Source organism: Tupaia chinensis, unplaced genomic scaffold (assembly GCF_000334495.1).
Source record: "Tupaia chinensis unplaced genomic scaffold, TupChi_1.0 Scaffold000353_1, whole genome shotgun sequence".
NCBI lineage: Eukaryota > Metazoa > Chordata > Mammalia > Scandentia > Tupaiidae > Tupaia > Tupaia belangeri.
This window is the reverse complement of record NW_006159847.1, coordinates 839,170-911,258: the sequence shown is the minus strand read 5'-3', so window position 1 is coordinate 911,258 and position 72,089 is coordinate 839,170.

Genomic DNA, 72,089 nt, shown 5'->3' with positions numbered 1-72,089 from the left:
AGGACAAATTGAGAATCACCCCCTGAGAATGCTTGTCCTACAGACAGCCATAAATTTTAGAAAAATTCCATAAGTTAAAATGTAGACCCAGTAATCATATTTTGTGGCTCTCACATATTTGGTGATAGCAGTTTTAACCTGACTATCAAGCCTTTTATGACCATTACAAATCTTTGACTTCTATTTGCCTGGTTAAGGCTTTAATCTTGTTGACTTCCCATCCTTTGTCTATAGAGAAAGATTTTATTTTTGAGTATGTTTGAGTTATAGATGTATTGACCCAGATGTTGACACAAAGAAGAATGTTCTGGTAGCCTCTTTTTGAGTTCAGTGCAACTCATTCATTCATTCATCATACAGCAGTTTTTATTGAGCATCTAAAGCTTCAATTATTCTTTGGAGGGGCTCCATAAATAAAAATAAAAACACTTGGGAATATAACTTGCTCCTCTTTTGTATCCTTTTTGTACATTTCTTTCTATCTTGATTCTGTCCCTAGGGATTCATTCATAACTTTGAAATTAAGCAAATCTTAGTTTTATTAGTGACACAACTTCACCCTCCCCCTATTGTTATAAAAAATCTCAAACAAGCAATTTTATCTAATGATCTTTTTTTCCAAAGGAGAAAGATACTATTGATAAAAGAGTTTACCAAATTTTTAAGAGCAAGAGAAAAAGTAAATAAATACCTTAGCTCAAACTTAAACTAGATAATCATCTTTGGCTAATGTGTTTATTAATGTATTAGTCACAATTTTCTAGGGAGACAGAGTCAATAGGTTTACAGATACTGAAGAAATAACTTATGGAAAGATTTGGCTCATGCAGTCATGGTAGCTGAGAAGACTTACCACAAGCCCTCTATGAACTGGAGATCCTGGGATTCTGGTAGCTTGGACCATCCAAGCCCTAAATTCAAGGCCAGAAAGTCATTGATGTAACTTAGTCTGAGGCTCATACCTGAGACTCCAGGGAACCACTGATAGAAATCCCAGAGATAGAAGGCAAGTGAGCCTTGGTTCTGATGTTGAGGCAACAGAAATATAGCTTTCTGACTCCAAAGGGACTCTCCATCTTCTGTATTTTTTCTCTCTAGTCCCCTTGTTGATTGGTTCATGCCTGCCCATATTGAGGACAGATTGTCCAAATCTAGTCTAGTTAGAATACCATCTTAATCCCTTCTGGAAACACCCCCTCATGGACAAATTCAAAGGAATATTTTTCTAGATTATTCCTTAGTCTAGTCAAGTTGACACCCAAAACTAACCATCACAATTAATATCCTCTATATTCATATAATGTCCTGGAATTATACTGGCTGGCCTTGTTTGAATTTTTTTATACTAGACTTGATCAACAATTCTAAAAATGCAATAGAGGATTTATTATTCAATTCTACTTTCTGTATGAGTTGACTAATATGTTTCCCCAAAGCTTCAACAAACTTGTTTTTATGTTTATAACTCCAATGTAAGATTATGCAAATCCATAAAATCTATAGTCAGAATAAGATGACTAATAATAATAATCCTAACAAATAGGAATGTAAATATCCCTCAAAATGTCATCTACAGTTAGAGGTAATCATTCATTTAAAATTTTCAGATTAATTTAGAAATTCTGACATTATTTTATAAAAATAATTTTTATAAAAATGTGCCCTAGGGCCAGCTGGTGGCCAAGTGGTTAAAGTGTTGGATCCCATGTCAGTTGTGTGTTTCAAATCCTAGACCTGGCAGCTTGAAACACAAACCAGGCATGTGTGCATATGCACTCAAAATCTCAAGAGAATGAAGACAAGAAATTGCATCATAGCCATCCCTTTGGAGGTAGTGTGTGTGTGTGTGTGGGGGGGGGTGCATTATGTCTCTCTCTCTCTCTCTCTTTCTCTCTCTTTGTTTCCAGTGAGTGCATGCATCCTGTTGCAAATTTTTTAAAAAATAGTATGCCCTAATTCTATATTTGTGGTAAGAATATTGAACTTATTGTAGACAGGCCTCCTACTGTTTGACAGTTGACATGTCCATTTAAAGATATAGAATGTAATATAAACTTACCAGAATTATCTTAAATATTTATATATACGGTATATTATTTAAGTGAATGAAGATTAGAAGAAGAAAAAAGAAAGAATCCTTTTCAGAAAGTCAAAATAAGTAAATAACATATCTTCATGCCATCTGTAAATTGTTAATAAAATTGGGCTGAAATAAATGTATTACATGCGATTTGATCATTTTACCTGTGGTCCTCTAATTTCAGGAACAAATTCTAGCATTCCATTGTCACAATAACAAGTATTTCTCTTTCTCTAAATTGTTCTATTAAGAAGGAACTTATGGTCACAGAGTAAAGAAACCAACACAAATTGATACCCAGTATCACTATTTCTCATTCAGATTACATAAGAAGAGGATCTGAGTGTATTTTTAGTTTCTTTGTTTCGTTTGTTTGCCTCTATTCATGAGATCACACGTGTCAAAATACACAGAATGTGAGCATTTCTTTTCTCTTATGAAAATAAAAATAAAAACCCTTCTCTCCTAAACATTTTTCTCTCTAGCAGTGGGTTCTATATTAATGGAATAGTATTTTCTCTACCAACTTTTTACATTGCTTTTAAGGTAGCAACTAGAGACTTTTAGTTAATAATAGTCATAAAGGATTCGTTTTACTCTACCTGGAATAATGTGGTATGCTTTCCCTCCTTTCCCCCCAGAGTTGTTTTCTGAATTTCTGGGCCTTGTTTGTTCAGTTGCCAGTTTGGGAAGACACCACTCACGTGGGCAGGTGGCAAGGGCCCTAGACATCTGCGATGTTCAGGACAGTGCCACGTGATGAGGGCTAATATTCAGGCAGTTCACCTTGGCGCATCTCTATTGAAATACTGCCTTACAAGCAGAGAAGTATTCTCTAAGCTTAGTAAGTTGCAGGCCTCTGCCAGGTGCCGCTGGCCAGTTAGTGTGTAACAATCTTGCTACCTAATGTTATTATCTACTCTGACAGAGGTCTCTTCTGTCCAGCCCTGCTGTAAGTCTGACATCAGTTCCTCAATTCTGACTGGATAGAATGGTACACATTTGAAACCCATTGAACAATGAAGAATATCGCCATGCCTTGTAATGATGTCCAAAAGTCCTGCCAGATATTCAGAAACCAGATGTATGCTTCTACTTAGGTACTTTGTGATATATTTTTATTACTGCAACCACGTCATCATATAACATAATTTCTAAACGACAGTACACATACAAATGCAGCCTAGTACATTTGCATGAATACAATTATCTCATCTTTTTTCTTTTTTTTTTTTTAAGAGTAATGTGTCTCGGCATGTATGTTCTACTTTAATTGGTGTTATAGTCTACTTTCCCTTACAATGCGGTATGTCATTCTTTATTGAAACACCAGTTTTACTGCAGTATCCTATGCTCCTGTGCTTTTTCTTTCTCTGTATTCTTTCGTGTAAAGGATTTTGATGTTCTTTTTTTTTAAAGCCAAACTATCCCGTTTTATTAAAGATACTTTTTTTAAACATTTATGGTATTTTAGGCAGAACATGGGCAGATAATTTTGAAAATATACAATAACTTTCTTCTTCAGTAGACTACCAAAATTGGATAGCCAGTATAAAACCCAGTAAAGTCTTCATCTGATAAATTGAACAGGGAAGGTTTAGAGTAAGAGTTAACATTTCATATTCAGCATGTACATGAGCCTACCCTAACTTTCAGAAAACAAACAAACAAAAAAGTTGATTTATCCATCAGAAGGTCCGTAATAGAGAAAAGGAACATGTGCTCTTTGGGGGAACACTGTCTCAGTGGTGTCATTGCAAAGTCCAGATTCCTGACATACTGGTGACCGATCTTTTGTGGTCAGATCTCTGGTTTAAGAAAGTTAACTCTATGATGAAGGTGGAGAGAAGGAGAACATAAAAGCAAATTTTAGTTTTTCCATATCACAAGGTGTCGGCGTCTGCCCCTGGGCTTAGCGCTAATATGGAAGAAGCAGAAAAAATGAGGCAAAGGATAGAGTAGAAACGGACACAGGCAGCCTGAGCCTAGGTAGCCCAAGCAACTTGTGCCGCCCAGATGAACTGGACATCTTTATTTATAGTACAAGGAGACATTACACATGTATGTCTCATGACACTTCATGGATTAGTTGCCAGGTTACAGACAATAAGAAGCAGTTAACAAATCTATAAGGGATTAGTCATACCCAGGGCAAGGTGTATCTCTTGGTGGTAATCCCATCTAGAGTAAATCTCATCTTACTTTCTAATGCAGAGAACTAGCTGTTAGGTGTGGGGAAGGAGCTAAAGAACTTCTCCATAAGGAGTGCACCACCACACCCAGAGAAGTCTAAAGAACCTTTCAGATGCAGGGCAGGGATTGGACTTTACTATTTGGGGTCAAGATGTTTCTTGAAGTCCATCAGATGTGTCTGTTGGAATGCCCCTAGTAATTTCCACCCTTGCTCTGTCTGCAGCCAAGGTCAGGGAAAGATAAGTTACAAGGTTCTGCCAAATCCCAAAAGAGCATGTGGTGTTTGCTCAGCGCATGTCCCTGTCCCCACACCTCAGACTCTCTCTCTTAAACGTGTCCCCACAACAAGGCATTTGTGTCATAGATGGCTGTGTGTGTCAATGTCAGGAAATCCCTCCTCCTGGGAGACAACAGGAAGTCTCTCAAAACTGATTTTGAGAAGTCTCTCAAAATCAGAAAAGGAAGATGTTTTCCCCTAAATTAGTCCACGTCTGAGATACTCTATTTGTAAAAAATGTCCCTTCCCCCTCAAAAAAAGTGAAATATTCTGTGTGGTAACAATGTAGCTTTAAAAAAAGGTAAACAAAATTCCATATTTTTATGAAACTGGATAAAATACAGTCTTTCAGACTGTGCAATCACCAGGACACAGTTACCACAACTGCACACACTTCTTTCGGCATCTCCAGCACCTTCAGCTTTCTGTGCCTACTCTGTTTTGGCATCTCCATTTTCTGAAAGATTATGCTCATCCTTGCTAAAATCATCGTTTTCCTTTCTATCTTTGGGTACCTGCTCTCCCTTATTTGCAGGGACCTTTGTAGGGTTGGGCTCTGGCTTTGGAAGAGCTGGTTTGGCAGACAGTGTTACAGATCTTCTCTGTGGTTTGTCCTTGACTTTATCGCCTTTGGCACCACTTTCAGCCTTTCTCTTCGGCGCAGGGGGTGACAGGGATGATGACTGAAGATAAAGCCTGGACAGGGGGATGCAGTGACACCTCAGTGTTAGTTGGTGTGTGGGTCATTCTGACCTCTTCCTCACACTGTTCCTCATTTTCTTATTTCAAATACAAATTTACTCATATAAATACATAGAACATCTGACTACATTTTTTTCCTTCTTGTGAACTCATGCCTGATTATGTTTATATTAAATTTAGGTTAACTTATAAATTATTTCCCTTTTATATTTATGTTTTATAGAACATTATACTATTTTACTATAATCATCTTAGATGTAAATTATATTATTTATGTATTTCATTTCAAGTTAGTAAGTGGATCATTAAAATTGATTTTTTTTTAAAAAAAGGAGGACACGGAGTCTAACAGAGCTAAGAACGATGAGGGATAAGTTAATTTATTAAAAGCAAAACCTCCTTCAAATTAGTTTACCGAATAAAAGGCTATTTTATATGCAGAAAAAGAATCTGATTCCTGTTTTGGAAGTCTTATTCAATAACAATAGCTAATTTTCGGTACCCCTTCCTTCAGTATTGCCAAACACTATTATGAGCATTGTATATGAGTAACCCATCCAGTCCTCACTATAGTTTTACAAGAAAAGTTGTTTTTCTTTTTTTTTAAGGGAAATTTTTGCTATAGGGTGTGTGCACTCACTGGAGAGACATAAAGAGACAGAGAGACAGAAAATGAGAAATCACCTCTCAGGGGGTATGGCCACACTGCAATCCTTTCTCCTCCATTCTCCTTTTTGGAGATGGATTTTGGGCATGCAAGCCCAGCATGAGTTGTAAGCTGCCGGGTCCGGGACTTGAATCATGGTCAACTACATGGAAATCTAGTGATGTAAGCATTACTCCATCTGCTGACCCCTAAGAGAAGTATTGTAATATGCCTTTTTAATGGATATGAAACTGAGACGACTAAGGCATACAGAAGGTCATAGGGTGCCTGGGCTTGCCGGAAACACAGAGAGATATAGAGAAATCACCCCCTGGGGGGATGGCCATTCCACAATTCCTTCTCCTTGATTCTGCTCTATTTTCTCTACCAACTTTTTACATTGCTTTTAAGGTAGCAACTAGAGACTTTTAGTTAATAATAGTCATAAAGGATTCGTTTTACTCTACCTGGAATAATGTGGTATGCTTTCCCTCCTTTCCCCCCAGAGTTGTTTTCTGAATTTCTGGGCCTTGTTTGTTCAGTTGCCAGTTTGGGAAGACACCACTCACGTGGGCAGGTGGCAAGGGCCCTAGACATCTGCGATGTTCAGGACAGTGCCACGTGATGAGGGCTAATATTCAGGCAGTTCACCTTGGCGCATCTCTATTGAAATACTGCCTTACAAGCAGAGAAGTATTCTCTAAGCTTAGTAAGTTGCAGGCCTCTGCCAGGTGCCGCTGGCCAGTTAGTGTGTAACAATCTTGCTACCTAATGTTATTATCTACTCTGACAGAGGTCTCTTCTGTCCAGCCCTGCTGTAAGTCTGACATCAGTTCCTCAATTCTGACTGGATAGAATGGTACACATTTGAAACCCATTGAACAATGAAGAATATCGCCATGCCTTGTAATGATGTCCAAAAGTCCTGCCAGATATTCAGAAACCAGATGTATGCTTCTACTTAGGTACTTTGTGATATATTTTTATTACTGCAACCACGTCATCATATAACATAATTTCTAAACGACAGTACACATACAAATGCAGCCTAGTACATTTGCATGAATACAATTATCTCATCTTTTTTCTTTTTTTTTTTTAAGAGTAATGTGTCTCGGCATGTATGTTCTACTTTAATTGGTGTTATAGTCTACTTTCCCTTACAATGCGGTATGTCATTCTTTATTGAAACACCAGTTTTACTGCAGTATCCTATGCTCCTGTGCTTTTTCTTTCTCTGTATTCTTTCGTGTAAAGGATTTTGATGTTCTTTTTTTTTAAAGCCAAACTATCCCGTTTTATTAAAGATACTTTTTTTAAACATTTATGGTATTTTAGGCAGAACATGGGCAGATAATTTTGAAAATATACAATAACTTTCTTCTTCAGTAGACTACCAAAATTGGATAGCCAGTATAAAACCCAGTAAAGTCTTCATCTGATAAATTGAACAGGGAAGGTTTAGAGTAAGAGTTAACATTTCATATTCAGCATGTACATGAGCCTACCCTAACTTTCAGAAAACAAACAAACAAAAAAGTTGATTTATCCATCAGAAGGTCCGTAATAGAGAAAAGGAACATGTGCTCTTTGGGGGAACACTGTCTCAGTGGTGTCATTGCAAAGTCCAGATTCCTGACATACTGGTGACCGATCTTTTGTGGTCAGATCTCTGGTTTAAGAAAGTTAACTCTATGATGAAGGTGGAGAGAAGGAGAACATAAAAGCAAATTTTAGTTTTTCCATATCACAAGGTGTCGGCGTCTGCCCCTGGGCTTAGCGCTAATATGGAAGAAGCAGAAAAAATGAGGCAAAGGATAGAGTAGAAACGGACACAGGCAGCCTGAGCCTAGGTAGCCCAAGCAACTTGTGCCGCCCAGATGAACTGGACATCTTTATTTATAGTACAAGGAGACATTACACATGTATGTCTCATGACACTTCATGGATTAGTTGCCAGGTTACAGACAATAAGAAGCAGTTAACAAATCTATAAGGGATTAGTCATACCCAGGGCAAGGTGTATCTCTTGGTGGTAATCCCATCTAGAGTAAATCTCATCTTACTTTCTAATGCAGAGAACTAGCTGTTAGGTGTGGGGAAGGAGCTAAAGAACTTCTCCATAAGGAGTGCACCACCACACCCAGAGAAGTCTAAAGAACCTTTCAGATGCAGGGCAGGGATTGGACTTTACTATTTGGGGTCAAGATGTTTCTTGAAGTCCATCAGATGTGTCTGTTGGAATGCCCCTAGTAATTTCCACCCTTGCTCTGTCTGCAGCCAAGGTCAGGGAAAGATAAGTTACAAGGTTCTGCCAAATCCCAAAAGAGCATGTGGTGTTTGCTCAGCGCATGTCCCTGTCCCCACACCTCAGACTCTCTCTCTTAAACGTGTCCCCACAACAAGGCATTTGTGTCATAGATGGCTGTGTGTGTCAATGTCAGGAAATCCCTCCTCCTGGGAGACAACAGGAAGTCTCTCAAAACTGATTTTGAGAAGTCTCTCAAAATCAGAAAAGGAAGATGTTTTCCCCTAAATTAGTCCACGTCTGAGATACTCTATTTGTAAAAAATGTCCCTTCCCCCTCAAAAAAAGTGAAATATTCTGTGTGGTAACAATGTAGCTTTAAAAAAAGGTAAACAAAATTCCATATTTTTATGAAACTGGATAAAATACAGTCTTTCAGACTGTGCAATCACCAGGACACAGTTACCACAACTGCACACACTTCTTTCGGCATCTCCAGCACCTTCAGCTTTCTGTGCCTACTCTGTTTTGGCATCTCCATTTTCTGAAAGATTATGCTCATCCTTGCTAAAATCATCGTTTTCCTTTCTATCTTTGGGTACCTGCTCTCCCTTATTTGCAGGGACCTTTGTAGGGTTGGGCTCTGGCTTTGGAAGAGCTGGTTTGGCAGACAGTGTTACAGATCTTCTCTGTGGTTTGTCCTTGACTTTATCGCCTTTGGCACCACTTTCAGCCTTTCTCTTCGGCGCAGGGGGTGACAGGGATGATGACTGAAGATAAAGCCTGGACAGGGGGATGCAGTGACACCTCAGTGTTAGTTGGTGTGTGGGTCATTCTGACCTCTTCCTCACACTGTTCCTCATTTTCTTATTTCAAATACAAATTTACTCATATAAATACATAGAACATCTGACTACATTTTTTTCCTTCTTGTGAACTCATGCCTGATTATGTTTATATTAAATTTAGGTTAACTTATAAATTATTTCCCTTTTATATTTATGTTTTATAGAACATTATACTATTTTACTATAATCATCTTAGATGTAAATTATATTATTTATGTATTTCATTTCAAGTTAGTAAGTGGATCATTAAAATTGATTTTTTTTTAAAAAAAGGAGGACACGGAGTCTAACAGAGCTAAGAACGATGAGGGATAAGTTAATTTATTAAAAGCAAAACCTCCTTCAAATTAGTTTACCGAATAAAAGGCTATTTTATATGCAGAAAAAGAATCTGATTCCTGTTTTGGAAGTCTTATTCAATAACAATAGCTAATTTTCGGTACCCCTTCCTTCAGTATTGCCAAACACTATTATGAGCATTGTATATGAGTAACCCATCCAGTCCTCACTATAGTTTTACAAGAAAAGTTGTTTTTCTTTTTTTTTAAGGGAAATTTTTGCTATAGGGTGTGTGCACTCACTGGAGAGACATAAAGAGACAGAGAGACAGAAAATGAGAAATCACCTCTCAGGGGGTATGGCCACACTGCAATCCTTTCTCCTCCATTCTCCTTTTTGGAGATGGATTTTGGGCATGCAAGCCCAGCATGAGTTGTAAGCTGCCGGGTCCGGGACTTGAATCATGGTCAACTACATGGAAATCTAGTGATGTAAGCATTACTCCATCTGCTGACCCCTAAGAGAAGTATTGTAATATGCCTTTTTAATGGATATGAAACTGAGACGACTAAGGCATACAGAAGGTCATAGGGTGCCTGGGCTTGCCGGAAACACAGAGAGATATAGAGAAATCACCCCCTGGGGGGATGGCCATTCCACAATTCCTTCTCCTTGATTCTGCTCTCAGGATTTGGGGCACACATGCACACGTGCCTAGTGTGAGTTTCAAGCCACTAGGTCCAGGACTTGAACCATATCGACCATGTGGGAATCCAGTGCCTTAGCCACTACACCACCTGCTGGCCCCTGGAAATTCTTTAAAAAGTCTTAATGGGTTGGTTGGGATAGGTAGGCAAATGGTCTAAGAACAAATAAGATAATATATTTACACACACAGGATCCTTAGCTTTCCTGGAGGGCACTTTCTTGTCTCTCTTTTTTTTATTTTACTTTTACTTTTTTAATGAGAGAAAGAGTATAAGAGAGAGATTTTCAACAAAATCTGACTATATTGTGCTCCTCTTGCTCCAGTTTTCCAGTTAGCTAGGACTATAGGGGTGCCATGTTCCCTGCATGTTTAAGTTGGGCTGGGAGCCTAACCTCGGTACCCCATGTGGCCTCAGCCACAGTGCAGCAGCCTTTCTCATCTGCATCACTGCAAGCAGGCCCCCAGGGGACACTTTCTAATTCCAGAAAGGGTTAAAGATTGAGAAGCGGGGCCCCAGGCAGACCTATAGAGTCCTAGAAAACATTAGAGTTTTTGGCACTCCCAATCAGCAGGAGTGACAAAATGGGAGCATGAAGAATACTCAGTAACACAGCTGAGTTCCCCTCAAGACATTGGATAAATTCTGAAAGTGCATAAAACCAGAGGTACAGATCTCAGCCAGAAATCCCCGAAATGCAGGAGTGACTTTCCTCAAGTTCTTGGGAAACAAATGTTTCCAAGAGAACTAGAGAGTAACAGGTAAAACAGACAGTCCACAAGGAAGAGGTAGACTTATCCTGGGAAGCCACCATGGCTTCTCACCTGGGCACATTGGTCAGTTATGCCCCAGCCAGCAACGGAAAGTCAGACTTGACCCCAGTAGATAGCCACTGCTGTGGACAGTGACACTTTAAAACAAAGACAGTTAAGAAACAACGAATCTATGTCTTTTTGATCCCATTAGATTATTGTGCTTTCTGCTGAAGCTTCCTGTCTACTTTGTGTCACTTCTTTCCCTTTCATTCTCCATCCTTTCTGTCTCCCACACATGCTGTGTACAGTCCAAAGCAGGATTTAGTTATTTTCAGATACTGAAAAAAAAAAAAAAGAAAGAAAACCTGTACATTTGTTGATTTTTTTTCTATGCCCTGGAAATATTCAAAACACTTTAAATATAGAAACTAAATTAATTTCAAAACAACACTGTAATGTCATGATGCTATTATCATTAATTTTTTTTTTCTACATAGATGTGGTGTCTGAGGTACAGAGACAGAAAGTAACCTGCCCAAATTCACAAGCTGAGACTTACCAAAATTGGGATTAAAGCCAGGGAATCTTGATCCATTGCCTATACTCATAAGTAATAGCCACTGCATTAAAACCCTATGAAAGGCTGAATAGAGATGTGAGGAAAGGACAATTTGAAATATATAGAATAAATAAGGAGGTAAATATATAACATTATGCTCTTATCAGTGACTGTGTCAGGACATTCATCTTGTATAACTAAACGATCTTCACTCCACGTGCTATGGATTCGGTCAACTACCTAATTTAAATTCATCAAATTCTTTTTAAGCCAGAGCTTGTGGTGGACACATGGCCAGTAGTTTTTTGATCAATACTATTTTTGTTTTTAAGGCATTTGCATCAGACATACTCCATTTTAGACCCTTATTTTACTATTTTATTTGTCCTTGTGACATTGGACAATATAGTCTCTCTAAGCTTTGGTTTTCTTACCTGAAAAACAATAATCTTACATAACCAATTTGTTGTGGGTATTTGGTGAAGTCATATAAAAGACCCTTTTAGCCCAGTGCATATCATATAGTCAGTAAAGGGTGGCCATTTTGTTTTATGTGCATGAAGATAAATACACAGACATCACATAGATACATAGGAAACAATGATTTTTGTAAAGAAAAAATTATCAACAAGACCTCTTTTAAATAAAATTATTTTTGCATGTTTTTTTCACTGTAAAACTAAAGAAAAAGCTCTAGATTTATGGGTTATAGCAACTCTTAGATAAATAGAGATGTTTAGAACTATGATGTTCTTGTGTTGTTATATTTCTACTTTTCAAGAATGTGTGGGATATCTTTCCTATTGGCTAATCAAGCTACAGCTACCAAATTAGTGTGTTTGAAAGAAGCAAAATGGCTAGGTAGAAATGACTAGGAAAGCATAATTTCTGAAATAATGGATTTAAACTCTCCTAAATGCTCCTGCTTTGTATTAACATAATTGCCTCTCTTTTTACCTCTTTATTTTTTCTGAAGAAGAAGCTTAAAAAGGTGCAATACAAGAGGTTACATGAATATTTTGAAAGAATGTCAATAACTAGAAAGGAAATGTACTTCATGTTTAATGTATTTTAGCATGGCTTTCATATTTTTATTGTATTTGCTGTTTCACTTATACTAAGGTGTAGAGGGCTTGATCTATGTTGGACTCCAAACTAGGGAACACAGAAGAAGCATATTTAAATCAGTCCTAATCTCAGTCTTCAGGTAGCTCTTCTAGCCATGAAAACAGACACATACATGGAATGATTATAAAGTTGGGTGAGAGTATGGACAAGAATGGAAAAGACGAGTAGGATGAGCCATGGGCATTCCAAAGAAAGGATTAAAATTGGACCAGCAGTTGGCGTAATGGCTATGTTGCTGGACTCCCACGTAGTTGACCATGGTTTGAGTCTCGTACCCGGTGGCTTAAACACACACCGGGCATGTGTGCATGCATGCCCAAGATCCCAAAAGGAGAATGGAGGAGAAGGGATTGCAGCATGGCCATCCCCCTGGGACCTGATTTCTCGCTTTCTTTCTCTCTGTCTTTTTCTGTCTTTCTGGTGAGCACATGTGCCCTATAACAAAAAAACTCTCAAAAAAAAAAAAAAAAAAAGGAAAAGGATTAAAATCATCTTGGAAGAATCAGAAAAGACAAGCTAGCAGAGAGAAGACCAGTGTTTATAGTGCATGTGCATTCACTGGAGAGAGAGAGGGAAAGTGAGATTATCACCCCCCCACCCCTCTTCGGGGGGAATGGCCATGCTGCATTCCAATTCTCTATTCCTCTCTCAGGATTTTGGCATGCACATATACATGCCTTGGCATGATGTTCAAGCCATGAACTTAAACCATGATAAACCTTTGGAAGTCTAGCACCTTAACCACCACACCACCACTGGCCTATTGAGAGACTGTAGAATACATTTATACTTGAGTATAAATTCAGTATTGAATGCATTTGGTATTACTACTATGAGGAATAGCTCTTTAGGACTTCTTTGTTTTAGTTCTCAAAGAGAGAAAAGGAGATCTCCATGAAGTCAGTAATGAACTTTGTTCACTTGTCTGAAGTTTTTGGGTTTTTTTGCTGTATTTTACGTAATAAATATATCTATTACAATTCTAGGATCTTTGATATGTATAAGGACATATTAATCATTATTGTTTGCATATTTTGTAGGTTATATGCCAGTTATATCCTAGCTTTTGCTCTGTAGCTGTTTATTTTCTGATGTGGGACTTTATGTGAATACAGTAAACAGAATAAAAAATAATTTCTATTCAAATATCTTATTAAATTTAAGTAGAAGGTATTTGGAATAAGTTCTTACATAAGGTTCAGCATATAACAAATTACTCATATTACAAAAAAAAGTATAAATAAAATAAAACAAAGGGCCAACATGGTGATTAGGGTGACTGGAAGCCATATGGCTGACTCTACGGTTGAGTTCTGGACCATAGCTTGAAAAACTCACCCAGTATGAGCCTGTGCATGCTCAAAATCCCATACGGAAGGAGAAATGGAGGAAAAGGGATTAAAGGATGACCATCCCCAAATTGGGAGTGCTTTCTTACCCTCCCTTTCTCTCTCTCTCATTGGAAGATTTTGTTTTTCAATTTAAAAATAAAACGGAAAGTGGCAAGTATCTAGTTCAACACTGCTCTATCAGTAAAGCTATCAAAGTGAGGGAAGGAGGGGTAGAAAAGGGAAGCACAGGTGGAACACAAGAAATTTTTCAGGCAGTGAAACTGTTCCTTAGGTTACTCTCGTGTGGATACATGACATCATGCATTTGGTTATGTCACTGAACTCCCACATGGCCGACCATGATTCAAGTCCCAAGCCCAGTGACTTGAAACTCACACCAGGCACTTGTGCATGCATGCCCAAGATCCCGCGAAGAGAATGGAGAAGGGACTGTGGCATGACCATCCCCCCTGGGGGTGATTTCTCACTTTCCCACTCACTGTCTCCATCTCTCTCTCTGGCAAGTGCATATGCCCTAAGACAAAAACCTCTAAAAAAAAAAAAAAAAACCTCATAGGATCCTAAATGTAAACTGTAGATTTTAATTAATAATAATATATCAAGGGACCAGCAGTTGGCAGTTCTCATAATGGCTATGTCACTGGACTCCTATGTAGTCAACCGCAGTTCAAGTCCTGTACCCAACAGCTTAAACTCACACGGGCATGTGTGCGTGCGTGCCCAAGATCCCGAGAAGAAAATTGAAGAAAAGGGACTGTGGCACGGCCATCCCCCCTGGGGGGGGGGTAATTTCTTGTTTTGTGTCTCTCTGTCTCTCTCTTTCTTTCTGGTGAGCACACGTGCCCTAAAGCAAAATACTTCTCAAAAAAAAAAAGTATCAATATTGCTCTATCAGTTATAACAAATGTATATTTTAATGCAAGGTGGTAAATTTGGACCTGATGGTGGGGGAGGGAGGAGAAGAAGTACGAGGATTCTCTATAGATTCTGCTCAATTTATTTATAAATCCAAACTTGCTCTAAAAATCAAAATCTGTTTTAAAAAATGAAAATGTCAAGCTACAGGAAATTTTTGCAAGAATGTACTAATGAGTGAGTAATATCCATAACAAATAATATCCAGATCAAATAAATAAATGATTGAAATCTCAAACACACTAAGGACATATACAGATAAGTCAATAATAAGCATATGAAAAATATCGATGCTATTAACGGTGGAAAGAAAACAGAAAAATTATATGTTTTGTACTTCCCTAATTAAACACTTAAAAATATAATTATATAATTAATAATTCTATAATGTGAGCATTAACACACAATATAGTTAATGCAAGCTAATTGACATTTGTGAATGTGTAAGAATCATATCTACTGAATTTTAACAAGTTTAGAAGTAAATTTGTAATGTCTATCACAAACCTATATGAACTCTTCTCTACAACTATTTCTTCATTCATTCAGCCAGCAACTGTTCTTCAATACCCAGTGAAACAATAGGAATAGAAATGTATCAGTGAACATGGCAAACACTGTCCCTTGACACTATGAAGCCTAAAATGTGAGAAAGGACTAACTCTATGGTCTAGTGGTTAAGGAAGCTAGATCACCCATGATTGACTGCGGTTAAAAACAAGGCCCCTGCAGCTCGAAAGAAATTTCAAGTGCATGTGAGTACCCAAAACACACAACAGGATAGAGAAATGGAGAAGGGATTGCAGTATGATCATGCCTTACTAGAAGCGTGTGTTCTCTCTCTTTTTCTCTCTCTCTCGTTCTCCCTGTCAAGCACATCCAGCCTCTGGCAGACAAATAAAAATTTTAGTAGTGAAGACAAATGTTTAAATTTTTTTTAATTAATTGTTTGTGTTATGATCTTTACAGAAAAAGAAATATAGAAGGGCTAAGTTTGTATTGTCAAAGAAAGGGAAGTCAAGTTCCATCTGAGATTAGAGTAAAAGATAATCAGGAGTTAATGAGATAAAGGGAGAGTGACTCATTCTGTGAAAAGCAAGAGCATAATTGAAATCCTAATGAATACAAGGGGTCTTCATAAAGTCTATGAAAAAATGAAATTAAAATACAAGTTTATTGTGATACAAAAAAATTGAAATCCAAGGATATTTTTCTCATAATACATATTTTCTATGAACTTTTTGAGACCCTGCTCCCCCACCCCCCATAAATGTGATATTAAAGAGTTTGGTGAGCTCAGGAATAAAAAAAGTGGCAGAGTAATGGAAGGAAAATAAGTGAATATGAAGGGCTGGCCAATGTGAAAGAACAGGTCGTGTCCTATGGCCAACCAGAGCACATGGAGACCGGAAAGCTGATGGCAAGATTTCCCAGATAAAAGAAATTATTGGGTTGTCAGAAAAGTCATTTTTTCATAGAAAAAATATGTCATGACTTTTCTGAAAACCCATTAGTAAGACTGTTTAATCTTGGGGCATGTGAGGAATGTTAAAGGGCTAAAGAGCATAGAAACACAAAATACGTTTTCCAGTCTGCTGTCCATTATTTAGAGGTTCAGTGTGTCTTAGAATCCACTAGGCAACTATGTGCTTATGAAAGAAGAGAAAGTAGGTGATCCCACAACGAAAGGGAATAGGCCCATAGAGAGTACGTCTAAGGCACTAGAGGGAAAGCACATGAGGAGAAACTGTGGAGTATGATGTCTAGTAAGAGTGAAACTATGGTTTTGGGGGATATAAAGGGGACATCAATTTCAGAGTAATTTCAGAATGATAGTTTTTGGCTTGTAAACACCATTGACTTGGAACTTGATGTGTGAGTGTGGATGGGGATTAAAGAGAAGGGTTTTGAGGTAAGAGGGTCCAAGCAGTCTTTAGAAAGTGGTATAAAAGATGGTGTTGTGTCCCAGGCATATCCTGTGAGAAGGCTGCTTTTCTTTGTCTTATGCTGGAACATGTATCTTGGTTCTCTAAATGATTCAGTAGAAAAACTTTATTGTACAAAATCCTGATACCTGTAATTAACAAACAGATTTAACTGTGTCAAGGGCTTCTAAAAATAGAAAATGGGAAAGGGCAGTGGAATGTTTATGTGCTACCAACTGTTCTATTTTAGAGTTTAGGTACTGCATTTTCCCCTAATATATTATCCTAAAAATAAAATATTCTGAACTTCTTTGCTTATTCTTATCCAGATGGCCCTTTATCTGGCATCTATCAGTTACTTACAAGCAATGCTTAATTTATAAATGGTATATTTTTACTCTATCACAAAACATTTGTAGAAAATCCCAGATCAAAATGACCATTTATAACATTTCCCAACTTTTTTACCCTCATTCAACTAGTAAAACATCTGGAGGGCCAGCGGGTGGCATGAAAGTTGAGGCAACTGGATCCCACATGGCCAACTCTGGGGTTCGAGTTCTGGATCCAGCAACTTGAAAATCATGCCTGCCTAAAATCCTGAGGAGAGAATGGAGGAGAAGGGATTGCCCTGTGCCAATTCCTCACTGGGGAGTGATTTCTCCCTTTCCCTCTCTCTGTCTTTCTCTGACAAGTACACATGCCCTATAGCAAAAACTTAAAAAAAAAAATAAAAAAGAAAGAAAAAGATTTGGAGGTTCTAATCACCAGTTTCCAAATAACTCACTTCCAAGTGGGAGACTGCCTACAGCTAAATGCTTTTAGTAGGCTATCCAAAAAAGAAAAGAAAGAAAAAACATGTATAAGAATAGTAATTGTAGTACAGAAAAACTACTAAATTTTTAATATCAGATATTAAGAGAAGCCCTGCAACAAAGTTCTAAAATAGAAAAATTTACACTTTACAGACCATTATACATGCCATTTGTCATTTTGTAATATAGTTGCATTTGTGTCACAAAACTCAAGCATCTTTTCTTTAGGCGTTTGCTCTCAAATTATCTGCAGGAAGAGCAGCCCATACATTTTTAGTGCAGCTCAATTTGCAATATAAGCAAGGCCTAGAAGGATTTCTCTGTTTAATGTCAGAAGTGAAAGTTTGGATATCTCCTTGTGATGGTTGCCCAGTACACTTGGTTTGAGTTGAGCATTTTAGTTTTTTTTTCCTCTCAGCATCTGTGCATGCATATGTGTGTGTGTGTACTTTTTGTACTTAGTTTTGTCAATGTGGGTTTTTTTTTTCTAATTATACATAGAAATCAATAACTATGGGAGTTTAATGACTAAGGGAAATTCAGTGTTTATTTGTCAGGCAAGTTCAATGTCAAATATCATACAGCAATTCTCTAGTGTAGTTGTGAGCCATTGGTATTCTCCACGTAGGAATGCTAAGATAGCTATAAGGCAATTACTCCTTTCAAGCAAAATCAACCCTTAAACCTGAACTGAAATCACAAACTACATCTTAGATTCCCAGAAATACTTCCCATTGTTTTGCTTGAGGGACACAGCTGAGTTATCCCAATTCATTGCATTCACAATTCCAAGTTGCATTCAAACTGAGAAAACCAGAGATATGAAGGTGCGACAATTCATTCATTTAAATCATAGCCCTAAAAATAACATTTTCAGTATTCATTTAAAGTATTCAAAGTACCTTAAAATTTATTGAAAAGGCAAAACACTAGAGGTTGTAAGGCTAACGGTATCATCTACATAGGAGTTGTACTAAATGCAGGAGCTTTTACTTGGAAGGAATTGATGGCTCAGAAGGATGAACTGCATGTGGCCTAAGTGACAACTTAAACAAAGAAAGCTGCTATACTTAATTTGAACAGATTTCATGAATGTGTTGTGGTATTGTGAACTTGTTTATAGTAATAACACTAATGCATCTGCTCCATCCTCGTGCAGTTACCTAGACTACATTGTTTGACACCTCCATTCTGAATTAACCTCCATCTGCTGGGCTGTGTCTGTCATTTTTTCCACTATAACATAATGTGACAGAGCTTCATTTACCTAAACTTATCTTGGCAACTTGTACTTCATTAAAGAGAATCCTGCAAGCATCAGTTAAAGCTTTCTTATCTGATCATACATAGCCAAGCTTCATAAATCATTCTTTCACTTTCCATTTTGCAGCATTTAGAAAGGTAACATTATTGAATTCAGATCACTGGAAAAGAGCAGTATTAAAATGTTTATTGACCAGCTTTTAGACACTGAGCTCTATTTTGAATGTAGGCAGTAATATTAACCAAAGTTGGATTTAAAACTCAAATCACTAATATGGTTTATACAGGGCTATAAATACCTTATAGCAGCCACTTCAGTAAGTTGGTACCAATCTAGTGAATATGACTCCCCATCTCTTACTGCCTAATCATTTCTACTTTATGCTAATTTAAAGATGTACTTATCTCATTTATCATGTATCTATAACCACCCACTCTGAACACTGTATTGGCAGGTAATAATCACATACCATTTCCTTTCTTTCATTCTTTGGTATAGTTTGCATTCTACTAACATTTAGGAATTCATTTTGTCCAACTGGGAATTAATATTTGAAACTTCCTTTCTAGCTCATTCTCAGAAAGTTGGCCTTTTGTTAAAAGGTATCAAGGATACACCTCTTAGTCCATAGGCTTATGTGCACATTTGGGAAACCATTGCAAATTTGTGGTCTTTGGAATCATTGAAGATTTGCCATCAGAGAAAAAGAAAAGGACCTTGAAACCTTGTATGAGATTTGTTCTTGTGGAGAAAATAATTAGTTTAATGTATTTAATACATTACTCTGGTCAAACAAGAAGTATTTTCTCATACTTCTCCCCCTACTCTGCCCTGGATTCTCTGGATATCAAATATTTTAGATGAGAACATGGCAAGTAATTATGGTTTATTTACTTTGGGTCATTTAGGTGAAACTCTATTTTCTGCTGCATATGTGTCAAGTCAGCTGCAATACGTTTTACTTTTATTGACTAAATAAATGGAAATGTGATTTTTACTGTTCAATTGTTTTTAAAAAGGAAACAATTATAATATGATTTAAAAGAAAATACCTAATATGATACATTGGAATCACTGAAGGTTGTTATATGAATAATTGTTATTTTTAAAATCATAGGACTTTATAGCTAATAATAAACTTATGAAAGCCCTGGCTTAGCTGAGTGATTTTAACTACTAGGATACAGACTTAGTTTTAGACTGTTTACCCAATTTCATAGAACAAGAGAATATCAAAGAACTCAAAGACTTAACAACACAGAATTCTGAACAAGCTTAGTTGCACTTTCTAAGGCATTTCTATATAGGCAGTAATTTCCATCTCTTAAAATGAGCCTTTGAGGACCAGCAGTGGTGGCACAGTGGTAACAAAACACTCTGTGAAACTGGAGCCACACAAGGAAGTCCTGGATTTGCATCCTAGGGCTTCCCCATACACACTGTGTGTGTACTCATACAGGCCCATGATCCAGCCTGGCTAAGACTTGGGGAGATCATGGTGTGCGGACACTAATTGGAATGGCTGTTCTCTGTCTCTATCATGGAAGAAATAAAAAAAAATTAAATATTAAAAATTAATTTAAAAAAGTAAGACTTTTTAAAGAGTATCAACCATTTTCATATATATTTATAAAAGAAAGTTTATTTTTCATTGCTGGATTCTCATTATCACAGTGAAAGGAAGTCTGAATTGCATGCAGGGAATTAGTTTTCCCTATATCTCCAGACATTTAATTTTTATCATTATTGAGAAGGTATGAGTCTTTGAGTTACATAGCTGATACATTAGAAATAGAAAAAACAATGTATATAACGAAAAGTTAGGGCTCTGTTCATTTCTATCCATGCTTCCTAATGACAGTAAAAACTTACCATTTGGGTATCAGACATCAGTAGATTTAGAAACAACACTATAAGTTACCTAACACAACATTCTCAATTTGCAGTAGAAAAAATAGAGGTCCAATTAAATGATTCATTCAATTATAGTATTCTCTCTATTTTAACACACTACTACTTTAATTCCTTTACATGAGAGATATTTATCACCCACTTATTAACTCAGCAACAGTGAGCAACAATTGTGAAGGGCAGGAGGACTTCCTTAAGGAACTCTCAATCCAACTGGGGAAAGGAGCATTTAAATAAAGAACAATAATGGGACAATTTTCTAATAGATACAAACTGCAGAGAGAATACAATAGGAGCAATGAATTATTCAAAGGTTTAAAATAAGAGTGAAAAACAGAAAAATGGGGGTTTATCAGGCAGAGAATGGGGTAAAGGCCTTCCAGATAAGAAAATACACAGGCAAAAGCATTGCATGGCAAGCCTTGATAGTGTTGCCAAATAACTAGGGACACTACACTGCTAGAATAATCTTTCCACAGCTGGATTTGTACCACTAAATAAATAAAATCACTGTTAGTTTGGTTTCAACTTCTTATGCTGCCTGTCTCCAGTATAGTAAGTTGGCAGGATATGTTTGTCTTACTGTTTGAATCAGTAAAGGAATGTGAGGTGAGACCTGGAGTTCAATCCCTGTTCTAGGTTGTATTTGTTTCCAATTAATTTTTTATATCCACAAGATTCTTACAATTTAAGATTTAAAGTTGAACTAAATACTGCTTTATCTCTAGGGTTATTTGTGCCTAGTTTGGGTACAGTGCCTACCTAATAGTAAATTCTTAAAATATGGTAGCTACAAACATTCATCCTAAAGGCATGTTAATCTGTAATTAGGGATATGCTGTTCTTAATATACAGTATAGTCAGATACTAGAACATTCATCTACTTTTAAAATCAACATGGGCATAGAATATGAAGAATGTCTAAATGCATAACAGTGAACCTTTAAGTCTGTGTCCTAAGAATATTTATTATGTGATTGATTAATATTAACAAATACTTTGACTATAAAAATAATATCTCTGTGTAAGTTCTAAGTGGAGTATTTTTTTTAGTTATTGTACAATCAAAGCATTATTACTCTTGTGTCTAATTATATCAATCTGAAGTTATAAAATTCAAATTATAAAATGAACTGTCCCATGGCCATTACAGCCTAAAGCTACAATGTATAGGGTGATTTCTCCAAATGGAGGTATGCACAAAATCTGAAATTAATATGGACCCTAGGTGCAGAGCAATTCACAGAGAAATATCCTCACATTTCCTTATAAGCATTCCTGAGTTCTTAACAATAACCTCAAGATACATTTTAGTACACTCTCTGAAAACCGAAGTCTTGTCCATTCTGTAGCAAAGTCTATTATAATCAAAAGATAGCAAATACTAAAGAATATCCATTTTCTTATCACATTTCTTACAGGAAGCTGATTCGTACACTCACTGCCTTTGATACCAGACAAAGTTTGCCATATGGCATTATACAAATAAAATGTATTATATACAATGTACCCATATTCTGTTGTTCACTCAGTAGAAATGAAAAAAAAAATCTTTGTTCCTGCTCTGCTGAGATTACAAAAGTCTAGAGAACTGTTTAACAAAATGGCTTTCACATTCATCTGGATTCTGACTCTCTGCACAAAGGAAACAAATATTAATTTATCGCCCCAAATAGTATTCTCTTCCTGCGTCAAAAAGCCCTTTGTAGTAGATGATGCATTTTATTTAAAATAAAAATGAAATTACTTCCATAAATAAAAGAAAATTTTTTATTCACACACTCAGGTTATCAGGAAAGTTTGGAGTTGAAAAAGAATACTTCTCTGTAGAATCAAAAGCAATAAGCTGAAAATTCACCTCTTGTTAACTCATTTTGACTTCTTAAACAGAGTGTTGAGAAGTTTTGTTGAATTTTTTTTAGAGTATGTGACTAGTGACTTCTTTGACTCTATTAAAGAGACCTACTTTCTGTAAAGTCAGAAGGAAGTGGAAGTTAGATGTTTGGCTTCAAGACTTGGAGTTCATCCAGTCTGCAAATGCTTACCAAAAATCTGTTTGCCTTTTCTTCTTGGGGACACAAGAAAGTTTCCCAGCCCATTTTAGCTAGGAGTGGCTGAATGACTGCATTTTGGCCAGTGGATTGTAAGTGGGAAAATGTCAACTGACCGGAGTCATTGGGTTTTTCCTTACTTTTCCAATCCAGCACCTGAGTGAAAATTCTAATGGAGAGTCAAGTCATAAAAAGCAAGAGGGCTGGATCCCAAATGATGATGTGAAAGGGGTCACTTGAGAACACATAGGTGCACACACAAGGTGCACCCGTGTGCGTGAGTGCACACACACACACACACACACACACACACTCTAGTGCTAACCACCAAAGCAGCCTGATGTGGTGACAGGAGAAACATTTTATTCTGTGATTCACTGAAATATTTGGGTTATTTCTGGAGAATTCCTTACAGCTGCTCACAGATATTTTTATTCTCTCTCTACATAGAGAGGAAAATAAAGTTCTTTTCCTCCTCCTTGAAGTTACTTGTGGCTATGTGAATTGCTTTGGCCAATGACATGGGAATAGAAACTATATGGGTTATTCATTCAGGATGCATTTAACTGCTAGTATAATGGTCTCCAAGGAAATAAATCAGCAATTCTTTGAGCCCCTGAGATTTATAAATTGCATGTTACTGCAGAATAAGCTAGTGTATCTGATTTTTGAAATTTGTTTCAGGAGGTAGCCTGTATTGACTAGTACAAAGCCCAAGATTCACTTCTGAGATTTGTATCTTCCATCCAGTAAATTCCTGAACAAACCTAGAAAAATAGAAGATCCTTTTATTATGCCACCTCATGTTCATAAGTCAAAACATCACTTTGTACCCCATAAATACACACAACTATGATTTGTCAATTTACAGTTAGAAAATAAAGATCAAAAAAAAAGAATAATCTGTTCTGAGAAAGTTAGTATTCAGATTCTAAAATATAGATTCTACCCCTTAAATTAAGAAGACTCTGAGGTTAGTTATTACAAATCTGAGAAAATAGTTTTTAAAAAATTCCAGTTAATTAAAAATGTATAAAATTAAGCTCTACACTGCTAAATTTCTCTCTCACTGTCAATTTGCTTCAAATTCATGGGAACAGACAGTGTATCACACATAGTACATGGTTAGATAGTATCTAAGGACCACCTTTGAAATAGCTCAATGGGTTCCTTCCGGCTGGATTCCAATTTATGGCCCTTCATCATGCTGGTTCATTCCTTGTCTTCATGAATGACCAGTCTTTATTTTCGAATCTCATTCTTTATCCTGAGACTGGATGATCAGACTATGTTCGCCATTCCAACCACCACCCCAAATGACAGCTTTTGTGGCAATATTCCCACACTGTTCTCTTTCCAGCACTGCATTAGGCTCCTTCTCTGGTATCGTATCCCACTGCTGTCTGCACCTGACACTTCCAGAAGGCTACACCATAGAAGAGTGTAGATAGCAGGCACTAGCGTCAGATGTGACTTCAAATTTCAGGTTTGCCATTAATCAATTATGCAAACTTGAATTAACTGCTTAATTATTTCCATCTTGTAGAATCACAGGCTTCTTTTCCACAAACACAGCAACCTTGTCATTTAATTATAGAAACAGCTACCAAATTCATCATCCTTTTTCCCGATACGACCCTATACCACTATCCAATGCAATCTCTACAACTATAACATTTTTTCTTCATTTTAAAATATGTCTTGTACTATCCTACTTTTAATCCTTCATTTCACATCTCAAACCTGTAGGATAATAAACAAAATAATATCTGTTTTTAATTTATTTTGCCTTGATCTCTCATTATTTTTCCAAAGACTGTTCTGGAATATTGCTACACTGACTCAAATAATCTGCCTAGAATTTCCAAAAGGAAGTTTTCTACACTGTTTTGTTGCTTTGGTTTTGCACAAGTTCTTTATACTGCCTTGGTCTTGCACAGGTAACCTACCCTGTCTAGACTGTAGACTATCTTGGTGTGGAGGTCCTCACTTCTCTGGTCACATAGCTGAGTTAGTCTCCTCTTCTGTGCACCTATGGTGTCTTGGACATCCTCCTGTTTAGTGTATGTTATAAAATTGTATTTATGTACAGGCTTCTCTTACTTCTTTTTACCAGAGTCTTCAGTAGTAGTACTGGAGCATTAATTATATTCCTTTTATAGTTGTCTCTGGCATGTAGAGTATTATCTGTCACACAGTAAGTGTCTATATTAGTTTGCTAGGATGGGCTTAATAAACTACCACAAACTGGTGGATTTAGCCACATTTTCCTTTGTACAGCTAAGTAGTCTAACTAGAAATCTGAAATCACAGTGTTGGCAGGATTTTTTTTTTTTTTTTTTTTCTTAGTGGTTGGGGGGGCTGTTTAGTGTATGTTATAAAATTGTATTTATGTACAGGCTTCTCTTACTTCTTTTTACCAGAGTCTTCAGTAGTAGTACTGGAGCATTAATTATATTCCTTTTATAGTTGTCTCTGGCATGTAGAGTATTATCTGTCACACAGTAAGTGTCTATATTAGTTTGCTAGGATGGGCTTAATAAACTACCACAAACTGGTGGATTTAGCCACATTTTCCTTTGTACAGCTAAGTAGTCTAACTAGAAATCTGAAATCACAGTGTTGGCAGGATTTTTTTTTTTTTTTTTTTTCTGAGTGCTGTGAGGGAAGCCCTGTTCTGCCTCTCTCCTCTTGGCTTGTAGATGGCCTCTTCAGAGCCATGTGGCATTCTCCCTGCCTGCGTGCCTGTCTTCAACTTTCCCAGTTTTAAAGTCATGCTGGATTAAGGCCCATCCTAATCACCTTGTTTTATTTGATTCACTCAGCAGAGACCTTATCTACAAGTAATGGCACATCCAGAGGGACTGGAGACTTCAACATATGAAATTTTAGAGACAAAATCTATCTCACCCCAGTGACCAATACATAATGAATTAATGAATGGATAGACCTGTGTGTATTGGCAGGGAGTTGGGGGTGGGGGTTAACAAACTTATTACAAATTCTTATTTAGGTTAGATTTGTATTAGTTACTTTCTTATGAGGATGCTTAAAAGAATTCATGAAAAAAAATGGAATTAAAGAATGAGTTTATTTTGATGCAAAAAAAATTGAAATCCACCCATAGTTTTTTTTATGCATAGTTTTATATATATATATATATATAATACACATTTTCTATACATTCTCTGAAGAATCCTCACTATCACAAATAGCAACTTAAGAGCTCTGTGATACCAGAAAGAAGAAACCACTCTTTAGCAGGTGTCCTTAGCCCTTGGATGTAACCTCTTCTGCTGTACCAATTCAAAGTTTATGAAGCCGTTTATTTTTCCCTTAGCCAGGGCTTCTCTGCTCTGTTAATTTTTATCCTGTGCTTCATTTATTCAACTTTTTAGTCTTTAGAACTATACTGGATTCTGAATATACCACAAAGAAGAAAATGCAATGTTCTGTCCACTCAGCAAGCCCATCTCCATGAAATAATGGCATTCATATAAGAAAATAACACTTAAACAAATTATGGATTGCCATAGGTTTGCAAAACCCGTAAAGCCTTTGGGAATCAAGATATATTGAAAAATCCATTCTGCCAGCTACATAAAAACACTTAAAAGCATCAAGATTCTTCGTGCCAAGTGGAGAAATTGCAAAGAAAGGCGAAAGGATATTACTATATACTAAGATATTTGCCTTTAACAAATTACCCTTTATTTTTATGAAACATCTATGATTCTGGCATAGTGACTTCATTCCATATAAGAGCTTAATGTGTGACAGCATAATATCTTTTTTAGAGATCATTACTTGATTTTTAGACAGAATCTAATTTTGCTGCACATTTCCCTTCTCATCTAATGATCATAAATAATTTAAAATAGATCATTGCATTAAAAATATTTGTAAATAATTTTAGTACCTTGAGTTGCATGCAGGATGTGATGGCACTATAGGAGTTCAGAATAAATAAATAAATGGTATACAATAATAATCATTTGTTTTCTTTGATGTAGTCTGTGGAGAAAATATCAACATTTGTGATATTATGTACATTTTATAGTTCTTATTTTATTGTCAAAAGTGTAAGTGATATGAGGAATCTAATTATTTAATATGTGAGTACCAATAAACCATGTAAGCATGTTCTCTGTATGAATTTATGAGCACACACATAGATTTAATGTACTCGAAGCCTGAGAAAGTCACCATGGACTCATTTTAAGAGTGTTCTTTAAGAGAGTCAATCACCCTCTAGGTTAGAGTCCTATGGAAGCAAGGAAAAGAACATTGAGTCAAGGATGAAGAGCTGTGAATGCAAATCTGACCTCGGAGCTCTCACTGCCTCTTCAGTGTCACCATGACACCTGGCAGGTACATGTGTTAGTGAACAGAAAAAAAACTTTCTTTTCAGAGTCTAAGCAAAGATGACCACACTCAGCCATCTTGAGCAAGGGGACAATTACATTGTGCTCCACACCGTGTAGCCACAAGAAACTGTGACACCAGCAAGCTAACAGACCTGGGTTTCTTTGGCATTTGCCTGTGGAAACCCAGGTTAAACCCCTTGTTAAATTGTGTAAATTCTTGCAGTAGGAGAAGAGTTCCTGAAGAGAGAATAATAAATCTCCTATAAATGAGAAGGGTCCTCATAATATTAGGTAGAAATACAGAAGAAATGTGAGGGCATTTGTAATTTGAACTCAGAGAGTCCACAACAGGGATACTCATATTCACACAATCTCATTTTTCCATGATCTGGCTTTTTTCTTACCCCAGCTACTCAATCATCCAAACCTGAAGCAATAAAAATTTAAGTCCGAACAAGAATTAGAAACATCAACAATATAATTAGCATCAGATGGCAGTACCCAATGTAAAAGATTAAAGAAGATCCCCAGTATCAGCAGAATAGTCTCTGCATGCACTTTAGTCAGAGAGACAGGTGGATATTTTGAGCTCTGTTAAGCAGTAAAGTTTTATGTGTCTCTCTGGAAATGAATTTGGATTGATGACTGGTCTGTCATCAGCTGCTTGGAAATACTGAACCATTTGGTAAATAATGTAGACAGATTCCCCTCAACCTTCTCTTCCAAAATTGTTGTCTTTGTTGCTTATCTAACACAAAGATTATTTCTAATTAAACTGGAGTTTCAAAAGAAGACAATTTGAGGAATGGATATAAATTAATTTCCTCATGGAGTGAACATATCAGACAAAAAGAAAAGCTCCCAATGTCGGGAGACAAAGAACAGAGTGAGCAGTAATAGGAAAAAATGCCCTGTGTTGAGCCCTGGGTGATTTAGAGGCCGAAGAGAACACTGCTCATTTCTCTTCTGTATCTAGAAGAGTGAAGTAGAATATAGCCTATTGTATAAAAGGAGCTTCACTTTTTTCTGCACAGTACAATTTGGCAAATCCAGATGGGATCATTTGAGTCTGAACTGGCTGAAGAGTACAATTAATTTAAGAATTGCTTTTAGCAAAATTTCAACATTTTGCAAGCTAAGGGGTTGAATCACCAGAGTATGTACTGTCATTAATGCACTGACCTTGAAATAGAGGACAGGCCTTGGTAAAGGGGGCTCTCTAGGGAAACAGGTGCATGCTGCATTGATACGAGGTACAGTTTGATTTATTTTAGTGGACACTAGCAGAATGTAGAGACCAGACATATCACAGGATGAAACTGTAGAGAAATGCATTTTTTTCATTCTGACTGGCAAATCTGAGGATTTAACCTAAATATTAACAATAGTGCGTATATGTGTACCTCTATATTTATATATAAAGAGGTTGGTCATTTAATTGAATAAATTCTGTCAGTCTTCCAGCAAGTTTTTGTCAAACTGAGAAAAATTAATGATGCTTATCCAGTGCTATTTATTAACAACAGACAATTTTCTGACAATTCTGGAAGATAATAGAGACTACTTTTGAAATTTATTTTTATTCTCCAGCTCGCGATAAACTACAAAATATAGTTTGAACAACCAGCTACAATAAAATTATTTAATGTCCATGTAAAATCATGTAGGTGTGTGTATGTTCCATTTAAATTCTTTTCCCATATTTGTGCAGTGCAGTTATCATTAGAAAGTGATATGGAAGATAAAACATAGGATATCTTGTAAAAGGTTATGTTCTATTGGTTTGGAAATCTCTGGGACCTCCTATGTTTTCATACTTGCTACCAGGCTTAAGAAAATGGGATCTAATAGCAGTAAATGCTTGAGCCAGCTTCCTCAGTATTCCAGTGGATATTTGTGCACCTCCACGACCACCTTCAGTTTCTGCAAAGAGGAATACAAAGGACAGAGAAACAGTAGAAAATACAGCAATCATTACCAGTCTACTGACTGACTTAAGGAAGCTGGCCATTTCTCATGTCTTCTTTTTTTGAGAATAGAGAAGAATTCCCTTGGGGTTTAAATCCTCTTATTTATCATGGTTGCTTCCAATTTCTAATAGCATAAACTTATTTAATAATGAAAAATTATAGCCCCCTTATGTTGCAGTAGTTGTTCTCTTAGAATCTATTAAGACAATTCATGATACAACATTCTTTGTAAAATCAGTAGGCATTTAAAGAGTGTAGAGTTTATTAATGCCTATGTAGCCATGTTCGCGATTCATGCTGCATATTTTATTAGAGCTAAACTGGGATCAAACTGGCAGTGCTTTGTGTACATATGAATTGTGGATGCTCTTCCACTGGGACTTGAACCCCGCTGACTGTGATCTCTTGTGCTAACCCTTTGTAGTAAGATCTCTTCTTACTTAGAATTGCCTGCAACTACTTCCCTTTTCTCTGCTCACTATAGTTTATATTCAAGAAGAGTTTTCCTATTAAAATGTGAGTCTGTCCTGACCTTTTTCTTCTCACAGTCTGTGGGTACCTTCTATCTCAGAATAGAAGCCAGAACCCTTGCCATGACATATAAGGCTTCCTGGGTCCCATGGCACACCCTTGGCACCACCCCCTAGGGCTTCCTCCCTCTCCAACCCACTTTCAGAAATATTACACTTACTGCTCTTCCTTGGATAAACGAATTTAACCTGATGATGTTCTTGCCATCTGGTAACATAAAGATGTTTCATAGTTTAGTGACTGAACGTCTCCATTTCAATGGAGGCTTCATAAGATAGGGAAGTGTGTAATTATGTGTTTTTATCCACAGCTCTGTCTCTCCTATCTGGTACAAGGTAGCTATTCAATAAATAATGTGAATAAATGAGTAAACTAGAAAATGTAGAATAATTCTTTGAAAGTTTTTTGAGAACATGAAATCATGGAGGATCTGAAAAAGCGTTTTTTTTAAATCCATTACTTTTCTGTTCTTTAGCCATAATTCTGGCTTAGAAATATTTAACTTTTTTTTTTTCAAATGGGGTGGAGAGAAAAAATACTGGGTTGTTAGAAAAGTGGTGACACATTTTTGTGACAGAAAAATATGTCATGACTTTTCCAATGACCCAATATTAAAAATACCAAATAATATTCTTAATGATATTAATATCTGAGGTGAATATAGGATTTACTATGTGCCAGAAACTGTTGTATGTTCTTTAATTTTTAATTTTAATAATAAAAATATTCTGAAGTATGATTACTATTGTATCTGAATTTTGCAGAAGAGAAAACTAAGACTCAGAGTAGGTATATGACTTCCCAAATTCACAGTGCTTGTAGGAACTGAAGACAAGAGTAATACAATCTGGCTTCTGAGTTTTTAAAAATTATTTTTTCAAGTTTGCTTATTTAATTTTTTCATGAGAGAGACAGAGAAGATGGTAGGAGAGAGAATGAGAAAGAGACAAGCATCCTCAACAGACTCTCACACAAAAATATTCCAGCCTCCCTCATCACCGGGACCACTGGCACGTGCACACCGACTGACAGACTGCACCCTGATTTTCTAGCACTGCAGCGTGGCACTGCCAATGCGCCACCACAGCTTGGCCGACTCTGAACTTTACTCTTGCATTAGTCTTTGGAAATAATCATTTTAGTTAAATCTCACATTTATCACTCTAAGACGCTCAAATTTAATTCTAAAACCAAATCTCATCAGAGGAAAAATAAAACACCTACATATTTCTATAATCTATTCGTTACACTACAAGTATCAATAATTAGGATTGGTCCCTTAATACAGTAGTTAAGCACTGTACATAGGGAGCTGGATCCCACACAGCTGACCACAGACTCCTAGCCCATGCAGTTTGAAAAACCGGCCAGGTGCATGTGCGTGCATGCTCCAGATCCGGACAAGATGGAAAAAAGGAAGAAGAGTATTGTGATATGACCATGCCCCATTAGGGGCTTGCTCTCTCAGGTACATGTACCCTTTGGCAATAAAGTAGTAATAATAATAATAATAATAGTAATAATAATGTCTTTTAATGTAAGTGAAAATGTATATGTGCTCTCATTTGCTTGGCTATTCCACTCAATTTGATATTTAGCTATCAAACACTGTTTCCTACCTGCTTCTAAATAAGTTACACATTAAGATATATCATCCATGTCTTAAACCAACTAATAAAAACATCTATGAAAAATACAAACACAGCATTGCATAAAATTTAAATGAAAAGCAATTCTGTTCCTTTATCACAAGGGAAGCAAGAGAGCACCAAAAAGTCAACTGAGCAGAACTAAGATAAAACCAGAGAGAGCACTTAAGAAAGGAAGCCTTTACACAATGGTTGAATCCATCCAAGTCAGAAAATCTTGAATAGTCCATTAACTGTGGGCCTCTCTACTCTAATCACTATGGGAAGACATAGGATATAAAAGAAAGGAATTCACTTATCTTAACTAAGTCAGCAATAAGCAGATGGGCTTTTTAATACTTACAACTTACGGACTTACAACCCAAAGGGGGCAGTGTAATGTTTTGAAATCATACTGTACTGAACATTCAGTAACTATTATTCCTTCCTTTAATAACTCTTATTTCTTTTGTCTTAAGACACTGTCATTCTATCATTCTTCACTTTTCAACACACTAATATATACCTCGACCTAGCTTGTGAATTGCATTTTTTCCTGTGAGTTTTCTTAGTTATTCCATTTATAAACCTTGTTTCATTGCAAAGATAGAAATATGATATTGTTCTAGGAATTCATAGTGTAATTGTGGATGCTGACATGAGCGTATGTGTATGTGGGTGATAAATGCAAAAGCAAGCGCGTATTCATTTTTATAGAGGTATAGTAGAAGTGTGTGACTATGTATGTGGGAGGTAGTATCTGCAAAGATTCCCTAAACAATGTAATGCAAAGCTTGGACTGTGAATTTACTTTATAAAAAATATACTTAAATAGAAAAGGTAGAAAACATCCTGAAAAGAGATATGAAATAGTAAATATTTATATGAATGTGTAAAAGGAACAGGATGTTTGAAAAATTCGATTTTCTGAAGTGTAAACGAAGCATAAAGCATTGAAAATGGTTTGGGGAGATAGAAGTTAAATTAAGAAGCTTTAGGTGTCAGGGTGGCAGGTGATAGTGTCTTCTGCGGCAGTGGGAGGGCAAAGACTAGAACGGTTTCGAGAGTGTTCTCTGGCAGAAGAAGGAATTGTGGATGACTGTCCAGTGAGGAAGTGGCAGTGGAATGCAAATAACAGCGATAGAAAATAGCAGAGATTTGCTGAGTGTTTAGCTATGGGATGGGAAAGATGTATACAGGCTGTTCTCAGCTTTCTTGTTTAAGAACTAGAATGAATCTACCTATCATCTACCAAGACAGTAAACATGAGATAATCAAATCAAGTCCTGAACCTGGTGACTTGCTTTCTCTCCCTCTCTCTTTTTTTCTGGTCAAACTAAAAAATAATAATAAATAAATAAAACGATTCTTTTTAAAAGGAATTTTAGGTATAAAAGGTGTTTTTTCATAATCATTATTGTTTAATGATTATACGTGCATAGTTCTAAAATGTAAACCTCCTTGTGCAGTTCCAACTTTTGGAGACATCCAAATTTGCAAAACCATCCTTGTCTGATCACCTCTAGAACCACGATGAGTGGCACAGTTCCGGGCTCTTTATCTTTGTTAGTGACCATCAGGAAAAGCAAAGCTTCTCTAACACCTCAGCTGAATGTCCGTATAATAGCGTATTTAGTCTGAGAAATAGTACTAGTTTCTAATTTTCTGACAAAAAATATGACTAAAGTGTTCTGTTGGCTTTTCAGGTTACATAATTTATCCATCTGAATGGCTGTATAATGCTTGAAAGGACCTGACCTGGAGGGAGGTATGGATCTGAGATATAGATTAGGTGGGATCAGATTCAGAAATATTTTTGCAGGCAGGAGGAGGCTGTAATGAATATTGAATTAGCCAAAGGCAAGTCAACAAGAAAAAACTAGCACAACAAGAAAAGCCCAGACTAATAAAATGTTGGTATTATTACGTATTTCTTAAATAAATAAAATAGTAACAAAAAGAACAAAAGATAAAACCACCCACTATGTGTGCCTCTAAGTTTTATGAATACCAACATTGTTTATGAGTAAAATAAGAAAACTCTCTGTTTTTATTGAACTGTTTTGGTATAACTACTATTCTTTTATAAGTTTAGGTTCAGTTTTCTTTTGTATTTTAATATCCCGCTTCCCTGCGGATGTATGATTCTGAGTTTGATATGTGGGAGGAAGAATCACGCAGATGTCTAGAATTCTTATCTCCTCTCCCAGTAGGTTTGTTTTTAATTCACTCTCCCACACTTGTACCTCTAGCCCTCCTTAATAAAAAAGGGTTGGCAGGATTTTTTTTTTTTTTTTTTTCTGAGTGCTGTGAGGGAAGCCCTGTTCTGCCTCTCTCCTCTTGGCTTGTAGATGGCCTCTTCAGAGCCATGTGGCATTCTCCCTGCCTGCGTGCCTGTCTTCAACTTTCCCAGTTTTAAAGTCATGCTGGATTAAGGCCCATCCTAATCACCTTGTTTTATTTGATTCACTCAGCAGAGACCTTATCTACAAGTAATGGCACATCCAGAGGGACTGGAGACTTCAACATATGAAATTTTAGAGACAAAATCTATCTCACCCCAGTGAGTGTGTATTGGCAGGGAGTTGGGGGGGGGGGTTAACAAACTTATTACAAATTCTTATTTAGGTTAGATTTGTATTAGTTACTTTCTTATGAGGATGCTTAAAAGAATTCATGAAAAAAAATGGAATTAAAGAATGAGTTTATTTTGATGCAAAAAAAATTGAAATCCACCCATAGTTTTTTTTATGCATAGTTTTATATATATATATATATATAATACACATTTTCTATACATTCTCTGAAGAATCCTCACTATCACAAATAGCAACTTAAGAGCTCTGTGATACCAGAAAGAAGAAACCACTCTTTAGCAGGTGTCCTTAGCCCTTGGATGTAACCTCTTCTGCTGTACCAATTCAAAGTTTATGAAGCCGTTTATTTTTCCCTTAGCCAGGGCTTCTCTGCTCTGTTAATTTTTATCCTGTGCTTCATTTATTCAACTTTTTAGTCTTTAGAACTATACTGGATTCTGAATATACCACAAAGAAGAAAATGCAATGTTCTGTCCACTCAGCAAGCCCATCTCCATGAAATAATGGCATTCATATAAGAAAATAACACTTAAACAAATTATGGATTGCCATAGGTTTGCAAAACCCGTAAAGCCTTTGGGAATCAAGATATATTGAAAAATCCATTCTGCCAGCTACATAAAAACACTTAAAAGCATCAAGATTCTTCGTGCCAAGTGGAGAAATTGCAAAGAAAGGCGAAAGGATATTACTATATACTAAGATATTTGCCTTTAACAAATTACCCTTTATTTTTATGAAACATCTATGATTCTGGCATAGTGACTTCATTCCATATAAGAGCTTAATGTGTGACAGCATAATATCTTTTTTAGAGATCATTACTTGATTTTTAGACAGAATCTAATTTTGCTGCACATTTCCCTTCTCATCTAATGATCATAAATAATTTAAAATAGATCATTGCATTAAAAATATTTGTAAATAATTTTAGTACCTTGAGTTGCATGCAGGATGTGATGGCACTATAGGAGTTCAGAATAAATAAATAAATGGTATACAATAATAATCATTTGTTTTCTTTGATGTAGTCTGTGGAGAAAATATCAACATTTGTGATATTATGTACATTTTATAGTTCTTATTTTATTGTCAAAAGTGTAAGTGATATGAGGAATCTAATTATTTAATATGTGAGTACCAATAAACCATGTAAGCATGTTCTCTGTATGAATTTATGAGCACACACATAGATTTAATGTACTCGAAGCCTGAGAAAGTCACCATGGACTCATTTTAAGAGTGTTCTTTAAGAGAGTCAATCACCCTCTAGGTTAGAGTCCTATGGAAGCAAGGAAAAGAACATTGAGTCAAGGATGAAGAGCTGTGAATGCAAATCTGACCTCGGAGCTCTCACTGCCTCTTCAGTGTCACCATGACACCTGGCAGGTACATGTGTTAGTGAACAGAAAAAAAACTTTCTTTTCAGAGTCTAAGCAAAGATGACCACACTCAGCCATCTTGAGCAAGGGGACAATTACATTGTGCTCCACACCGTGTAGCCACAAGAAACTGTGACACCAGCAAGCTAACAGACCTGGGTTTCTTTGGCATTTGCCTGTGGAAACCCAGGTTAAACCCCTTGTTAAATTGTGTAAATTCTTGCAGTAGGAGAAGAGTTCCTGAAGAGAGAATAATAAATCTCCTATAAATGAGAAGGGTCCTCATAATATTAGGTAGAAATACAGAAGAAATGTGAGGGCATTTGTAATTTGAACTCAGAGAGTCCACAACAGGGATACTCATATTCACACAATCTCATTTTTCCATGATCTGGCTTTTTTCTTACCCCAGCTACTCAATCATCCAAACCTGAAGCAATAAAAATTTAAGTCCGAACAAGAATTAGAAACATCAACAATATAATTAGCATCAGATGGCAGTACCCAATGTAAAAGATTAAAGAAGATCCCCAGTATCAGCAGAATAGTCTCTGCATGCACTTTAGTCAGAGAGACAGGTGGATATTTTGAGCTCTGTTAAGCAGTAAAGTTTTATGTGTCTCTCTGGAAATGAATTTGGATTGATGACTGGTCTGTCATCAGCTGCTTGGAAATACTGAACCATTTGGTAAATAATGTAGACAGATTCCCCTCAACCTTCTCTTCCAAAATTGTTGTCTTTGTTGCTTATCTAACACAAAGATTATTTCTAATTAAACTGGAGTTTCAAAAGAAGACAATTTGAGGAATGGATATAAATTAATTTCCTCATGGAGTGAACATATCAGACAAAAAGAAAAGCTCCCAATGTCGGGAGACAAAGAACAGAGTGAGCAGTAATAGGAAAAAATGCCCTGTGTTGAGCCCTGGGTGATTTAGAGGCCGAAGAGAACACTGCTCATTTCTCTTCTGTATCTAGAAGAGTGAAGTAGAATATAGCCTATTGTATAAAAGGAGCTTCACTTTTTTCTGCACAGTACAATTTGGCAAATCCAGATGGGATCATTTGAGTCTGAACTGGCTGAAGAGTACAATTAATTTAAGAATTGCTTTTAGCAAAATTTCAACATTTTGCAAGCTAAGGGGTTGAATCACCAGAGTATGTACTGTCATTAATGCACTGACCTTGAAATAGAGGACAGGCCTTGGTAAAGGGGGCTCTCTAGGGAAACAGGTGCATGCTGCATTGATACGAGGTACAGTTTGATTTATTTTAGTGGACACTAGCAGAATGTAGAGACCAGACATATCACAGGATGAAACTGTAGAGAAATGCATTTTTTTCATTCTGACTGGCAAATCTGAGGATTTAACCTAAATATTAACAATAGTGCGTATATGTGTACCTCTATATTTATATATAAAGAGGTTGGTCATTTAATTGAATAAATTCTGTCAGTCTTCCAGCAAGTTTTTGTCAAACTGAGAAAAATTAATGATGCTTATCCAGTGCTATTTATTAACAACAGACAATTTTCTGACAATTCTGGAAGATAATAGAGACTACTTTTGAAATTTATTTTTATTCTCCAGCTCGTGATAAACTACAAAATATAGTTTGAACAACCAGCTACAATAAAATTATTTAATGTCCATGTAAAATCATGTAGGTGTGTGTATGTTCCATTTAAATTCTTTTCCCATATTTGTGCAGTGCAGTTATCATTAGAAAGTGATATGGAAGATAAAACATAGGATATCTTGTAAAAGGTTATGTTCTATTGGTTTGGAAATCTCTGGGACCTCCTATGTTTTCATACTTGCTACCAGGCTTAAGAAAATGGGATCTAATAGCAGTAAATGCTTGAGCCAGCTTCCTCAGTATTCCAGTGGATATTTGTGCACCTCCACGACCACCTTCAGTTTCTGCAAAGAGGAATACAAAGGACAGAGAAACAGTAGAAAATACAGCAATCATTACCAGTCTACTGACTGACTTAAGGAAGCTGGCCATTTCTCATGTCTTCTTTTTTTGAGAATAGAGAAGAATTCCCTTGGGGTTTAAATCCTCTTATTTATCATGGTTGCTTCCAATTTCTAATAGCATAAACTTATTTAATAATGAAAAATTATAGCCCCCTTATGTTGCAGTAGTTGTTCTCTTAGAATCTATTAAGACAATTCATGATACAACATTCTTTGTAAAATCAGTAGGCATTTAAAGAGTGTAGAGTTTATTAATGCCTATGTAGCCATGTTCGCGATTCATGCTGCATATTTTATTAGAGCTAAACTGGGATCAAACTGGCAGTGCTTTGTGTACATATGAATTGTGGATGCTCTTCCACTGGGACTTGAACCCCGCTGACTGTGATCTCTTGTGCTAACCCTTTGTAGTAAGATCTCTTCTTACTTAGAATTGCCTGCAACTACTTCCCTTTTCTCTGCTCACTATAGTTTATATTCAAGAAGAGTTTTCCTATTAAAATGTGAGTCTGTCCTGACCTTTTTCTTCTCACAGTCTGTGGGTACCTTCTATCTCAGAATAGAAGCCAGAACCCTTGCCATGACATATAAGGCTTCCTGGGTCCCATGGCACACCCTTGGCACCACCCCCTAGGGCTTCCTCCCTCTCCAACCCACTTTCAGAAATATTACACTTACTGCTCTTCCTTGGATAAACGAATTTAACCTGATGATGTTCTTGCCATCTGGTAACATAAAGATGTTTCATAGTTTAGTGACTGAACGTCTCCATTTCAATGGAGGCTTCATAAGATAGGGAAGTGTGTAATTATGTGTTTTTATCCACAGCTCTGTCTCTCCTATCTGGTACAAGGTAGCTATTCAATAAATAATGTGAATAAATGAGTAAACTAGAAAATGTAGAATAATTCTTTGAAAGTTTTTTGAGAACATGAAATCATGGAGGATCTGAAAAAGCGTTTTTTTTAAATCCATTACTTTTCTGTTCTTTAGCCATAATTCTGGCTTAGAAATATTTAACTTTTTTTTTTTCAAATGGGGTGGAGAGAAAAAATACTGGGTTGTTAGAAAAGTGGTGACACATTTTTGTGACAGAAAAATATGTCATGACTTTTCCAATGACCCAATATTAAAAATACCAAATAATATTCTTAATGATATTAATATCTGAGGTGAATATAGGATTTACTATGTGCCAGAAACTGTTGTATGTTCTTTAATTTTTAATTTTAATAATAAAAATATTCTGAAGTATGATTACTATTGTATCTGAATTTTGCAGAAGAGAAAACTAAGACTCAGAGTAGGTATATGACTTCCCAAATTCACAGTGCTTGTAGGAACTGAAGACAAGAGTAATACAATCTGGCTTCTGAGTTTTTAAAAATTATTTTTTCAAGTTTGCTTATTTAATTTTTTCATGAGAGAGACAGAGAAGATGGTAGGAGAGAGAATGAGAAAGAGACAAGCATCCTCAACAGACTCTCACACAAAAATATTCCAGCCTCCCTCATCACCGGGACCACTGGCACGTGCACACCGACTGACAGACTGCACCCTGATTTTCTAGCACTGCAGCGTGGCACTGCCAATGCGCCACCACAGCTTGGCCGACTCTGAACTTTACTCTTGCATTAGTCTTTGGAAATAATCATTTTAGTTAAATCTCACATTTATCACTCTAAGACGCTCAAATTTAATTCTAAAACCAAATCTCATCAGAGGAAAAATAAAACACCTACATATTTCTATAATCTATTCGTTACACTACAAGTATCAATAATTAGGATTGGTCCCTTAATACAGTAGTTAAGCACTGTACATAGGGAGCTGGATCCCACACAGCTGACCACAGACTCCTAGCCCATGCAGTTTGAAAAACCGGCCAGGTGCATGTGCGTGCATGCTCCAGATCCGGACAAGATGGAAAAAAGGAAGAAGAGTATTGTGATATGACCATGCCCCATTAGGGGCTTGCTCTCTCAGGTACATGTACCCTTTGGCAATAAAGTAGTAATAATAATAATAATAATAGTAATAATAATGTCTTTTAATGTAAGTGAAAATGTATATGTGCTCTCATTTGCTTGGCTATTCCACTCAATTTGATATTTAGCTATCAAACACTGTTTCCTACCTGCTTCTAAATAAGTTACACATTAAGATATATCATCCATGTCTTAAACCAACTAATAAAAACATCTATGAAAAATACAAACACAGCATTGCATAAAATTTAAATGAAAAGCAATTCTGTTCCTTTATCACAAGGGAAGCAAGAGAGCACCAAAAAGTCAACTGAGCAGAACTAAGATAAAACCAGAGAGAGCACTTAAGAAAGGAAGCCTTTACACAATGGTTGAATCCATCCAAGTCAGAAAATCTTGAATAGTCCATTAACTGTGGGCCTCTCTACTCTAATCACTATGGGAAGACATAGGATATAAAAGAAAGGAATTCACTTATCTTAACTAAGTCAGCAATAAGCAGATGGGCTTTTTAATACTTACAACTTACGGACTTACAACCCAAAGGGGGCAGTGTAATGTTTTGAAATCATACTGTACTGAACATTCAGTAACTATTATTCCTTCCTTTAATAACTCTTATTTCTTTTGTCTTAAGACACTGTCATTCTATCATTCTTCACTTTTCAACACACTAATATATACCTCGACCTAGCTTGTGAATTGCATTTTTTCCTGTGAGTTTTCTTAGTTATTCCATTTATAAACCTTGTTTCATTGCAAAGATAGAAATATGATATTGTTCTAGGAATTCATAGTGTAATTGTGGATGCTGACATGAGCGTATGTGTATGTGGGTGATAAATGCAAAAGCAAGCGCGTATTCATTTTTATAGAGGTATAGTAGAAGTGTGTGACTATGTATGTGGGAGGTAGTATCTGCAAAGATTCCCTAAACAATGTAATGCAAAGCTTGGACTGTGAATTTACTTTATAAAAAATATACTTAAATAGAAAAGGTAGAAAACATCCTGAAAAGAGATATGAAATAGTAAATATTTATATGAATGTGTAAAAGGAACAGGATGTTTGAAAAATTCGATTTTCTGAAGTGTAAACGAAGCATAAAGCATTGAAAATGGTTTGGGGAGATAGAAGTTAAATTAAGAAGCTTTAGGTGTCAGGGTGGCAGGTGATAGTGTCTTCTGCGGCAGTGGGAGGGCAAAGACTAGAACGGTTTCGAGAGTGTTCTCTGGCAGAAGAAGGAATTGTGGATGACTGTCCAGTGAGGAAGTGGCAGTGGAATGCAAATAACAGCGATAGAAAATAGCAGAGATTTGCTGAGTGTTTAGCTATGGGATGGGAAAGATGTATACAGGCTGTTCTCAGCTTTCTTGTTTAAGAACTAGAATGAATCTACCTATCATCTACCAAGACAGTAAACATGAGATAATCAAATCAAGTCCTGAACCTGGTGACTTGCTTTCTCTCCCTCTCTCTTTTTTTCTGGTCAAACTAAAAAATAATAATAAATAAATAAAACGATTCTTTTTAAAAGGAATTTTAGGTATAAAAGGTGTTTTTTCATAATCATTATTGTTTAATGATTATACGTGCATAGTTCTAAAATGTAAACCTCCTTGTGCAGTTCCAACTTTTGGAGACATCCAAATTTGCAAAACCATCCTTGTCTGATCACCTCTAGAACCACGATGAGTGGCACAGTTCCGGGCTCTTTATCTTTGTTAGTGACCATCAGGAAAAGCAAAGCTTCTCTAACACCTCAGCTGAATGTCCGTATAATAGCGTATTTAGTCTGAGAAATAGTACTAGTTTCTAATTTTCTGACAAAAAATATGACTAAAGTGTTCTGTTGGCTTTTCAGGTTACATAATTTATCCATCTGAATGGCTGTATAATGCTTGAAAGGACCTGACCTGGAGGGAGGTATGGATCTGAGATATAGATTAGGTGGGATCAGATTCAGAAATATTTTTGCAGGCAGGAGGAGGCTGTAATGAATATTGAATTAGCCAAAGGCAAGTCAACAAGAAAAAACTAGCACAACAAGAAAAGCCCAGACTAATAAAATGTTGGTATTATTACGTATTTCTTAAATAAATAAAATAGTAACAAAAAGAACAAAAGATAAAACCACCCACTATGTGTGCCTCTAAGTTTTATGAATACCAACATTGTTTATGAGTAAAATAAGAAAACTCTCTGTTTTTATTGAACTGTTTTGGTATAACTACTATTCTTTTATAAGTTTAGGTTCAGTTTTCTTTTGTATTTTAATATCCCGCTTCCCTGCGGATGTATGATTCTGAGTTTGATATGTGGGAGGAAGAATCACGCAGATGTCTAGAATTCTTATCTCCTCTCCCAGTAGGTTTGTTTTTAATTCACTCTCCCACACTTGTACCTCTAGCCCTCCTTAATAAAAATGAAATCCCTTTTTATTCATTAGCATTTTAATAGAAAAAGAAGAATACAATAATAGTATATGCTATGTCCATATGCTATGTTAAATAGGACAGAGCATTCTGTAATTCCCAGAAGGAATGTTTCATGCAGCCTAAACACAGCATTTTGATTGTATCAGTACTGGATATGGTATTATTTTCTTTTCACACAGCAATTACAGTGAAGAGCACCTAAATGTCTAAAAATGGCATTTAATAATTTCACTGATGTTGCCAAGCATATATGGCATTTCCAAAGCTCTTTGAACTGGTATGAGGCACAACTGAAATATATCTATTTAAGATCTAATGAAATCCTAAAGTAAAGCAGTCCTTCTAGTTTTCCATCATTCTATTCAGAGCTGTGTCAGCTATCCCTACAAGGCTCCAAATGTATTACCTTGGAAATATTAATCTGTTAACATGTTTGAGAATCTGGCTTTTTCTCTGAAAAGCACATTTATTGGAAGCTTCATATCATAAGCATTATGGTTTACAGTAGCCACCATGAGTCAAATAAATTGCTCAACTATAATTGATTCAGTGATCCTCTAAATGCAGAACTGTGCATTGTAAACTCAGTTGTGGCCTGGATGAGTCATCAAGAAAAAGATAAAAAAAAAAAACTAATAAAGAACTAATGAATAAATTGCCACACATGTAGGTTTCATTAATATAAAAGAGATAAATAGGGGGCCACCAGTTGGCATGGTGGTAAAGGCACTGGATTCCACATAGCCAACTCCCTGGTTCAAGTTTGGACCTGGTAGCTTGAAAAACACACTGGAGGGAAACTATTCTCTAGGCTCCATCTCCTAGACTCCCGAAATATTCAGACAAGTGGAGGACAGATTTTGTCACAGAATGACGAGAAATAACCACATAGGCATGAGAAACATGAGAAATTAAGAAAATGTCTCTCCCCTAAGGGAAAAGAACAATCCCTCATCATCCACAGATAGTACAGTAGAACTCATGGAAATGTCTGATAGAGAATTCAGAATATTCATAGTGACAAAACTAAATGAGATGCAATAGCTGAGAGGTAATGAACTTCAGAAGATGCAGGAGAAAAAAACACAATGAGTTCCAGAAGGTATTGAAGTTCTTCCAAGATATAAAAGAGGAAATACACACCATAAAAAAGAATCAAATGGAGCTATTAGAGATGAAGGATGCCATTCAGGAAATCAAGACCTCCCTCGAAAGTATTAAAAGCAGATTAGTCCATGTAGAAAATTTAATCTCTGATGTGGAAGGCAAAACCTCTAATCTAGAAAAAACAACCAAAAAAAAAACTATGAAAATAACAACAACAACAAAAATGAGAATATGAGAAATACTAGACATCATTAAACTCCCAAACATCTAGATAAAGGGGAATCCCAGAAGGTGAGGAAACTAATAAGGGCATTAATAATCTATTTCATGAAATCTTAGAAGAAAACTTTTGAAATCTAGAGAGGCATTCAAATATCCAGACCCAAGAAATACAAAGGACAACCCAAGAAGATCTTCTCCAAAACACATCATAGCCAGACTGGTCAAATCTACAGACAAAGACAAGATACCAAAATTGGCAAGACAGAAACGTTGGTTTACTTATAAAGGTTAACCTCAGACCTCTCATCAGAAACAATGCAAGCAAGGAAAGAATGGGAAAATATATTCAAATGTTAAGTGAAAAACAAGAATTCAACCAAGAATACTATATCCAACAAGATTTTTTTCATGTGGAAAGAAAGGATAAAAACATTCTTAGATAAACAAGACTTGAAAGAATTTGCCAATACCAGACCCATTCTTTAAGAAGTTCTGAGGGACCAGCAGTTAGCAAAATGGCTATGTTGCTGAACTCCCATGTGGTCAACCACGGTTCAAGTACTGGACCCGGTGGCTTAAACTCATGCCGGATGCATGTGCGTGCCCAAGATCCCAAGAGGAGAATGGAGGAGTAAGGAATTGCGGAATGGTCATCCCCCCTGGGGGTCATTTCTCGCTTTCTGTCTCTCTGTCTCTCTGGCGAGTGCACACGCCCTGTAGCAAAAACAGAAGCTCTGAAAAGAGTGCTCTACCAGGAAAACTAAAGACACATACAGAAACAGGAGAACAAAAGGCAACCAAGAAAATGACCAATCGAATGCTCAGGACAAGAAAGATCAATAATAACATTGAATGCTAACTTCCAGGATTTGAACAGAAAGACTGGACCACAATAACACTGCATATTCAGCAAAAGAGTGTTTGAACATAAGACAGAAATCGCAAAGAAGAATTTTATGACTTTTGAGTAAAACATTACTGATTTCTTTTTGTTTACTATGCTTTATTTTCCCAATTTAAACATTTCACTTTCTTTTGAATTGTTGATAGGTTCAGCAATTTGTTAAAATATTTTTCTTCTTTGTTTCTTTAAATGGAGGCAAACTTTTCTTCCTTTCTAACTCCTCTTGAATTGGAAATATTTGGAAGTATTCTTATTTTGTGGCAGAAAGGTTATTTGCACAAGTTTAATAATGCTTGTTGCATTGAATCAGAAATTGGAAATATTCATGATTGGACAGGGCTTTGACTGGAATGTCATAACTGAAGATTAATCAGAAAACTGTGGAACTAAGGTGGATCTCAAGTAAGCCAACAGAAGTTCTTAAAAAGATGACCTGACACCATAAATAGTTCTGCCTGGCAGAGAGGATTAGAGAAGATATATGAAAGAATTTATAACATAAAATAGCTTGGACTTTTCCAGCCCAGCATTGTAAATTATAATCAGTAGATGTTGCAAAAGAGCAACCCCGCCAGAGGATTATCTTGAGAAAGACGTTGAAGGAAGAGAAAGACTGCTCTTCGCTAGCAAATGGTATATCACAGAATTACTTGGTAGGCAGGGCTGAATTGAGAAGGTTTATGTGTGACTACTGTGCTAGACATTTGCTTTTCACTAATTTGAGTAGTTGACATGTAAACATTTTCTCAGAAATATTTACAACCATACTGTCAAAGTTGTTATAGAGTCACAAAGAAAATTTTCCAATATTAGAAGAAATATTTTGAATATTCTCCTTAAAATTCAATATTCTGAAATTTTGAAAATTGTTTACTAACTGTCAAGAACTATGGAATATAAGCAAAAATTTTTTGATATGTAAAGTAAATGTTAGTGGGAAAACGTAAAAATAAATAAATAAATAAGTGAAAAAAATAAATAAAAACACACTGTACACATGCACCTGTATTGCCCAAAATCCTGAAAGGAGAATGGAGAAGAGATTGTGGTGTGATGATCCCTCTAGGAAGGCTATTTCTCCCTTTCTCTGTCTGTCTCTCTTGCTCTGTCTCTGCAGCAAGCACATGTGTCCTTTGGCAAAATGAAAATAAATAGTAAATGGGAAGAGCAAAATCTAGGCCTACCATCTATTTAAATTTGGTATCTAATTTATTCTTATAAAGCATTTCAGGATTATAACAGTTTTCAGTTTCTAGGTAATTTCATAACTGACTTTTGATTAATATTTGAAGCATCCAGGTATAGATTCCCAATTTAGACATAGAGTCACCTCTACAGCTTTGAATATCATCATCTTATATTTTTATCAATGAGCCTCTATAGACCAGCTTTAAAAGAAAAATGAAGGACACATATCTTCACGCAAAGAGCAGTCTTCTCTTTACCTTAGACATACTTCGTTTTTAAGATGTTTTGTTTGATTGCCATATAGCTACATATTAATAACAACAATAAAAATAACAGTTATCTTCAGGATAATATGTTTTACAGTTAACAATACACCACATTAATTTTCCCATTTTACTTGCTGGCAAGTAGATGGCATAAGTTTAATTATTGCCATATCATAGATAATTAAGCCGAGGTTCAATTATCTGTCCACTGTCATTTAACAGTTAATGGCAAAGGTCAAACATGAATCCAGATCTTCAGATTTCCATTTTAGATCTCTTCTCTATATTTGTCAAATCTTTAATGTCACAGACACTTCAAATGAACTAATTAACTGACTGCCTACTAGTCAAACAGAGTTCATCTCCTTGAGCTTAAGATTTCTCCCTATTTTGGAACCAGCAGATGGCATAATGGCTACGTCACTGGACTCCCATGTAGTCGACCACAGTTTGAGTCCCAGACCCGGTGGCTTAAACTCATGGCAGGGGGGTGTGCATGAGTGCCCAAGATCCCGATAGGAGAGTGGAGGAGAAGGGATTGTAGCATGGCCAGCCACCCGGCGGTGGTTTCTTGTTTTCTGTCTTTCTGACTCTCTCTATCTGGCGAGCGCATGCGCCCTATAGTGAAAACCTCTTAAAAATATTTTTCCCTATTTTTAGTGATCTTCCAAAGTTATTTTTAGTTATAATTCTTCCCATGACTGCCTTGCTTCTATCAAGTTCCCTGCTGGGTCCAAGACTCAAATCACGGGCAACTACATGGGAGTTCAGTGACATAACCATTATGCCATCTGCTGATCCTGCCTCATGTTTTTTAAGCCAGTGAAGCTGGTAATCAAATTGCAGTTGTCAATGTGTGGTATGGCTCTCTTAACCACTAGACTATGAGGCTGCCCATGTTTTTCTTTTAAGAATAAAAATTCCTAGTGTTATATAAAGTGTGTGTTCTTTAGATTGCTGAATACTAGGAAGCTTTATCTGTACCAAAAGTAACATCTACACCAGTTTTTGTAGGATGTATAGTGGTGAAGTGGGTGTTGAGAGCTCAAACAACCTTGTCAAAGAAAATAGATCCTGGGGCCAGCAGATGTCATGGTGGTTAAGGCGCTGGACTCCCACATGGTCAACCATGGTTCGAGTCCTAGACCTTATGGCTTGACAGTCACACTGGCCATGTGTGTGCATGCAAAAAACCTCAAGAGGAGAGTGGAGGAAAAGGGATTGTGGTATGGCCATCCTCCCTGGTGAGTATTTTCTCACTTACTTTCTCTCTGTCTCTCTCTAGTGAGCACCTGTGCCCTATGGGATAGATGGATGGATGGATAGATAAATAAATGGAAAAATATCCTTAAAAAGGCAAAATTTTGTTATTTGGTTTGAGCTTTTCTATTAGATACTGTCTATAGTCTATTACAATTATAGTAATAATAAAGGGAATTTTAGAGAAGGATCGAGAAAACTGAGGGAGGTCTCCTTATTCTTTTTGAAGTTTTTTCTTTAAATAAGACTTGAAAAGTGGCAGGTTTGGTCCTGTGGGGAATCCAGATGTCGCGTAATCAATCGTACTAAAGCACAGGGAAAAGTGAAGATGGGTCCGTCCGAGCCCTTGCTCTCTGTGGGCTGCTGTCACAGTCCAGGGAATGTTGACTGGGAAGAGGAAAGGAAACCATCGCTGGTACAACATGGAGACACCAGAAGAATATAAAAATGCCTGAGGGTGTTAGCTAAAATTTGATGCTTCAGTTTAAGTCTGAAAGAACACTTAAATACGAGAGTAAAGTATTTAAGAGCAAGGCCAGATGTTGGTCAATTCCCAATCATACTCTTGATTCTGAGGCTGAGATAACTAAGCCCCAGCAGACCTTCAGGGCCATGCATGCTCACTCCATCCTGACCCCAAATCTTCCTTTCCCCAAATCTGAAAACCAGTTGCTTAGGAACTTGCCTCTGCATCCACTGAACAGCTTCCTTCCTCAGGTATCCTCAGCAACCCCTCAGTTCCCACCATCCAGACTTCTGCTTTTTTACCATGTAGGGTCCCAATTCTCTGCTCACTTATATCTGTCTATGAATATCTTGAAACTCTATTTGTTTCTTTCCGTCAGCATTTAAATATATTTCATCATTCCACATTGAAGGTAATATTTTCAGGCTACAAATTCCTATCCAGCTCTCATTCTCTCCCATTCATAGCAAGACTTTTGAAATAACTGACTTTATTCTCTTTTACTGTGGTGCCTCCCACTCATCATTCAACTGGCAACCATGAGTCTGCATTCAGCCACTATAGATTAGTTGCCTTTCCTAAAATTTTATGTAAGTGGAATAATGTAGTATGTTCTCTTTGCCATCTGGCTACATTTAAACAGCCTAATTAATTTGAGATGCATTCATATTGTTGCATTTATCAATAATTCACTCATTATTCTAAGTACCACAATCGTTTATCCTTTGGCCTGTTGAATGACATTTGGGTTGTTTCCGGTTTTTGTCTATAATGAATAAAGTTAAGAAAATTTGTGTTTAAGTCTATGTATGATTATATCTATTCATTTGTCCTGTATAAATACCAAAATTTGAAATAACTAAATCACCTCTTAGTTGTATGTATAACTTATTAAAGAAGTTGTCAATTTTTTTTCAAAATTCTTGTGTCATTTTTCATTTCGAGCATTTCTTTGCTCCATATCCATGCAAATTGATGATACATCTAAGCCCATGGTCTACTTTGAGTTATTTTTTATATGGTATTAGGAATGGATTAAAGTTTGTTTGTTGTGTCTGCTATTCTCTTTCATAGTGTTTTCTAATTGTGCTAGTAACATTTCTTGAATAAGGAATTTGTCTATTTGAGTCTTTTTAAAATTCTCTTGGGCAACCACAGTTCGAGTCCCAGACCTGGCAGCTTGATAATCATGCTGGCCATGTGTGTGCATGCCCAAAATACCAAGAGGAAAATGAAAAAGAAATAATTCTCTCATTTACTTGCTGGCAAGTAGATGACACAAGTACCTCTATGTACCTCTATTGTTTAGCAGCAACCCTAATTTCCTCTTGGTAATTTGGATCAATAATTCCAGCCAGTATATAACTTTCTTTTTCACCCCTTTGGTTCAATGATATAAGGTGCCCAAAATGGATGAATGGAAATCTCAACTTCTGAGTCAATGCAACAGTTGTTTCTGTGATGGAAGCATTATTCTCTCTGAGAATAATATCTTCAAGCCAGTAGAACTCAAAGCTGTCAGGGAAGCAAAAATCTGCAAATGTAATTAGTTGTAACAATGAACATAGACATTCTGACTTTTATTGTTTGATTTTTGGATTCATGTGTTCAGTCTATGGGGGAAGTTACACTATAAAAAGACCTCTGATTCAAAATACAAACTATACCCTGTATAAAAAAAAACTCCATTCTTTCAATATATTGTTTCTCAAATTAAGTAGTAACTGTGCTTTAATAAACCATTCTACATTCAATAAGACAGCTACTTCTGTATGATGAGGTGTAAGTTGATTCTGTGGACATGAACTCATTACGGCACTTTCTTAGTATGAAATGAGTTCCTTGATTTGACCCAATGTATATGTAATATTCTGATGCTAAATAAGGCATTCTATGACTCCTTGAGTAAAGGTGCTTCTAGGACCATTATGGAAAGTAAAGGGAAATGCATATCTAATATATTGTACTGAAGTCAAATTTTTGCCTTCTCCATAGTGGAAGAATTAAAATGGAATTAGTCCAACACCAGATGATAGGATTATCCTCTATTCGCCCCACAACATGGTGTCATGTCAGAGATCCAGTGTTGGACTCTGCTATTGGCAGAATGGTCCCTTGACAGAAGCAGTAAGCAGGTCAACCTGTGTAAAGGGACGTCTAAGTTAGTGAGCCAATATGCACCCTCTATTGTCACTTTGTGCACAGGCCCACTGTGTGAGAGCTAGAATGCTGGGGCAAGAAGGCCGACTGACAACCACAGTTCCATCATTTTGTTCACAGATTACTTTGTCCACTCTGATTAAGAGTTTCTTTGTGATGTATGCCCATTGGTAGCACTCACACAGCACAAAATATTTTTGTAGTTTGTATCTATTCTGAGAGATCCATCCATACACTTCTTTGTCACTTTGTTTTCATCAGTCTTCCAGTCTTTTTCTTTCAAGTCCATGATGAGCCAACAAAACCATTATCAACTGCCCATAATTGATTATAGATCTGTCCATCTAGCATCTCTCAATCAGTACATAGTGGACAAAAAAATTTACTGCTCAAAGTTCTGCCTATTTCCTGGGAAAATTTTCATTCACCCGTGACATTCAGGGTTATTATAGCATTCCATTTTAATGTGGTAGTTGCACATTATGGAGTTCATTTATAAATCAGGCTCAAGTTTGTTCTTCCTCAGTTTTTTGGTTATAAGTAATACTCCAGAAGGCCAAAGTCTTAGACTGAGGGAGAAGAGAAAATTGTAGCATGACTTGGTGTCAAAAGCATCTACGTTATCTGTTCATACAACTTACTTGTACCTTGCTTGTCAGGCACAATCAAAATTATAGCATCAATACATTGGGACAGTAATATGGTTTGTAGAATATCAAGATGATCAAGTTTTTTGCAGACAATGTTATGGTAGAAAGCCACTGAACTGATGTTGCACTGAAGCAATACTGTGAAGTCATATTTTTGGTTTTGGCAGATAAAATCAAACCACTTTTGATTATAAATTGGTATTGAGAAAAGGTATGGCTAGATCAGTAGTAGCAAACCAAATACCAGGAGCTACTCAGTTGTCATAAAAGTCATGACTTTTTTTTTTTTTAAGAGAAATTTTTTGCTATAGGGTGTGTGTGCTCACTGGAAAGACAGAGAGAGAGAGACAGTGAGAAATCAACCCCCAGGAGAGATCGCCAAGTCACAGTCCCTTCTCCTACATTCTCCTCTTGGGATTTTGGGCATGCATGCACATGTGCCCAGCATGAATTTTTAAGCTGCCGGGTCCAGGACTGGATCCGTGATTAACTACATGGGGGGAGTCCTGCAACATAACCATTAATATCATCTGCTGGTCCCAGTGACATATTTTTTCTATGCAAAAATGTGTCATGACTTTTTCAGCAATCCAATACCTTGGTTTTCTCTAGTAGAGATACTACATCTGCTATAGCAGCTGAAGTCACCACCCAAATGACCTTATGATAGTCTAGTTATTCTCCATCTTATTATTATAGGTCAAAATGGTGAATTAAACGAGGGTGTGATAGGTATTATCACACCTGCATCTCGCATATCTGCATGGTGACCTTAATCTCTGCAGTTCCCCAGGGATTTAGTATTGCTTCTCCCTACTTTGTCAGCGAGAAGATGTTCAAAGGGCTTCCATTTAGTCCTTTTCCCCATAGTGCCCATCACTTTGTGAGTCAAATAGGCAATGTGGGTATTCTGCTAATTGCCAAGTTTGTCTATTTCAATTATATATTCAGGAGCTGGGGAAATAACCAGGATTTGTTTATGCATCTATGGAGATGACTGTGATTCAGACTTAAGACTCTGCTTGACTACTGTAGGCCACTATCGTGACTAGTGGGCCACAGTGGCACCTAAAAGCCTGTAGAGCCAATGTCTGGTAATCAGTAAAAGGTCTGGATATTACTTTTCCCTAATGCACACTCATTATGGTAAGTAGTTGCAAGCAGAGAATGATACAGTATGTATTTGCAGTGAAAATACAGTGGCCTTCCTCAAGCAGACTAGGACTCTGCAGCAGTCAGGGTCTTTTGGTCTGTGAATAGGCTTAGGTTTGGAGACGGGTGAGAGGCTATCATTCTCCACTTTGGCAACCCAAGTCAGGTTTCTTGTTACCAGACAGTTTTTTCCATTATGTAAATCAAGTAAAATGCCAGTAAACTATCCATCTATTTTGTTCCTAGGAACACTGTGATCAATTAGCCACTGCTAAAGATCTCTGCAGGTCAATGAATTCTAATTACTGGCACGTCCCTGTTACCCTTTATGGTTGATGTGCCCACCTTGCCTTTGATGATTAAATGCTGCTATTTGGCCTCTGCTATTCTGGGCTCCTTCTCATCCTTCCTTTTTTTTGTGTAATCAAGGAGCCCATCTCAGTGGTGGCTTTCCCTATAGTCACACAATGGAGCCAGTCAGAGCCTTTTAGAGATACTCCTGTCACTAATGTATTCATTCATTCCTTAGTGAAAAGAGTATTCTCTAGACCTTCTCATGAATGTAGTCGCAGGACAGGTGTGCAGGTCACACATGATACATCCAGTCCAACATTTCTATCTCCCCAAACCTTTGGATTCTCTTCTCAAATCAGATCAGAGAATCTGGCATCTCAGTCTCATTAAGCGGATGCTCTTATGAATCCATATCCACTCAAATGCGTTTAGAGCCACATTCAACTGCACGAGCTAATTCATTAAATCTGGACTCTCTGTGAGTGTAGCCATGTCAGTGAATTCAACCCAATCTGGCTTATATTTTGCTCTTTTCAGTTTAGCACCCTTAAACATTCCCATATCCTCACCAGATTTCTGCAGATACATCTCAGCATGTCTTTCAGCTTTTCGATGTATAAGCCATTTCCAGCTCCTCCTGGAGTATAGAGAATACTAGTCCCTGCTCTCCTGGAGAATGCTGAGATTTGACCATAATTATAGGTTTATTGGCAACAGAGTGGTTCCAGTGGGTCTTGAGGAAAATGAGTATTTTGGTTATAAGAGTTTTTACCCTGAGGAAGGCTGGTTCCTCTCCCTTAATGAGCTGGCTTCCTGTACTTTGAAGGGAGTCTAAGAATGACAAGGAGATTAAAGATCATCAGTTTTACCTAGGTCCAATAAGATATCCTCATTTGTAGTTTTACTATTTAATTATTTCCTGATTAATGACTTGACTCTCATGTGAGACTAGGAGAGAGAATGAATTCAACTATTGTTGTAATACAGTAGCTTGTATGATTAAAAGTTCTGTCTGATTTTTAGCAAATTTATTCCTGTGTCTAATAGAAGTTAGAAATTCTTTTAGGACTGTCATGGAAGCTGGCTGACTGGTTATCACAGTTACAACTTAAGTAATATTATATCAATTCCAGTATAGTGTTGAATCTCACAACAATATATTTTCATTTCTCCTATAGTAGCCTTTGTGCTATTTTTTGCTATACACTTTATTTTTATTTTTTGAGAGAGATTTTTGCTATAGGTCATGTGCACTTGCCAGAGAGACAGAGAGTCAGAAAGCGAGAAATCAGCCCCCAAGGGTGATTTTAATTCCTTCTTCTCCTCCATTCTCTTCTTGGGATTTTGGGTACGCACATACACACAAGTGCCTGGCATAAGTTTTAAACCACCAAGTCTGGGACTCAAACCACAGTTGACTATGTGAGAGTCCAGCAACATAATCATTACACCATATGCTGTTCCTGCCATACAATTTATTTCTACATACGTTATAAAGAAGATTATTGTCTATGGTATGGTGTTTATATTTTTACTTTAAACAATAAATTATTCTTTCAAAAGATTTTTTTAAAGTTTATTTATATTTTGCATATAGTTATCATGTCCAATCATTTCTTATAAAGAGCTGCATTTCCATTATTATTTTCCTTCTCTTAGAAGGAATTTTTTCATTATCTGTAATAGTGCTAGTTGGCCGTTGATTAATTCTTTAAGCTTTGGTATGTCTAAAAATATCTTTATTTCTTCTTTGTATGTTGAAAAATATTTTCACTAGTTATATATTTATACATTGTCAGATCTTTCTATTTTGCTTCATTTTATTTTTATTTCTCTTAGCATTTTAAATGTTGTATGCCTTTTGGCTTGTACTACTGATTAGAAATCTACCCTAATTCTTATCTTTGTTCTTAAGCATGTAATATATTGTTTTGTTCCAGATGCTTTTAGGATATTCTCTTTATCATTTATTTTAAGGCACTTTAATTATAATGTCCCTTGGCAAATTCTTATGCTTGGTGTTTGTTGTTATTCTTGTCTATGGATTCATAGTTTTTTTAATGAAATTTGGGAAGTGTTCATCCATTATTTCTTCTTTTTTGCTCTCTGTATGAGGACTTCAATTACATAATAGGTCACTTTAATTTTTCACACAATTCACTGACGTGCTACAGATTTTTTTCTCTCCATACTTTCTTTGTGATATTTTTTATCATTGTATCTTTAAGTTACTAATCTTTTTTTCAGGAATGTCTTAACTGCCATTAATCCCACCTAATGTATTTTTCATCTCAGACATTTTAATGTTCACATCTAAAATTTTAATTTGCCCTTTCTATATCCTCTTTTGTCTGAATTAAAATGTTCATCATTCCCTCTATTTCTTTAAGGCCTATATAAGTCTATAACATCATTTGTTCACCAAATTTATCATGCCATTATCTTCGGTCACTCTCGCTTTTGTTCCCCTAGGAATACGTGGGATATTCTTATGCTGAAATAATTATTTCTTTTTAAAATTATCATCCAAATTTAAATGAATATTTTGTATTTTATCTAGCTTTCATTTTTATTTTTATTTTTATTTTTTTATTTGTGTAGCAAAGCGGAGACTTCATTGAAGGAGAGGGAAGGAGAAACAGGGCTCCTCAGAAGGAAGGAGTTCTGGAAAATTGGTTGCCAAGGAAGAAATGAGGGGAGAGGTTTTTATTTTGGTCAGGAAGGGCCTTGTCCACACTTGTTCTAGTCGGGGCTTGTGCATGCATTCCCCTTGTGCATGCATTCCCCTTGTGCGTGTATTCCCCTTGTGCATGCATCCCTGCCACGTCCCTGTTACCCTTTATGGTTGATGTGCCCACCTTTCCTTTGATGATTAAGTGCTCCTACTTGGCCTCTACTCTTCTGGGATCCATCCCAAATGGTGGGGAGGGGCACATGCTAGATGGGTCCAGTTATCTTCCTAGTTTTAGAGTAGGTAGAAGGTCAGAATATTGTTTGTCTAGAAACTTTGGGTCATATCTTCCTGGAATGTGGTGGGGCCTGGTAAAAGCCTTCACTTTAGGTCTAAGGTCATGCTGCTTAGATCAATGACTGAGCCACCACTGTAAGAAGTCTCTTGTGAGCAGGCAGCAGAGCTGCTTCGCCTCCATCTTAAAACTTAGTCATTTTGTGATTCCATTTTGGGCCTATATTTTTAGGGTTTCTGTTTCCTACCTCATTCCCCACTCTGCAGAGGAATTCCTAACTGTTGTTAGGGAGCACAAGTGTCGAAGACTGTTTTGACTTTCTTCCCACTAAAATTGGTCATGATGGGGGCGGAGTGGGGTGGGAGGAGCGTGGATTGGCAGCAATTAAGTATCCTCTACCAGAGGTTTATCTAGAGGCCTAGGCTAGAAGCTGTGATGGATGTTCACTAGAGACTTCGTCCTGACCAATATTTGTAGCTTGATGGATTCTAAACAACAAGAGCAGTTCATTACAATAATGATGAAATAGACCACGAAATTTAGCTATTTCTATTACATACAACACTTAAAGATAACAACCAAAATTATGGCTGACTGCATCACATCAGTGCTATTAGTTTTAGGACATATTTTTGGACCAGTAGATGGCATAATGGTTGTATTGCTGGACTCCCACATGGCCCAATGCAGTCTGAGTCCAGACCCAGAGGCTTGAGACACACAGGGTGCATGTGTGCAAATGCTGAAATTCCCAAGAGGAAAATGGGGAGGAAGGAGTTGCGGCATGGCCATCCCCTTGGTGCGGGAGTGATTTCTCATTTTCTGTCTCTCAGTCTCTATCTATCCAACAAGTGCACAAGCCCTATAGGAATATTTATTAATAAAATTTAATTTTATCAATTTTTGTAACTTTTAGACTCTTCCAGTTTAACTCAAACCTTCCATAACATGCTTCAGACTTATAGGTTTTGTCACTTCTTTTTTTTTCCTTAGCCATTTTTCCTGAAGACAAAAAAACTACCATAGAAAATTCCTTCTATATTAACGCTTTTCCTTTTATCCTTTTTCACCAAAAACACACTTCACAGCTATAACCTTTTTATGTCACCTTTTCCTATTTACTATCATTTCACTTGTTTTTTCTTCTTATGAGTGTACTTTTAGAAACAACTCTAACCTCTGATTTAGACAGAAATTATCTAAAAAAGGAAAAGCCTTAACTTTATTTAAGAGTTACCTGAGCCTTGTCTAGTGAAAATGCCAAATGTCTAAGGGGAGCTCTTGAGGTCTTGGGCCTCATCAGTCCTCAATTTCAGTGGCCAGCCTGGATTCAGATGTCCCGAGCTCCCTTCAGAACTGAGGGCATTCTCATTTCTAAAGATCAACTCCACATTTGGGGACAAGGCCCAAATGTGGAGTGAGGGAACATGAAGATGTCAGTCATGGGCATTGGCCAATGCTCAGGATGCCCACATTAGAAACATCTAGTCACTTCCAAGGAGAGGATCTTACCTGGGCTTTTTCAGATCCTGCCATAAGTGACTCTTAGGTGCTCTTTAAGTGAAAGTTAAATCAAAAGGTAAAGTGAATTGCCAACTCGTTACAATATTTAAGTTATCTGAGAATCTTCCTACATCTGGCATTTCTTACAGCAAACCTCACCCCATGGTATTTAACTACTTTACTGATTTTATTTATCTACCTAGCACTGATTATCAGTAAGTCTCTCATATACTTTATTTATTTATTTGCTAATCATCTGATTTTCCTACTAGAAGGTAAGCTCCGTGAGGGTAAGGATTGTATCCACTGCTGTATTGCAATGCCTATAACATATTTTCTGACTGAATAAAACATGAATGAATATACAAATAATTAACTAACTTAGTTAATTAAACTTGGAGAAAAATTATTCATGAATGAGAACACGGAGGATGAGAGGATATCAGAGAAAGAAAAATGAAGGTTATTAAAGTCACAGTCCTTTCTTTTCATCATCTTCCACTTTCCTGATTACATTTCTGAAAATATTATTTAGAAGTGGGCAGTGATATATTTTGTGGGTTTTTGAGCACTTCCTTTTAAGCTGATTGTCCTACCAGAAACAATCACCTAATGAAATGAACCATTCGGTCCATATTTTGTTTATTTTTGTTCTTTAGAGTACACTTTTGCTGACTGCTTCTGAGAAATACTATTTCCCCCCCTCACATGACAAGAATTTTAAAGCACTTGACCTCCTTCACCTCGGATTTAGAATGAAGGGTGATTGGAAAGACAGATTTGTACACAGAGGAAAGGGTGATGCTTTAATTTTCTTTCCCTTGTTCCTATGAAAGTCAATTCTGTAAATCTTGCTATCTAAGTAATGAGACTTCTGAGCTTAGATTACTCTTAAACATTCCACAAAGAGAATATTATATTACAGCTTCTTTCGTTAGTTTCTAAATGCCAGCATTGATATTACCAGGCAGCATAAAGATATCAATCATTGAAAAGCTTATTGAGTCTTCAGAATAGTTCTATCAATATCTAATTTGGTGTCTGATCTAATGCATAGTCGGTCAGTACAATGCCAGCAACATACTGTCTTTTAAAATATGTTATCTTCCCTATTAGATGTTGAGAAAAGCCTTCACCTTATCCTTGGACCCTACACACACATTAAGTCCCAGAAGATAAAATGTTAAAGAAAAACACAAATCCTTTGTTCTTGTTTTTCTGCTATCTAAAAGCTTGGAGTTTAAATGGTTCAGCATATCTTCCACATAGTTTACATTCATAAAGAATCTGGCTTCAGGCTCGCCCCTTATGCTAGTGGTTAAGGGAGCTGAATCCCACATGGTTGACCACAGTGTGACTCCCAGCCCAGAAACTGGAAAGATGTGTGTGTGTGTGTGTGTGTGTCCCCCAAATCTCATGGAATAATGGAAGAGAAGGGATTGTAGCATGCCAGACACTGTTGGGGGAGGGTTCTTTCTCTCTTTCTCACTTTATGTCTTTCTGTCTCTCTCTGATGAGTATGCATGCCCTCAGATAATTAAAAAAAAAAAATCAGGCTTCTTGCAAGCAGCCTATAAAATAAAATTGTTGTCATTGAATTTATGCATAGCAAACCCTACTCATCACTTATTAGGAAATCTTGCCCATTCGCACTTACAGCTCTAACTCTCTTGGCAACTTTGACATTCAGTTTGAAATGGCTTCTCATGATGACAATTTCGACAGAGAATAAAAATAGCATATGTATTTTCCAGGGTGTATAACTGATTACAAATCTTTTCCTCAGATAGACTTTTGTTTACTCATTTGTTCATTTGCCCTATTTTTCTTTGTGATTAAAAAGAGGGAAACCTGACAAAAATACAACTAGTGGGACCTTCATTTTGGTACCTAAAAGACATGGTACCTAAAAGACAACTCAGGCATTCATCAATTTGATTCTAATTTATTAAATACTTGTTGTTGACAGCTGCTTCAAGACTTGTTTTGGTGACTGTGGTTAAAATAGCAATCAATATAGGGCTGATTCTGTCTTCATAAGGTTAAAAGTGTAACAGAAGAGACTCCTAGAAGTTCAAAGCCTCATAGTTAATTTGAGCATCCAATTTTTCTCTTATTTCTCTGTGTAATTTGGCAAGTGCTTAGTAATTTAAAAAGCCTCACATTAGAGCATGTTAAATTTTTTTTAAAAATGAATGACTTATGTTTTCCCAATGTACTTGTTCCTTTTTCACTTTCTTCGTCGCCCTAAAGTGCAAGAGTGGAACGTGGGCATTATAGATACCCTGCAGTATGGATGGCAAAAGTGCATCCTTGCAATCTTTATGAAAAATATCTTGTAATGGATTGGGCACTGAAGTAAACAGAGGAAGGAACAGAATTTGACCATAAGAGGTGTTTCCTTCCTCCACTGCTAATGAGAAACTTGGCAATCATTTCAAATGTTCCTGATTTCTGACTGCTTACCTCAGTGATAGCCAAGGAATTTTCTCTCAGCTGGCACCATTTCATTTCAGGAACTTTATAGGGAAGAATATATATAACATAGGCAGACATCCAGGATATCAGCAGAGAGGATTATGGTACAATATGACATTTAAATAATGACTAAAATAGCATACTTTCTGCCAAAACCCAGAGAATATAGATCTAAGTCCTTGGGGTATGGCGGAGGGCAGTTATGTTTAATAAAAGCTTGACCTTTCTAAAGTAGGAAAACAAGAACACTCTGTAGACCATCAGTCCAGAGGGAAGATTCTTGGAGGGAAGAATTAGCTTCAGCAGCTTCCAGATTTAGACTTCTAAGTACGAAGTCGGTCATGACAGCACGAAAGCTGCTATGATGCTTTGTTTTATCACTCAGCTACAGTGGAAAAAAAGAAGAAAAAGTCTTAGGAGTGGGCTGAGCATGCTCTTGCAGCGTAACAAAGTACTCCAAGACTCGGTGACTTAAAACAACCATCATTTGTTCTTTCTCATGTGCAGGTCAGCTGGAGTTGGCTGATCTGGCTGAGCTTGGCTCAGGTTGTCTGCCTCTTATCCATGTGACATTTGTCCTCTCTGGGAGGCCAGCAGACTAGCTGGGACTTGAGTATCTCATGGTGACATCAAAGTGCAGGAGTACAAAGGGAAACCACCAAGGTCTCTTAAGGCATGGTCTAAACCAGCATCCTCTCACTTCTGCTTCCTTGTATTAAATATAGTAAGTCACAGAGGCAGATCCAAATTTAAAGGATAGTACAGTATATTTTGCTGCTTTGGGTGAGGTAACCGCACTAAATAGAGGGAGGCGTGAAAAGTACTAATTAGGGCCAGCTTGTAGCCTGGTGGTTAAGGCAGCTGGATCCCACACACCAACCACGTAGTTGGGGTCCTGGACCCAGGGCTCGAGAAACATGTCAGATGCATATGCATGTGCAAAATCTCAAAAGGAGAGAGAGAGATGGAGGAGAAGGGATTATGGCATGACTGGATCCCAAAGGAAGATGCGTTCTCACTCTCTTTCTCTCTGCAAGTGAATGTGCCCTCTGGCAAATTAAAAAAAAAAATTAAAAAATAAATAAATAAAAAGGACTACTTAATGCAATCCTTCTAGGAGCTAACATAAATCCACTTGTTCTATCGCTTCAGTTCTATAGAGATCTTCAAGCAGTCCTGAGCTGGCCTCTGATTTCTGTGATCTTCAAATCATACTTCATAGAAGTACAATCTTGATTTGAAGATCATATGAAGATTGTTTTCTCTTGTTGCTGTGTGAGTTAAGTATGCTTCCTCAGAGAATAAAATATAAAACATAGACCAAAGGTTCCCACTGATTCTCTCTGTGGCCATGGGCAAGCCAGGAGTCTTTTCCTCATGTCTTCATTTATACTTAAAATGAAGGAAACAATCAGTGGCTTCTGCAATCCCTTAATTTCTCTTTCACTGCATATTTTTGTGATTTCTTCTTTAGTATTCAATGTGGAATCTAACACCTATTGAGAGATAATTCTCCATGGTGTTTTTGCATATCTTGCATCAGATTTTGTTCTGGATATTTTTTAAGCAAACAGCCCTGGAAGATAGAACTAATGTAACCCCCTAGGGACAGAGGGAAGATTATTTCTGGAATACAAGTTTACAGGATCTCCCTTGGGGGCAAAGTTGGGCAGTTTCTTGGAAGTCCCTTTAGAAGATTGCATCGTCCTTGGCTCAGGGTTCCTCAACTTGACACAAGCTCTCTAAAAGGGCAGGATTCATATGGACATGCACCTGTATCACGCCCATGGGACTTAAGGACAAGGAACTCCAATAAAATGCTACCTGCTTTGCCATGAAAAAAAAAGTCCTTTCTTTTGACCCAGGAGTCTTGTGACTTCTATCAGCACCTGAAGTTATGGCAGACTAACTTATTACTTTACAAGTAAGGCAAAGATCTTAGACCCTTTGCAATCTTGAAAATCTAATGCATGTCACAGTAACCTGCAGAGCAGAGCGACAGCCTTTATGTAGGGCCATCATATGCTGGAGCCCAGCATATGATCTGGGCTCCAGTAATAATTCTGTTTATATTGGTTGCCAAAACACATAAGCTCTGAAACCTCAATGGTTTACCCAGTAGACATGTTTTTTTCTTAAATAATTCTGTTTCAAAGTGAATGTGCCTGAGCTGTGAGAGACTCTCATAACTCTAGGATCCAGGCTGCTCTCAGTGGGCGTCTACCTACATACTAGGACATCGTGGTCCTCTGCATTGTGCGGATAATAAAAATGTCAGTGGGAGCTTGCTATGGGCCAAGCAGAGAAGGGTTGCATACCACTTTCTCTTATCTTTTGTTGGTCAGTTCTCAGTCCTATGACCATACTTGACTGTAAAGAAGCCTAGGAAATGTGATCTGACTATCTCAGGGAGAAACAAAAATAGTCCTGGTAACTAGCAAATCAATCTCTGCCAAGTTAAGCAAAACCAACCCTTTAATTTTTGAAGTTCAGATCAGTTAACATATAATAGTTCTCTAATTTATTATTCATTATCCAAACTACTCAAACTTCCTGTCTCCATCTGTAGAAATGATCGCTATTAGGACTTTGACTATATCACAATAATACTCTTATATTAACAGAGCAGAGATATATTTTCCCTTAAACCAATATTTTCAAACATCTTTCAAGTTTTTCTTAACATGAGTGGAAAATAAAATAAATTTATTTGCATCAAACCCAGAAAATCTACAGCATGTAAGTCACAGCCCTGTCTCACCACCCCCACCCACAGTGGCTAGAGAATCAACCTCACAAGAGCTGCCTCGGTGGAGGACACTATACATTCAGGTCCAGAGAGCACCAGCTTCTCCAGGGCTTAAGCAGGGTCTCTGTTTGCCTTGGTTGTATGGAGATCATAATGCAGTGAACGATGGGATCCTGTGGGAGGAGACCGTTGTCTCATAATGCAACAAAGGTAACTCTGCATTTGGGGCAATGCATCTTTTTGTGAAGTATATCAATAATTGAGATTTAAAAAAAAAAGATTTTTGGGTATGATCCTAGCTATTCCTAATATCTGAAAGCATATTTGCCCAGTTGTTAGTGGTAGATCCTATTTATATTTGCAAAGACACGTTAGAATCATCTCAAGTCCTTCTGTCTTTTTTCTGCTGGCCTCAATAGTTCTCTTTCCACCCAGCCTTCATGCCCTAGAATGCTAACAGAATGATTTTGCTCTAAAACGCAAATATGTTATTCTCTTAATTTGACATGATTAATGAAGTCGAGTAAAGTTTCAATTTCTTAGCTAAATAGAAGAAGCCCTTTTGAATATGACTTCTGCTTACTGTTCTACCTCATCTTGCAAGCACTCTCTGCTCCAACCATGTTATACAACTTTCAGCTAGAAAAACATACCAGTTCAAACTGCTGTGATATCCTAGGCCTGCCATATTTTCCCAGAAGGCCATTCCTTCCATTTAATCTTTCTCCACCATCTTTTAGATCTTAGCTTAAACATTCTTTTTTTAAATTTTTTTATTTTTTTATTTTTTTTGCCAGAGGCATGTGTACATGCCAGAAAGAGAGAAAGAGAGAGAGAGAAAATACCCCCCCAACCCAAGTTGGGCATAGTCACCATACAACTCTTTCTCCTCTTTTTCTCATCTCCTGCAGGAATCTGAGCATGTGTCCCATGTGTTTTTCAAGCCACTAAGATTGAAATCTGGTCAGTTCAAACCCCAATTAGTCATGTGGGATCTGGCTCACTCTGCACAAAATTGAACCATGGTGCTTTGAGGTGGGCCCTTAAACACTCCCCCCCACAAGAAACAGTCCATGATTCCAAACCCATTTAAAAGTTCATTTTTGCATTTCTATAAGCCACTGTGCAAAATAAATATCATATCACTAATAATCAATATTATTGTTGATTTGTGTTTTTTTCTATTCCACTAGGCTTTAATCTCCTTGGAAAGACACTGTATATTATTTAGTTAAAATGAACATACACATAGTTCTCAAAAAAGGAATAATCTCTTATCCAAAAATGTATTCATCAATTATTGTTTGAGACTCAAAACTATTCCCCATAGACTCAATTTTATATATTTCAAACATGTTCTTTACCAAAGATAACTTCCCAGAAAAATTAAAGACTTAAAGGAAATTTTTTGTTTTGTTTTGTTTGTAGAGGTTTTAACCTTAGGGTGTATGTGCTAGCCAGAGAGAGACAGAGACAGTGAGAGGGAAAGTGAGAAATCACCCCCCAGGGGGAATGGCCACACAGCAATCCCTTCTCCTCCATTCTCCTCAAGATCTTGGACACCCATGCACATGTGCCTAGCGTGAGTTTCAAGACCCTGGGTTCAAGACCCAAACTGTAATTGGCCATGTGGGAGTCCAGTGGCATAACTACTATGCCATCTGTTGGACCCTCAAGGAGGTTATTATGTGAAGCATATCTTTAAATTTTAAAAAAGCATATTTTAAATTAAAAAAAAAAGGTTTCTGGAGTTGAATAGTTGTTTCTGTAAAGGTGAAATTGAAGGTATATTGAACCATAATGGAACGCATGATTTTGTAGAATCACATTTGACAGACTTCCAGATTAGAGTTGCACCATAAATTCAAATCAGTCCTGCACCTCAGATTATATTCTTCTGTTTAGGACTGAATTGGGATATTTAGTCATCATGACTTCTTAACTGTTAGACTCCAGGTATTAAAGCATGTACATTCCTAAGACATGAATTATTGTGGCTCTTAGTATTTAAATAAAGATTCAAGAAGTATCCTGGTATCAATGCTAAAGTAAAAACTACAGCTTTTGGGGAGAATGTGCACTCCGAGACTGAAAAAAAAAAAAAAAAAAACAGATTTATACAGTGTTAAATATTCAATGTAAATTAGCTTAGTTGGAAAAGTTATTTTTATCCAAGTTATTACCTATAGTCTTTTTGGATAGAGAAAAGAGATAAATCTTAGATCTTCTCATATTTGTTCACAGCTTCCACCTAGATCAGACAGCTCTTCCCAGAAAACTTCAGGGTTTTGCCAGTGCTGTGGAACATACAGACAAGCAAGGTTCATAGCTATTACAGTACAAGTGACTCTGAGAAGAGGTTGAGTAATTCCAGAAGGCTACTGTGACAAGAAGCAGAGAAAGGGACATTGAATTGTGGTTAGAACACACCCGACAAAGGTCTGGGAAGTGACTTTGGCCAAGATCAAGGGCTACCCTCTAGGTGAGTCAAGCACTAGTGTTATTCATGAATACCAAGCTATGAAGACCATCAGATCTTTACTCTTTAGTTAGGGGGAACCAAGTGGTCTCTAAGGGGTATGATTCTTATGTCTAATTCATAGCCATGCATTACTGAGAAGAAAAAATTATCATGACTTTGTTTTTTAGCACCAAAATAACTAAGCTTTAAAGATGTAAAACACCACTCAAAGGCTTGGAATTTCTGTGCTAAGTTCATATAGTACTAATTAATTTTTATATAGGAAGCCAAAAACAATATATTTAAAATAGTGGTGAGAAAACACAAATCACTCATAAATCACAGTAATTATACTGTTGTTAGATTTCTCACCAGCAAAATTGGAAGTCAGGATACAGTGGAATATATATTTATTTTAATTTCTAGAGAAAGTCCTTAAAATTTTTGCCCAGTGAAATTAACTTTGAAAGATCAAAGTGGAGTAAAGGTGGTTTAAGAAAAACAAACACAAAGTTAACCATAAATAGACTTTCACCATAGGAAATCCTGCAAGATATATAGTTAGGAAAATGAAAACTGAAGAGGAATGTGCAATGAAAGAAGAAATGGGAGGACCAGCAGATGGCATAATGGCTATGTTGCTGGACCCCCATGTAGTCAACTGCGATTTGAGTCCCAGACTCTGTGGCTTAAACTTAGGCCAGGTGCGTGTGTGTGTGTGCCCAAGATCCTGAGAGGAGAATGGAGGAGAAGGGATTGCAGAGTGGCCATTTCACCTAGGGGGTGATTTCTCACTTTCTGTTTCTCTGTCTCTCTCTCTTGTCTTTCTGGCAAGTACATGCACCCTAAAAAATCTCTCAAAAAAAAAAAAAAAAGAATGAAAGAAAGAAGAAATGGGAAGACATCAGTATAAATATTAACTGAAAATGATACTACTACTACCATATAATTAATGAAGTTTAAAAAGAACATATAATCAAAATCACATAATTTACCAGCAAAAAAAAAAAAAAAGATTGAACGTGAAGTGATAATCAGAATTGTTTTTGTTTTTATTTTTGCTATACAGTGTGTACACTCAGTAAAGAGATCAAAGAGAAAGAGGGAAAATAAGAAATCACCCCCCAGGGGGAGATGGCCACCCTGCACTCCCTTCTCTTCCATTCTCCTCTGAGGATTTTTGGACAGGCAGGCACATGCACCTGACATATTTTCCAGGCCACCACATCAAGGACTCAAACCATGCACTCAGCCCTGTGGAATCCAGCCACCTGGCTGGTCTGCTAATTAGAATTTAAACACTGTATGTTTTACCTAAGTTAAGAAGGACATAATGTACTCTTCAACTTTGGGTTTTGTTATAATAGATGTTTATAAAATGTTTTTGATAATCACTAAAAAAAATGAAACATGCATGAGTTCCAAAAGAAAACAAACAAAAAATCAATATGGAGGGAAAAGTAGTTTGGGTGGAAAAAAATCAACCAAATAATGATTCTTAAGTAAGTCAGGAATTCAGCCTTACAAGCCTGCACCAAGGGATGGGCAGCAAGTCCAAATTGCCCATAGAAGAGATAAGAGAAAAACATATTCAGAAAGCAAACACTCTATGTGACCAGCTTGAGGTGAAAGAATTAACGCTGAATCCTCCAGAAGGAGTTGTGACAAGTCCCACGAATGAAGAGAATATTTTTGAGTGGGAGGTACTGATCATGGGCCCAGAAGATACCTGTTTTGAGTTTTTGTTTTGTTTTGTTTTCCCATTCTGAGTTTCACACTTGATTATCCATTAAGTCCCCAGACCTGAGAGATGTTTCATTCCAGATTCTACCCCGACAAGAGAGTATGAGTACCCATTCTCATTCCTACACATGCCAGTTTACCATGGAAATGTATTGGATAGAAAGCAGAATTCTCTTTCCCATTTTATATAGTGTGTGTGTGTGTGTGTGTGTGTATATGTGTGTGTGTGTATATATATATACATATATACATTTATCGTATCCTATTAAGAGATAAAGAAGAAAAAATTAAATTAAAAAATAGAGTTTATGTGCAAGTGGCATGGTGGTTAAAGTGCTGGTCTTCCACCTGGCAGAAAGCATCCCAGACCCAGTGGCTTGAAACTCATGCCAGGTGCATGTGCTTGCTTGCTCAAAATTCTGAGGAGAGAATCAATTGTGGCATGGTCATTCTCCCTGGGGGGTGATATTTTTACTTTCCCTCTCACTGTCTCTCTCTGGTGAGCATGTGGCCTATGGCAAAAACATTTAAAAAAAATAAGAAAGAAAAGAAAAAAATAGAGTTTATAGGCCTGATTTATGGCCTGGTAGTTAAGGAAACTGGATCCCACATAGCTGCTGCACAGTTTGAGTCCCAGACCCAGTGGCTTGAGAAACACACGGAGTGCTTGAGAATCCTCAAATGATGTGTGATAGAGGAGAATGTATTGCATTGTGACCATTCCCCATAGGGGAGATTTCTATGCTCTGTGATCACATGTGCCCTTTAACAATGTTTATCTATATCTCTCTATGGAGAGAGAGTTTACATAGTGTGCTTAGCTAGACAGTTCATTGAATTTGCAACATACTGTTTACATAGCGATACATACTGCTTTTCAAAGCTATATTGCATTTATGTGTTTCAAGCTTATATGTTAAGCTAAGAGGCTTGGTATATTGGTGTATATACTTTGACTGGAGTCAGCTTCCATTTCTACTCCAATGTCATAAAAAATGTTTTGTATTTTTTCTCTTGCATGTGTTTGTAAAAGGTTTACTATGATTATGTGAAATACGACAAGAAATATTTTTCAGCTGAAATTTGTTCATATGTTTAAATTTTTGCTATTTCAATTGTTGAGCATCAATATAATTATTTATTAAAATAGCTTAGCATCAATTAATTCCAAATGGAGACTTTTCAGAGCAAGCTAAATCTTATTGTACAATGCACATCTATAATTTTTGCCCATAGGCAAAATATTGGGTCATTGGAAAAGTTATGATGTATTTTTCCAGATTTTTCTATCTGAAAATGTGTCATGATTTTCCTGATGACCCTATACTGTTACAAGTATAAGCTGCTATAATCTGAAAGTCAAAACAGTTAATTAATCATCATTGTTTATTATTAACTAAGGAGCATACACATTTTTAAGTGCTGTCTTTTGCCAAAATGCTTTTTAAAATAAATCAGCCCAACTCAAGTACAAGAGTAGCTTACCCACAATACTCATACACTCATAACAATTTTGGTATTTTCTTTTCAGATTGTAGGTAAAAATGGCTTCCAATGCTGCTTTAGTGCTAGTCATTAAAAAAGATACTCATTGTGAGTTAGATATTAACATGGCTCCATACACACAAGTGCACAAAACAGGTTCTGTTCTCAAACAGGTGGTCTTCTGCTAATATTGGGGAGAGAGAGATTTCACTCTAGTGAAAACACAAATAAGAGAGTAAGATGTTTTCAATGCTGAAAAAAAAAATAAACAGAAAAATGCAGAGGAAATTGAGGAATTGTGTAGAAAAGAGGTTGAAAAAAGCCTCCCTGATGCTGTTTTAACTTTAGATCCAAAGTCGAGAAAGAAAAAGTCATTTGAAGATCTGGGAATAAAAGATTTCCATGCAGAGGAAACAGCTAGTGCAAAAGCCCTGAGAAAGATTAGATGTTGTCATTTCTGAGAAATCAAAATAACAGTATGTGGCCAGGGTGAAGAAACATGGCTACAAGGAAAGTGGGGACAGGCAGGAGACACCGTTGGTTCACGTGGAGAAATAGTATTCACTTTCTACTATGTGCGTCAAACAAAGCCCTGCAGCATGTCAGTGTTTAGAAACGGAGCCAAAGAGAGGAACCCAAAAATCAGACAGAGATAAAACGGCCAGCGAGGCTGGAGAAAAACCAGGGGAAATAATCAATAAAGTCACGGAAAAGAGATGCTGAAGAAAAAACAGTGCTTAGCTGTGCCAGAGTCTTGTGATATAAGGAAAGAGAAGAAACGGTTGTTTTTTGAATGAAGAACAAGCTGAAAAAGAGGGAAGCCAGAACCAACCAAAGGAAAAATAGTGAAAAGGGTCAAAAGTGAAAAAAGTGATCAAATCAACTGATGAGAGTTCTCAAAGAGATGGTAAAAAATTGATATAACAAGAGTCCTGAATAATAACAGGGAGGAAATAGAAATCTTTGGAGGTGTCACATAATTTTAGATCATTCTTTTGAAAATATTGACTCTAAAAGAGAAAAGGAATGACAGGTAGGAAGAATGAAGAATCATTAAATTTTTGTTGTCTGTGTTTTGTTTTTTTTTGCTTCTTAAAGGAAGAAATGATTGTACATTTAAGCACTGAGGAGCAGCTACTGGTTGGATACATGCACCTCTTCAGATCTTACCACCACTGGCTCCTCCCCCTCGTGAGATGCTGCTGGAGCTGGCTGACTCCACATAGGCCATGATGCCAGGCTGTTTAATTGAGATGCCACTGACCAGCCGCTTGTTCTTAGTTTCTGGTTCTTTCCTTCTGAACTTGCATAAAGCACTGCAAAATAGGGCAACTGGTCTAGCTTCCCAAACAACCATGGCCAAGTAATGTAACCTGGGAGTATGTACATGTGTGTGTGTGTGTTTGGAAGGTGTGTAGATGCATCTTACTGCACAGCTGAGACATAGCCCTGTCATTTCTTCTGATGACCACCACGGTATAATTTCTAGTTACAGACTTCTACAGATGCCCAGTGGGTGAGGCCAAGCAGATGAAGCTGCCAAGTGCTCAATTTTGTCTTAAGGGGTAATAATGAAGCAGGAGCCAACACATTAATGCATCTCCTCTTACTCTTGTTATCTTGCTGTTGTACCTCTTAAATAAAGATTAATCTCACTCTTCACCTCAGGCTATATTTTCTTCGGAACCCAGATTAAAGCAATTGTACATATTATAAAAAATATTCAAAATATGTACTGTTTATAGATTCCATCAATGATATTTTAATGTTTTTTGTTTATTTGTTTACCAGATGGCACATGTACCCATCAGAGAGGGAGAGGGAAAGTGAGACAGCACTCCCCTTATGGCATGGCCATGCTACAGTCTCTTCTATTTCTGTCTTCTTTTGGGATTTTGGGCATGTGTGCACATGCACCCAGTGTTTTGTGTTGTTTTGTTTTTGTTTTTGTTTTGTTTAGATGTCAGGTCTAGGACTCAAACCACACAATCATGTGAAATCTAGCCACTTTAACCACCACACCACTGGTTGGTCCTCCCTGTTCTTTTACTTTCAGTGGGTACAGAAAGTTTAAATAGTTGCAGTTTTATAATTATATTTTGAATATTCAGCAGCTAGCATTCATGCATCTAAAATATTTATCCTTATCTGTTTAGTCATATAAGTGGCATTTAAAATTATACTGCCAGGTAGTTAAAAAAATCATTGTTTTTTAATTATAATCAGTAGAACATATTAAATGAATAGTGAGGAAGTAATAACTTGATGTTATTCAATATTCATGCTTATAAAAAAGATTATTTGGGACCAGCAGTTGGTGTAATGGCTATGTCACTGGATTCCCATGTAGTCGACCACGGTTCGAGTACCGGACCTGGTAGCTTAAACTCACACCTGGTACGTGTGCGTGCGTGCAAAAAAACCTCTAAAAAAAAAAAAAAAAAAAAAAATATATATATATATATATATATATATTTTTAAGGCTTACTTTTTTTGAAAAATACTTTTATTTCTTTGGAGAGAAAGAGAAGCAGCTACCCTCTACAGGGTCTTGAACCACAATGATACCCCCACCCCCACCCCTCCTATAGCTTTATAAAAGCCAGCCAGAATGCCAGAATGGGAATGCCTGGATTGTTCAGGCTGATCTGGATTTAGAACCATGGTCTTCCATATGACTACTGCATTACAGAGAGTTGCTCACCACCTGTACCACTGTGACTTAACTGTAAGTTATTTTTATTTCAGTTGGGGACCAGTTAATTAAATCAGTTATTAAGATTCTGCTTCTTACTCATTTCAGTTTTTATATTTTCTGATTGTAAAAGGATTATATGCTCATTGTTGAAAATTTATAATAGAAAAAGTCCAAGATCAGATATAAGAAAATGAATGATTAAATATGTTATTTATTTTCTATGTGCATTTGATATATATACTTGAAATAGCAAAGACATGCTCTGTGTGATATTTGAATGCTTTCCCTTAATATAGACATTTATGATTAAAATCTGTATAAATCCAGTTTTACTTGATAAATAACTTAAACATTTCTTGATCTCATTCTCAAAAGTAGCTATTGGAAGTACTTTTCTATAAGTACTTTAATAAAAAATTTCTCCTGGCTTATTTCTTTAAAGAGTCCTAGACGATGCTGCTAAAGCATTAACACCTTTATGATTGTTGGTAAATACAGACAAATTTCTTTCCAAAAGTTCATCACAACTTATATCCTGTTATCAATATAAATAAAGGCCTCTTTAACTATACCATTGTCCATATTTTGTAAAATATTTTTTCAATGATGGCTTCATTTTAAAAAAAAACATTACAGTTGTTTAAGTTTTTCATTCTAGTGCAAATGTAGAATTTGCCAGTACAGACATAATTTAATGCAGTTTTTAGCCTTTTGTATTTTATTATTTTTAAGTTGCTTAATTTCCTTTTTCATTTATTTAAGTTAGTGGTACACTATCATTTTTTCTGGTAAAAATACTAACTAAATATCTATAAATATTTCCTTTTAAAAGTTACTAATAATGTTTGCCGCTTTATAATTTGCTTTAGTTGTTTTGGTTTGCCATAGTAAGTTTCCCACAGGGACCATGCATTCTCTCCATGTTTTGTTTGTGACCTCCATAACTCATATCACAATGAGAATAATCCTTCCTGTGACAGAAGAGCATGGATAGATACATATTTTCAGTTTTCAGAGTTAACATTATCCAGTAAGCATTTCAGTCCAGTATTTTGTATGTTTGATTTGAGATCTGAATTTATTTGTTTAATTAGTTAACTTTATTTCAATTATTTTTTATTAAAATCCATAGAATAATGAACTTCTTTTTGTTATGTTTAAAATTTTATGTAATTTTTTTAGGTTTTGTTCTCACTTTATACTATTTATTCTGTACAATCTTCAGACATGCAGAAACTAATTATTGTACATTAAATATCTAATACAAATTGTCCTAGATTGCTTTTATTCTAATTCAAATTTTTCACTAATTTTTTCTTTAATTAGTCTTAACCTAAGAACAAATGTGTCAAAATATAAAAGAAAGTTGATTCCACTATTTCACTTTGTGAATTCATCTTAGAGGAACAAATTTCTTTACAATATTCTTTTTTCCTATCTCAGAATATTTACCTCTTCTTTAAGTCTCTCAGAAAATATATCTAATATTATGTACCTTTTTGCTTTGAGTTAGTCCTTGTTCTATCATTTTGGATAGTTAATGGCTTGAAATTCAAATGTACCTGGAAAGTTAATCCATGAACTTTCAGACTAACATTGATGTTGCCCAGGAAGACCTCAGGAATATTTAAATGATCAAAATAAAAATTGAAGCTCATGAGATAATGAAATAAAACAAAAATGAGAGATTTAATATTTTAGGTCAAAGTAGCATGCATACATATAATCATCTCCCCTTTGGAAAAAGAAAGTAAGGTGAGAGAACATTATGATTGTTTCAGGGTGATGAAGTCACCAGTGTATTTTGGGGGGAGTTGTTCTAATCAAAAGGGACCCAATCTGTTCTGCAGGAAGTATGATTTCATAGGCTGTGTGTACAATGCTCTTCATGATTTTATCATTGTGGGTTGATGATGGTTTTCTTTAATCAGTTTTGGCAACTGGAAGGAGCAAACAGTACAATTTGTATGAAATAATGTCCCTTTAGAATTTCATGTTCACTCTTTTCCCACAGGTAAATTAACCATGACTGAGTTTTAGAGGAGGCAAGGAAGAAAAGATGTCCTCCTGATCCTATCAGCATTTCTGGAAGGTTTAATCCTTACAGCTGAAGTGAAGATGATGAATTACATCATCATTCCTGACCAATCAAGCAGGGGAAAGGGCCAAGGCAGGAAGGATGCCTTTGCCTTTTGTGTGTGTGTATACACACACACACACACACACAACACACACACACTATTTTATTTTTTTAAATTCACATCGCACTTATTTTGAAAAATGCCACAGGGCTCCTCTTGGGTTTGCACCCCTGGGACAACTTTGTTTCTGGTGTTTTGTCAGATTTATTAGGAAGCTATCAGAGGGGAAAAAACATGAGTAATCAAACAAACAAAACTAAAATCACCTTTCCAACCTCCCCATGATGTTGACTTTTCTAAAGTTCAAGAGAACAGTAGTACTTTGCATCTGTTCCTTTTCTTTTCTATAAACTGTTTTACTCACACACACACAGATAAGGCCATCATTTTAAAGTCAGCATTATCACAACTACTCTAAGTGAAGAGATGTCATAGAAAGAAATTTTTCATTCACAGGTATTAAATGAGCTTGATAAATATAATATTGTCAATACTTTTCTTCAAGATAAAAATGTTTTCCTTAAGCAAGTTTATAAATCATAAGTTTTTAATAATATTGTAACTGATGTTTCAAGTATGATTTTACTTGATAAACACAAGTAAATTGTCCTCCCACAGTGAAAGAATTTGAGGAAGGCTATCTACTTCCCTAGTA